The 72,089-nt window shown below is 38.9% G+C and overlaps 2 protein-coding genes across 3 annotated transcripts in view; one reads left to right on the top strand and one right to left on the bottom strand.

Moving 5' to 3' along the window:
* Positions 1–25,467, bottom strand: part of MCC (MCC regulator of WNT signaling pathway) — a 183,138-nt gene extending 157,671 nt beyond the window's left edge. The window contains exons 1-2 of one of the 2 annotated variants that reach the window (XM_064735489.1): positions 25,316–25,467; positions 10,800–11,047 (exon numbers count right to left, since the gene is read on the bottom strand). In XM_064735489.1, coding sequence (XP_064591559.1) covers positions 10,800–11,047; positions 25,316–25,452 — 385 coding nt within the window. In that variant the 5' untranslated portion in view covers positions 25,453–25,467. The remainder of the gene's footprint in view (positions 1–10,799; positions 11,048–25,315) is intronic. The other variant, XM_064735487.1, reaches the window with a different exon arrangement.
* An 8,823-nt stretch (positions 25,468–34,290) lies between these two features.
* YTHDC2 (YTH N6-methyladenosine RNA binding protein C2) lies at positions 34,291–66,976 on the top strand. Its single transcript, XM_064735494.1, has 30 exons — positions 34,291–34,468; positions 35,093–35,183; positions 35,573–35,766; positions 37,392–37,591; positions 38,213–38,379; positions 40,842–40,944; positions 42,141–42,297; positions 44,472–44,579; positions 45,591–45,739; positions 46,105–46,240; positions 46,592–46,718; positions 47,721–47,786; positions 48,564–48,742; positions 48,902–48,998; positions 49,074–49,161; positions 49,262–49,342; positions 50,288–50,370; positions 51,301–51,406; positions 51,543–51,662; positions 52,009–52,281; positions 52,785–52,911; positions 53,383–53,588; positions 54,266–54,461; positions 55,572–55,681; positions 61,143–61,432; positions 61,834–62,011; positions 63,002–63,205; positions 64,983–65,165; positions 66,267–66,366; positions 66,528–66,976. Exons 1-29 carry the CDS (start codon positions 34,291–34,293, stop codon positions 66,354–66,356), a joined length of 4,287 nt encoding a protein of 1,428 aa, XP_064591564.1. The 3' UTR covers positions 66,357–66,366; positions 66,528–66,976.
* Positions 66,977–72,089: the final 5,113 nt, after the last annotated feature.

Below are 72,089 nucleotides of genomic sequence, written 5' to 3'. Positions count from 1 at the left end.
AAGTGAAACAACCCTCTCTGGGCAAGCAGAGCCACAGAATTAAGAGAGCTGGAAAAAGGATACACCTTTTTCCACAGAGCTAAATATGGCACATGTTTCTACAGAGAATATGCACTACATTTCTATTACTCAAAAACCATTGCTCTGCAAAAGAGCTTCTACATTCATGCAGTTAAGAACAGCAGTTCTGCTGAAGGACCCAAGTGGCTTTCACAGATTGCACCATCTGCTATCAGACTGAACATTCAGCTGGCACAGAAGTCACCTGTCAGTTATAGATGGATCAGGAAACACTGGGGTTTTATTACTACATTATGACGGTATCTTTAACTCAAGTTTTCTTAAAAGTTCATGTCAATACTCCTAATTTAAAATATACATACTAAAAATGGAAGGGGAGATGACTGGAAGGCATTTCCAGTATTTTATTTTGGGCTTAACCCTAGTTCCTAAATTTGCCCACTGTTTTCCCAACAGATTCCAGAACGCTGGCTGTTAAAATGCTGTCCTGGATCATGCACCTCTCAAATCTCAGCTTTGCAGGGAAACTCTGGAGTCAAAACTGAGATTTCACTTGTAACTGAAAATTTAACCAGGAATTAACAGACAACTCTTGTATCTTGCTGTAATTAACATACAATTCCTCCTCTGATAATACTAATAAAAATAAGGAAACCTTAGGCATGATGGCTGATAGCTGACCTATAGGTAATAAATCTGTGTTCAAGATTAGTCTTTGCAGAACAACATAGATCCCACCATAACTTTTCCCTGTTCAGCTACACTTAGAATAACAAGAAGCATGAAATTCCTGTATGAAGTGAAACAAAATTATCATGAAAATTCCCAGCATGCTGGGAAGTTGATGTTACTACAAAGATTAGACAGAAAGAAAACATAAATAAATAAATAAATTCATTGCACAATATTTGTATTAGACAAATAATATAAGAACACATAATTGTTTTCAAATTACATAAGTAACACTATAATTCCAGAGTAAGGAAGTTAAAGCAACACTGTCTGGAGTGAATGAATATATAGAGTATTAAAGAATAACAAAGGACAGTTTAGTTTGATGGCACACGAAAGATTCCATAATAATATAAATTTACATAAAATTTCAGTTTGTGAATTGTACCAAAGCTGTTTAAAACAGTCAAGTTGGCTCACAAACACCACTCTGAATACTGTACCCTGCCCACCTGCACTGAGAATTCCTGCAATCTAAATCTTCCTTTATGACCTGCAAAGCTCTCTGGTCTGTGTTCTGGTGCCACCTTGCCACTCTGATCTGAAAGAAAACGGCATTTCATCTTATGTTCCAGCAGTTAACCTTCTGCCCAGGTGGCTTGTATTCTGCAGCAAAGAAACACATGCCTGCCAAAAATACAAGCCAGAATTTTTGGTTTGATAAAGGCTAATTTTACCAGGCTATGCTGGTGAACCAAGCATTGTGTGATATCTTCATTGCTCACAGGCTAGAAAAGATAAACCATCAGGATGGTAGGACACTGAAGATGTATTTGTTTCTGAGAGGACCTGGGGTATCAGGAAAAGTGAGGCACTGTAAAATTACGTCTGCATCAAGTTCTGAAATGAGTCTGACTTGTGAATGGGGAACATGAAGACAGCTAACAACCTAAATTGTCAACCAGCTCCTTGGTCACACAGATTCACCTCACAGAGTGAGGAGTCTGATTACTGTTTTCCATGAGGTAGCCATGACATTTAGCTAATTAACATTTTATGCATTATATTACCAAAAAAAGGGCTATTTTTCAGTGGTGGTTTTCCTTTTTATTATGATAACCTATCACAAAGAGTTGGAATATTGAATTATTATTATTCAGTGAAGGCAACAGGGAGATTAGTGAAAAGCACTAGCCATTTCAGAGCTCCCTGCCAACTTCAGTAATAATAGTTCTGGAGGTAAGTGCACTGAATGAAGGGGAAATATACAAAATTAACAAAGAACTGTCATTTTGCACTTGCTAGTCAAGTCAGAGCCTTGAGGAGTAGGTCTAGCTATAAAAAATGCAGGCTGTTCAGGAAGCCAAGAAGAATGATAGTAAATCTTTGGACATTCAAGAAGAATGAGAGTAAATCTTTGAACATTCAAGTCTCCCAAGCTGATGGAAACATAACAAAACCCAAATTAACTTTAAAGAAAATTCAGGAACTGCATAAGCTCCAATTGCTCAAGCAACACACCAAGTACAGTAAATTAAAAGGACTGAAAAGAAGCTATGTTCTCATAAAGGGATCAACTTTATTCTAATCCAACCTGATTAGGAAAGTGAAAATAATACTAATATTTGGAGTTTATCACAATTATTTCCACTGTTTTCTACAAAACACTTCCATATAGGGATCAAAGGCCAAAGGTTCTGGCTTCAGCTGGTAGCCTGACAACTCATGTAACTGTTTCCTATTTAACAGGAATCACTCTTTAAAACTTGTTTTTTATTTTGCATCAGATGATAAAACAATATGAATGACACCTATGAATAGCATAGCAACAGAGTGATGATGAAAGTAACTGGTCCTCACATGCACAGCTGGGCAAAGGTCTGTAGGATCATTGTCTAAATTTTTTTCCTCCCACCATACTTTTTTTCTGGTTTGATGAGCACTGCACACAACATACAATGTTAAGCTGTGTTATTTCAGTCCTTTTCTCATTAGTCTTGGGAGTGAGGATAACAAGCTCCAAGGGAAGGAAACCACAGCTACACCCTACACTGACTATAACTAACACAACTTACTTATGGGAGAAATCTCTTTTATGAAATTAGGTCTAAGAGGAAAATTGAACCACACTGATAATTTCTGCTCTAAAAGACTGCTGTCAGCTCACACGTCATCATCCTTTTGTCCCTGAACTACAAGTTCACACATTTGCACTTTCTACTGGTATATTTTGCAAAATCATCACAAAACCTCAACTGTATTTCAGGTTCAGTGAAATATCCCTAACATTGATACATTCAAAATTCAGGAATTCTCCAATTTTGTGCTGCCCACCCAACTCACTACAGGATATCATTATAGCATAAATTTCAGAAAAACTTAAATACACATTAAAAAAATTGGAACAGTCTGCAACATAACCAGCACTCTTACTTACCAGAGTAACACTATCTCTTTTTTTTAGGCTTTTGGATTTTAATTTTTTACATTCCATGACATTTTTTTCTAAGCAGATTTCTATCACTTATAAAAACTATGTCAAATCTTAAGAAAAATAAATCAAACAGCTACATGAAAATTAGGATAGATAAGTGAATAAGCTTGCCAAGAGCAAAACCATAAAGTAGGCAAGGTAATTCATAAAGCCTCGAGAAAGTAAAACACAGAGACATAACTAGTTAAAGATGAAGTTTCTCTCACTATAATTTCCCAGTCACCCAACACAGCTTTTGGATGAAGAAGCTGGGTTTGTTAAATCAGTAGTCCAAACCATATATATTAACAAATGTGTGTGGAATTTCCATCAATTTGCCTTCTTCAAATTTATTTCAGTTACTGGAGAAATGCATCTATGTAAACTATCATGATTTCAGTACTTTTCAGCAGACTGGCATTGGTCATATAGGAAATATTTACATAGAAAACAAAATAAAAGTACACTATCCATAACACCTTCATATACCTGTCCTTGACTCTGAGATTATTCAAGACTATCCTTGAGGCCAGATAACCATTTGCTCTATTCAGACATAAGAAACAGAGGAGGGGATGACTTCTCCACAAGGACGTGACTTCTAGAAACCAAGGTCTGCTAGTACCCAGTATTGTTTAAGCACCTTAACTAAATTTTGCCAGAACTATGCTGGCTAACAACTGCATTGTACTCAGGAACTCAATCTAGAATTTAATTTGAATTTTCTATTAAGGCAGAAAACAATCTTTTTTTCCCCTGAAAATTAATGATCTCTAGTAAAGAGGGAAGTATACAGTATATAGGAAAAAGAGTACATAAAACCTGAAGTCATACAGAAGCTAGAGGAATTTGAACCTACCTTTCAGGTACAGTATTTGTACTATATGCATTGTACTTCTAAAAAGCATTGTCTTTCCTTACCTGGAAATTTATAGGTGAATAACCAGCTTGCTCCCTGAACACCTTCCACTCAAGACAACCTCACTTTAGATCTGACTTGAATACATATGTATCCAAGCAAACAAATCCAGAGTTTGTTGCCTGTCAGTTTCATTTTGTTCCTTTTTCATGAACCTTAGTATGTCAGAACCACATTGAAAGCAGGCAGATGAAGATCACATCACAGAAGTCAGGAGAGATAAAGCAGAAATGTGCTGAGAGGCAGCCCTTGATTTACAAAAGCTGAAGCGTAGTATACGTGACAGTGCTCATCGTGTGCCAAATGAAGCATGCCTTCTATGAAAACCCCAGCAGCCTTTCAGTTTCTTAAGCTGATCACAGTTTGCATGGAAAGCATAAACTGGGACAAAACTGAGGAATGGTGGTGTAATCCAGTTCCAAACCATACGGCAAACACAAACCACAGCTCCATGTGTTACCACTGGAGCTGACAAGGAGCACAGACAGCAGTGCCCTGAACAAGCCTGACCTGTGGTGCTCTGCAGAGCCAGTCGGGGCCAGCTCTTCTATCGACTTTGGGTAACAGCAGCTCTCAGGAACTGCAGCTCTCTGTTTCCCCAATTCTACCTACTCAGCTGCCTGTCCTTCCACTTTCCTCTCAAAATGTTAAGGTGTATGGTAATTTCAAGGGCATTTGGTGTCAAAGTGTCAAATACACTGAATTCCTGTAACTTTTATGGAAGGCACAGAGGTGACTGACTCTGCTAGTGCTTCTGCTGGGGAAGGCAGCACAATGCAATGCTTGACCTTGACTGGATACAATGGGGGGAGGGGGGGGCAGGGGGAGAGAGGAAAAACCCCTGCATGGAAGGAAGGAAACTTCAGGAAAGCAAGAAGAGTTTGTTTCTCATACAATGGAAGGGCAAGATGTGATACTCCAGGTGGCAGGCCATGGTGAACAATAAAGACTTGCACGTGTTAGAGGCTCAGTCTGGCAAGACGGGTAGAGGGAATGAAGTCACGTGTGTGTGAGGCAGTGCAATTATCTCTAATTCTAAATCCCTGAGCTGAAATTTAATATGCAAGCATTGTTACATGATCACTCAGACGCTACAATCTTCTCTAATAATTTTCTTCTCACCGTGCTAAGGGACAGAATTATCGTTTAACAATAAAGTCTGGTCTAATACAGATTAGCTGTTCTTACATTTTACAAATATTCAAACCAGAAGAAAGATTCAATCCAGTTTGCTTTTGTATCAGACATCAGGGATCCCTGCAGGGATCACTTCTATCCTGTAAAGTTTCCCTGGTGTTTAATGCATACTATATATTATGATTTTAGTAAGATTCATCAGCTGTCAATTATAAACCTCCAGAAATTCAGGTTCATTTGTAAGGATGCTCATGGAACTTAAATTCTCTGTTTATTAAAGAAAAGTTACCTATATTCTGCTGCTTTGCACAAAGACAGTGGTATCAAAAGATTATTTAAATGTAATAAACTAAACCACTTACAGTTAACAGAAGTTTGTATGCATTTAAATTTGGCAGAAACTCAAAGCTTTTCTAGTTAAACATATCCAAGGGTGAAACTTTGCTCATAAACTTCAAGAAAATCTGCAGCATGCCTTTGTGTCCATATGAGCTCTGTAGTTTTTAATTAAATACAGCATAAATAAATGTAATCAGTGCATCAGTTTCTCAAAAGCAATTTATTTGCAGTAAGATCAAACATGGAATTAATGTAAAACAAAAATAATAATTTTTCGGTCCCACTGGTCTGCCTCTCCTATTTACCCATAAGCTTAATTTAAGGCTGAATTCCTACCATTCCTTTGATTATTTCTCATGCTTGATCCACTATGCAAATAAATTATCATAGCAAGTTTTCAGGGGACTTATTTTCAGTAAAGAAAGGGGAATTGGCTATGAATTAATTCCTAACCTACAGCCAAAAATTGGTAAAGGACTCTTATATTCGTGACTGTTTATCTAGAATATGAAATCAGATCAATAAATACATGCAGTTACAGGAAACCAAGAATTTACTAATAAATAGTGCCATTTCTTGTTCATCTGCCATGTCAATTGGTGCTAGAAACGGGCAATTTTTTATCAAGGGGAAAAACTGACAACTTGCTCTTTGCAAAGAACTTGACAGATCTATACAATGCATAATACAGATAATTCTAATGCTAGCTTTTATAAATGACATACAAAGGTATGCAACACTGAAAAGGCTAACAGAAGCCACAACTGTTCAGGCAACTCCCTGCTTTAAAAATTAGAGATGTAGTTCTGCTGCGTTGAAGTTTTCATGTGCCAAGCAATCCACCTCCATCACTCACTACATTATTCAGACAGATTTACTCTACCCATCATAGCCCTCACTCTCCATAGCTGGACAGATTTCATCAGTAACTGACATTCTTCCTGCATTTCCTACTGAAACGATATACTAAAGAGTTAGGTCACATTTGGTGACTGCAAGATTCCAGCAACACTTTCAAAAGTTATTTTATTAATTTCTTAAAATTGTATCTTAAAATTCAAGAATGTTAACAGAGTTTACATTCCATTTCACTTATTAGAAAATAACTGGCTATTACTTGCAAATTATTGTTAAAGCTCCTGCTTTAACATTAATAGTGTAGGATAAGAATGACAACACATTATAACAACTTTGAATTACTGATTAATAAGTATCAAAAAGCCTAATTCTAGTAACTTAGAAAACCTCCTTTTTTGAGCACTTGAATAAAACATCAAACATTTAAATCTATACATTCATTTGCTCTTTAGGATGGTAGATATGGATGCAGGCTTGGCTTACTGAGGACATACATGAGTGAGTATTAATAAATCTGAGTCCTGTACCTTGATTAAAAGAGTCAACCAATTTCCTCATTCCTGCATCCCACCTGGAAACACAGGCGTAAACATTTGTTGGGCAAAGTTGGACAAAATTACTTGAAAAATCTTATCAATGATAAAACAGATGGATGAGACGAAGTTCAACAGTAGATTAGATGCAATTGCTTGCAAATTTTTTTCCAGGCTATTATCTTCATAACGAAAAGCAAAACTTACAGGCAGCAAAGTTTTTTTGTTTGTGTTTTTTTTAAGGAATTTGGAACAGTTCCAAGAAAAGGCAGCACAAAATGCTGCCTGACTGGTAATCTCTGCACAATTACACGCCAACTTGCAGTGTAAAAACATTCATGTCAGAGGCTGGATTCCTTTGTTTCAGATCATCAGGACACCTGCTACTCAATAACAGTCAAAGGAGTTTTGAAATGCTGTCATTTATGTGCCCCACATCAATATATGATATCAGCTTTAAATAGCATCAGCAGCTCATACCCGATGTAGAAATTAGTCTTGAAAAAAAGGTCTGTAAACTATCTTTGAAAATAAAGTTTAATTAAAAGTGTTTTACCAGAAAAAAAATGCTAACACAAAACAAAACACAAAAAAAGAACATCAACCAAGCTCATGTTTGAATTTGTACATGATATCTCTTGTCTCAAGCAATACTTAGAAAGCAACAGCAAAGACTCAATAATAACATAATCAATTCTTTGATCGCTATTGAGTATATAAATGAGCCCTCAAAGACATGAAAGGCCCAGAGACATTAGGAAGGCACAGAAAGACACAGGTCATAATTCAAACTTGACAGCAAGTGTAATTCCTCAGCTGCCATTATGTTCATACTGCAGGATGCGTTTATATCACAGAAATGTATTGCAGCACTGTTTCCTTGACTCTTTGAAAAGAAAGCTATGCAGAACTTCTTGAACAGTGCTGCCACAGTGGTTTCGTTTACAACCAAATAAAAATCAGTTGCATCCTAATGCCCAGCTTTAGTATTTCCTCCCATCCTTTTTTTCAGGGGGGAGCATCTTGGTATGTTTTCTAAGATTCTTGCAAGAGTCAAGGACAAATCCCATAATTACCCATAGCTCTAGAAGTACAGCGCAGTAAGATAGTCACACTTGATCAGCAGAGCAAAATATATCAAGGCAGGAAATTCAAACATCTTCTGATCTTAACTTTTGTGAAAAAAAGAGGAAAGGAAAAATGGGTTCACTCACCAGCTTCAAAAATGAATTAAATTATTCTTGTAAAACTAACAGCAGCTGAGGAATAGGGGGAAAAAAAGTAGTTGGGATTGAATTCTATACACTAATAAATTTGGAAGTTCATCTATGAATAATTTTGGCAGCAATTAGTAAGATTCTTCGTGGGATAAACTTTGAGACTATTATGCTGGCCTTTCTCTTGTTAAGTTTAAGAGATGTCTGTCACCTCTGATTATTACAAATCATAATTACTTGGCTGGCTTGTCTAAGGAAGAAGATTTTAAACCCCAGAAATCTGGTCAGCAAACAGGAAAGCTTTGTATAGCCATCTGAGGGCAGAACAGCATCTCTATTTTGCAGAAAAATACAAGTCTGGCCGCACCAAAAAAGCAGGCAACAGAAGATAATTGCATGAGCAAAGGGAACACACAACATCCTTAAAGAAAAAAAAAAGGCACAAACTTGGTTTTGAAATACTGACAGCTCCAGAAAGAGATTCACAGGCTGGAAATCAATTGAGCACAAGGCTTAGAAAAATTTCACTACAGAAAATGATGGGAGAAATGGGCATAGGAACGACAGAGTTTTGCAATTCAAGAATATATATGAAAAAAGCATAAACACAAGAAACACTAACAACAAACTACCTCTATAACAAAATATTACTATGAAGCTATAAAATATGAGATGGAAGATAAACAGAGCTATGAAACAGATTTGCTGTACTGAGAAGCCAAAATGAAAAGTCAAGGAGCCTGAGACGATAGGATAAGGGAATAGTACAGTCTATCTATAAAGCAAAATGATAAGGAGTTCACCAAGGATACAAAGTAAACAAGGAAAATTTGAATTTCTGAGATGACTAGCCAAAAACACGTGCAAAGTGACTATAAGACAGGACATGCTAATCCCATACCTTCAAAGCTAGTAAATAAGTAAATTAATAGATCAAACCACCAAAATCAACCCATGCCCAGTTTTACTTTCTATGAAGCTGACCACTTACCAGACAAAGACAGGTGTGACTGATCAGTAAAGCCCTACTATGGGAGCAGGATTAGAGATGGGCCAGGGGGATGTGCCCATGAAGCTCAGGGAAGGATGTGGGCTGGGACTGATCACAGCTGTTGCAAAAAAGCTGGCTTGATCTCAACACCAAGAGGGTGTAGATAAACCATAAACAGCTGAGAGAATCAACTGGCGCTGTATTTCTCCCTGAGTTCAGTAAGAGTGTGAATGTCTCCCTGAGTTAGCCAAGCCAGTGTGGAGTACTTGCCTACAAAGCTCAGCCTCACTGGTATTGTGATTGACCTGTGCCCTGCAATTGCTCTCCTCTGTTATGTGTGACTTGTGTCTGTATTATTTTCAGTATGCTTTGCATCCACGCTGCTAAAACAGAAATCCATGTACCATCAACTGCTTTCAAATAAATAAATAAATCTGATGTTAAACATTACACCAGGCAACAAGTCAATAACATGACCTTGACATAACCCTGACATAACATGAGAAGCTGGAATAGCATAACTCTCCAGATCTATGAAGTACATCCGACAATAAAAAATATTGTCAATTTATTTTAAGACACTTCAAAGAAAAACTGTTGGGAAGACTAATGGAAGATTTCCAGTTTAAAAACTGTTTTAAAAGATGTAGGCTCATATAGCCCAAAGAAAAGCTTGAGGAGACATAGCTCCAACTAAACACCATCAGAGGTTGATGCTGTTTTTGTGAAGAATGGACACAGGTCAGTTCCATGGTCACCAGCCAGCAGTCACTTATAGCCAGCATGCACCTGTTGTAAGGAACTGGGGAATGGACAGCATCCTCAGCTTTTTCCACAAAACACCACACTTTGCCATCTTTGACCCCAGAATCTGCGTCCTTTAGTGTCTTCCATTTCTTACATGGTGAAAGGAAGCATTCTGAGGTATCAACATTTCTGACCTAATGCTGACTGGTCATAGTGCTATCAAGGACTGGGATCAATGACACAGATAATCCCTTCCTACATCCTGTTTTCCTGTGGATGGAATAGCACTTTTTCTTTTTTTTTGTTTGTTGGTTTGAGTTTTTGGGTGGGGGGTGTGGTTTGTTTTTGTTGTTGGTTTCTTTTAGTTTGGTTGGTTCTGGTTTTTGATTTTGTTGGTTTTCAACCAGATGGAGAAGTATTTTTGTATTCTCTAAATCATAGGGTTCTTCCAGCATTCAGATCTCACTAAGTGGAACAATTTTTAAAGCATCCAAGAAACATTAGTTCCTACCCTGTATTATGACTGGAACCAATATTAAGTCTTCCCTCAGTTTTAAAAGTTTTTCAGTTTTACCTACATACCTGCCTGAGCTTTACAGAGAACAAAGAACTCCGTGGATCTTCATTACCAGCCCTTACCCTTCCAAGGGAGTCTGTTCTCTTGTGCAATTTACATTTTTAGAAGAGAATGCTCTGCACACATTCTAGTTTACATTCTGATGACAAGTCTGCATCCATTACAACAGCACTCTAGTATATGATGAAATTATGCAAAGGCAGATTCCCAAAGCCCTGTAGGGGCAACCCTAATGCCAGTGAAATCAGTAACAAACATCCCACAGTTTACCTTTTGTTAAATTACACCCACAGGACATTTAAAAGTCATACCTACCTAAACTGTTATTGCTGCTAGTTGGCCAGGAAGCTACTCTATCCCTTAACTTTTTCTTTTTACAAGAATCATCCAATTTCAAAGAAAGATCCACTTCCTCCTTCTTGATTTCCTGTACCAGTTCCATGCGGCACTGACTAAAATCCTGGAAGGAAATTTTTCCATTTTCATCTGCTCCCAGCTGGTGCATGATCTCTGCAACAGACGCCTCCATATTCAGCTGGCGGCACACCATCAGCAAGTCATTCCTAAAGATATTTTTAGAGGGAAAATGGGGGTGGGGGAAGATTGGAAAAGTGGGAATAGAGAAAACAAAAAAAAAACAACAACTTAGTTTCAAAGAAAAGGAATACTAGCCCTGTCTAATCTGGATACACATTAATGCACAGGCATTTAAAACCAATAAGCCAACTACTGAAGGAAACAAAATCTTGAAACAATTTCTCCAGTATGTGAATGATGCATATTTATCAAATGACAAATAAACACATTCTAAATAAAATGTAGGCAAACCAATTCAACCAGATCTGAAGTAACTGCTGCTCGACGCTACCAAATCTTCTGGGTGTGCAATTCTCTCTGATTAGAAATTCTTTTTTTAAAAAATTTCTACTTTGCTACTCTCACATTTCACTGCTTCCTTCCTGCCATCCTTTTCTTAAACACTTTTTGAACTGGACTGCACAGCACTACCATACCAATTTATACTACAAGTAGCATGAACATGTTTCTATGTTATGGCTTTTTTTAAACAGCATAAAAGCATATAGCTTATTTGTGTGTTGAACAAAATCTTTCAGTAGAAGGGAGGCAAAGGAAATGTGTAGTATTACTATTATGTGAATTATTAGTAGATTTAATAGTATTATTATTTCATTACTAGTATCAGGGTATCATTCAGAAGGTTTCTGTGAAAACATGATACATTGAAATACTCAAAGTTCTCACATGAAGAGCTTCAATGAAGTAATTTATTATCAGAATCAAGGCCCACTCTATCTGGAGAAAGAAATTGTACATTAGGTGGAGCTCTGTAAGTCTCTTCTATGCAGAAATTCCAGAGCTGGAGAAACAGAATTCTTGTAATAAAATTGGATAATAATGATCATAGTAACAAAAGTAATAGTAATGATGATGAGAATGATGATAATAATGACAGTAATAATGATGATGATAATAATGATAACAACATGACCAAGAAGTTTAAAAACAAACAAAACCCCAACAAAAATATCAGAAAGCAACAAAATCTCTGCTTATGACAAGAAATAACTTTATTACAGAAGAATTAATCACGCAGGCCAAACATAAGCTATTATTACTTGCAGTTCAGTTTTTGCTCAGAGTTTTGCTCTTAGATTTGAATCTGAACAATTAATAAATAATCTCCATGGCTCAGTTCCTTGTTTTTAAAAGTTAAAACAACACAAATATAATCTCAAGGATGTTGCAAAGAAAAATAAGGATGAGAGCACATACAAATTTTTACCTGGGGACTGACAAATACAATTCAGCTATGTCTATTTTCTTAGAACAGATCGGACATAGCCTCAGATTGAGGGACTCTGCAGAAGTGTGCTAATTTTGAAATGAGTACCAGGAGAAGCAGTGCAGGGTGATTGCCATGGGATTCCAGAACACAGGTCAGTTGCCCTGGCTCCAGAAGAATTAATCTGCTATACTGGGGGGCAGGAGGAGGCTGTGGCACTAGTAGCACACCTTACATGGCCCTGCTCATGACAATTGTAAAACTTCTATTTCACTACAGCCCACAGGGACATGTCCAAACCCAGTTCTGGTTCCCTACAATCTAAAGGTGTTACACAAATGCAAACTGATTTATAAAGGAAATCTCTCAAAGATTGTTCCACTACATAACACCAAGGAGAAAACACGTATTTTCTTAAAACTATTTAAAACATCAGCTAGTAAAAAGGTATCATAATTTTGCCAGGAAACATTTAATCCTCGCTAACACAACTTGCAGGCTAGGTGCAGAAACACCTTTGAAGAGGGAAGTCAAAATTATAAATGCAGCCAAGCTCCCTAGAAGCAAATAGAGTAAATAAACAGTGTCGGAAAACCTGTTCCATGCAGTGGTGTCATGAGTCACTTCTAGACCAATACTGTAGATAAACAGTAATCTATTTGAAGCATTCATTTTGAAATGACTAACCTAAAAAGGACTGACCACCAGAGCACTCAGAGGCAATAAGAAGTTGCTGATCTAAAAGCTGTACTAAAATTACTCCAGATCACTTCTGCTCTTGGTAGGAGGCTGTTTAGTTTAGGTCCCTGGTGCAGCCACCACTCTCCAGAGCATCCTGGACCCACTGCTCCATTTGCTCTGACTCTCACAGCAAGTCAAGCCCCTCACTACTTAAACCACAGAATCACATCAGCTCTGCAGCTTTGACTTTTCTATGAGCAACTGCAGGCAAATAATCCTGGCAGCATTCCCAGAACTGCTCGTCTGCAGTCAGAAAAGCTCAGACAAAAGAAAAGAATGACATCTTTTGTTTGGAATAAAATTCTAACAGAGTTCTAGATGGGTAAAGAAATTATAAGGTAAGAGGCTCCAAGCATCACAAGGCAGGCTGCATCAAAATGCTTATTTCTTAATCTGGATGAACAAAAGTAATGCACAATAAATCCAAAGTCATCTGAAATGCCAAGAAAGCAGAAACCACAGTGTGTATCACAGAAGCCCTCTATGACACTATAACCTCTGGCAAAAAAAAACTCTCAAGGTTAGCACCCAACTACAGAGAGCACTTTGGAAGGTTATCAGATTAAAAGACAATGTTCACTGCTGTCTGAAAAACATGAATAAAAACAACGTCCTCACCTACACGGGGAGCTGGATGGAGAATTTATGTAGTTTTATGGTCCACCCAAGGCCTGATACATATCTTGACTTTACAGAATGGAAGAAAACTGTTCAAGAAGTTACCTAGCAGATGGAAATACATAGTAGGTAGACTAAGAAAGAGGACAAACACCCACAGCAGTTCGTACTTAATATGTTTTCTTGAAGAAATAATTTCCAGAACCAGCAACAACCACAAAAAAGAAATTTCTGTTGTCTAATGAATTTAGCCTTAGAAACAGATCTCATTACCTTTGTCATTATCTAAACAATTATATCTCCACAGACCTTTTCACACAGAAATACCTTAAGAGGTTATTTTTTGCTCACCAATTTCCTCAATTATTACCAATTTTGATGGTTTAAGCTATTACCTTATCAGGCATGGATCATCCTGATAAGGTAATAGCTTAAACCATCTAAGTTTAAGCTAAGTCAGCATTTCCATATTATCTTAAAAGATAATTTCCATATTATCTTTTAAAGGAAGTGGTAGGGCAAGACTGAAGTTACAGCTTATGAAGGAATAATGAGGACAGCTTTAGAATTGCTGGAATTTTCTACCTGCTGCAACCTGGATGATCTTACAAAAGGGCAAAGAATGAAGAAACACAAGTTTTCTGCAACAATACATCTGCCTGAAAGTTATTCTTAGGAAAAAAGGCCTGAAGTTCCCATCTCAGCTTAATAAACTGCATCATGACCATCACTGCTATTCATACATGAAACAACTGAGAAATTGATGTGTAAACAATTTTTATGTGTATATTTGGAATACTGTCTGCATTCACAAACAAAATGTATTTTGTTTCAGGAGTATTTTCTTTGGGTTTACCTCCTAGTGCTGGACTATGTAGTAGTATTAATCAACCCTTTTTAAAATGAAAGTATAAGATACACAGTAACACCCATGTCATTCACTTTGAATGTAAAACTCCATTTCCTTACGGCTGTCCCAATGCTCCCTATTTTCTGTGTATCAAAAGCATTGTCAGCACTGGGCAATAGTTGTAAATGAGCCATTTCAGTGAAGCTGATGTGTTTGGCAAGGCATGAATAATGTGAGGCAGGATGGGATGGAGAACAGGCACATCAGCTGGACATACTTGTTAAAATGCGGAGCAGCAATACTGTTGATACTGGGATCTGAAAACTCACACTGAAGCTTCAGTTTTAACATCTCATTGTGATCAGGAAGGGAATTCATGCAGATGGATTTTTTCATGCTACATGAAAACTTAGGAAGACATAAGAGCATTGACTGACATTTGATAGTTTTATAGGACTTTTTTTCTATATTTGTGCCCATTTATGAAGGAATTAAAGCAAAGTGTAAACATAAAGTTGAAAGAAATGGGGAGAAAAAGGTCAGTAGATCAGACAGCAGTGCCACAAGGGGATATTTACTCTGTAACCACTGAGTTCTGTATAATAGAACTCTATATGGCACTATATGGGACCTTGCACATTTGCCTGATTATAAGCACAAGAGACAAACTGTGTAACTCAGCAGACAAACTACTAAACAGAGGAAAACAAGCAAGTAAGACCTACCAGTGCAGAAAACATACCTGGCTCAAAAAAGTATCATCATTCATGGATAGGTGTCTAAGCTGCTTTTTAAGAATGCCACAACATCCACATGTGCTCTGTCCTAGCACTTCACTGCTCTCTTCTGCAAGTTTCCTTATTTTAATTTTCCCAGATAGAATTCGGATTGTTCCTTCAAAAAGGAAGTTAACACACTGTTTTCTGCCATTACAGTGGGAAGAAAAAGAGTCTTTACAGATTTAAAGCCTGTAATCAGATGTTCCACCCTCTTTTGAGTAAAGAACCTCATTTTTTGTATCTCCAATCATCATAAGCTGCTCTTGTCTTTCTCTAAATGATTCACCAACTGAATGGATGACAGCACACAGAACTAGACAACAGCTAAAAGCATACACTGAAAAGAGACTAGAAGGTGAAAGCAAAGTCCTGTTCTGCAACAGAACAATTCTGTTAGTTCAAGTTAAACTTGACAACCATCATAAATCTCATGAAGTTTTACATGTAGCACATGTCCTGTATGTGCACCACCAAATGTGCTAATGTCTGCTTATTCCTACTTTATGTCACTTGATTTGTTTTCAAGCAATAGCTTCATCTGTCAGCAGCAATTGTGACTCTTACCCCACAGCAAGTCTCCAATTTTCCTTAGCTTGATGTCATCTCAAATTTAAGAAAGTTTACTCATTATCATGTCATTCTTATCACTAATCTTTAATAATGCTGATTTGATCCAGGCCAACCATCTGATTTCAATTTGATATAGTATTTTATTTGTCAACCAAAGCACAGGTGTCTAATGAGCTCCAAGTATAGCTCAGAAAAAAAACCTGAAAAAACTGAAGCCTCAGTCGAGTTCCTTGGCTTTGCCTACAAGTGTCATAAAATAACATCAAAAGCCTTAAAATAGACAAGACAAAGGGCATCTCTTGTTTCACTCCCATCACAAACGGGGGACACTAGTTCTAGATTAGATTAGTTCAACCTAACTTTTTCTTAACAAATCCATATTCAGCAAGTTGTCTGTTCACTGACCACCATCTCAACACACTTTTAAAGAAAAGCAGCATATTTTAGCTTTCCCAATTTCTGTTCTGTCTTTCAGAAGAGCTCAGGGCAAAAGAATGGAAATAATTCTGAAGTTGTCTTTAGGATTATTATATCAAAATCTCCAAGTACAACTAAGTAAAACAAATCCAAGCACTCTTCAACTTCTTTCTTCCCTCTCCGTCCAAGGTATTTGTTACCAGTCCTATCTGCAGGAACAATCTTACTACATGTATTATTTTCAATGTAGAAAGCAAATCAAAACAAAAGAAAAATCTCATATGTCTTAGCATCATCAGCAGTTCACTGACTCCCTCTCTTGGGTACTCTTTCTCTGGTTTTTCTGTCACTTTTTCAAAATTGTTTCTATATTGTGGAACAATTTTACACTTGAAATTCCCTGCTAGTTTCAATTTCTGCATATTCCAGAGCCCGTTCACAACTAACTTGCAACTTGATCCAGATCCACAACACTGAGCATCGTCAGGAAAAATATAAGGTTAACAATCAGCCAGCCCCAAAACCCTGTATGGGGGTTTATTTATTAATATATTTATTCATAATTCAACCATCTGAGCTTCTGCCTCCCAGCTCTGTCCTGCCTTGGCTGCTTCTCACAATGCTATTGCAAGCATGCAGCCTACACCACCACCCCTTCCTCTGGGGAAGCAGGGGATGGTTCCCTCCCCACTTCCCCACCTCAGCCTGTCTGTGTGTGTCTCTCCCCCGTTTTACACTAGATATGGACAAGACAGCCAGCCTCTTTGGCTGGTAGGTGCCTCTTTTGGAGGTACCTCTCAGAACAGAAACGTTACGTTACAGATAACACAACAAATACATATTCCACTCACTAGAAATAGCTTAAACTTTGTGCTCTGATCACCTACTCTGTACTGATAGCATAAGCTGCATCTCTCAACCTGTGAGGGCAGGGCGTCCCCTCTTTGGCTGAGGGTCTCATCTCTGGAGACTGAACTGTTGCAGGCAAACAAAGGTCCATCTGTTAAAGGAGAAGCAGAGTTTGTCAATAGAATCTCTGCCATTCTATGCTTTCTGTTATGCTTCTTTTCTTTGCTTTCAAATATACTGCTAATACACAATTCAACCTACAAACTCTTGCACATGGTTAGGAACTATCAGGAACACAGTTTTCATTCAGAGATGGTCTGGTCTCTGCTACTTGGCTTACTCTCAAAAATTACATACAGGATTTAATCAAATAACCACTAATACTACATAAATATTGTTCTTTTCTATCAAATATAAAAAGTATTTCTTCAGAAAAACTTTTAGAAGAAATGAGACATTGACTGTGTTGATTACAATTTAGCATTATGGTGACATTAACACAGGTCAATTAATGCAAAAATCACTGCACTAGGATGAATTCCACACATGTACTATTTATTCTAAAAGATGCACGTGAAGATTCACAGTAAAAACACAGTGGATTTGAAAAACTATGTATCCACAGCATAACTTTTCCTTCAGGTGCCATTTGAAGCCCATCCTTTGGGCAACACTCAATTAGGCACAACACAAGCCTCGTTAATGCCTTTCATCTACCACCTGAGATATCTGAATCTCAATAAAATCTCTCTTGTCCTTTTATACTTCTGAAAATTTATTAACTTTTAGTGAGATTTCTTAGCTCAGATCATTTGGATTGAAGCATGTTTAAAAATCAAGAGGACATCATGAGAGGGACCACAACTAACCCTCAATCTTGTTTCTTACCTCCCTCCACCGTCTTGTGCCAACATTAAAAGTCACACAGCCAGATAAAGTTACAACCATAAACTGGCCATGCTGCAAATAAATATTTCTTACTGAACTAGCATACAGCTAAGGCAATTCTTTGAACAAATTCTAGTGCAGACAGTGAGAAACTTCAGGACCATGCACAACAGATCATCATCTAGCAGAACACGCTGACTTAAAAAAATCATTAAACCCTCCGCTAGCTATTTACAATTCATTGTGTAAAGAGTGCAGGTGCACAGATTAGGGGTATATATACCTGGCAAGTAAGGCCAGGTGCCCAAGTATTTTGTGAGGTTCCTTATTCCCAATCAAAACATGCTGCTTGCTGCTGCTTTAATCAATGCAAGGTAATCTCTAGCCTATCCCAGCAAACAGAGACAAAGAGACTTTTAAAATAATCTTGGAATCCATCCACAGCTACCAGCAAAGTACTTGCACGTGGCACCCTCAAACAATAAATACAAATAAATACAAGGAGTTAACAGGAAGAACTCTTCTCTCATTCAAGCGCCTCCCAACTCAGTTAACCCATCCAGGAATTTCAAACAATAGGTTTTGGCAAATTAATTCTGAAAACATAAAGTTGCTCGCTAGGATCACGAGCTAACCAACAATGATTAAGGAGAGTGCCAACTGCCTTGTCTGCTGTAAACAGAAGATGCAATCACACATGAGCTAAACAAAACCAAGTATCTACCGTTCCAGCCATACTGCTAGAGCAGCCACCAATAGCTCCTATGTTATAAACCCAGGGCCATGGAGTTGCTAGAAAGACCAAGCACCAAAGCATCTTATGAGGGCCCAAGCTCCCTATCACCCTTGGGAAAAAAGAAACAGAGTATGTTTGTGAAGTTGATCTTTCAGAATTGGCACCAAGAAACCCAAGAAAACACAAAGCAAAAAAAAATCCCAGTTTAACAATTACTCTTTTTTTTTGTCACAAAGCAGAAATTACTGACTTTAAAGAGTGATTAACTTCCCTTACAGTAACAACCCAATTAACATGGTATTTGCAACAATATCAATAAAAAAAAATCAATACAAAATTAATAAATATAACAAAAAACTTCACTGCTTAGAAGACAGCTGGATGGTAACTTTCAAAGGGATCAAAAAATTTGACATTTGTATTTTCAAGTGAATTACTGTTTGGTCAGTTTTTCTACAGTACAATCTATCTGGATAACAAGATCCTAAGAAAGAAAATACAGTAATACAAGCCTGAGATAAATACTTTAGTCCCTTTTACCAAGCTGATAGTGTCAATGGGGAAAGATAAAAGCAATATATAAAACACACCAAGTAACTTCACTAACTTTGAAACGTTAACAGCTCCAGCTAAAACACCCTTCAGGTGTTTGATGTTTACATAAGAACTGGAGTGCTAACCAATTAAAAAATGTAATATGTTCAGACAATTCAAGTTTGAATACATTCCTTTGACTGTGTACCAGCTGTAAGAAATACAGACTTTGAAATACATAATCCCTTAATGAATGTTGATTGTTGGTGTATTTTCTAGATACAATATTTAACAAAAGGGATACCTTTTTCTTCATCCTAAACTAAGTATGTCTCTATGGCTTCTCATACACATCCACCCTTCAGGCTTTCCCCGTAACTTCTTTTTTGGCTACGATGGTCCAAGAGGACCGTGGAAGACAAAGGTGGACTAAAAAACCCATAAAATTCTATACAGCTGTGGAATCATTGACTAAGGCAAGTCTCAGGAGAAACAGAAAAAACGGACTACAATCATGTGAGAAACAGCACAGTGCTTCCAGTCACCGTTTTACTCAGGATACAGTAAGTAAAGCTGTATCCATATAAAAGCAATCCTTCAGTTACATGGATCACAAACCCTGTGACAGCCTCCTAATGGAGATGGATGAAGACTAAAACTAAGCCTAAGAACAGAATCTGGGAGCTGAAACTGTTTTCAAGACAAACTTAAGCAGCAGTGCAAGAACAAAGTACATTTTACCAAGGTTGATGGCTTGGAGCGACGGCTTGGGAGTTTTGGAGATTTGGGATTTTTCCCCCCTGGCATTTCTAAAACGGAGCTGGTTTAAAGAAAACACAGAGCAAATAGTCCCGACCTCAAGTGAGAATAAAGTCCTGTATAGAGGCCTTAACTTTTTTAGCTTCATGGTAAGAACAGCTCAGCTATATCAAGAGCCAGACTGAAGGCAAGGTCTAAGCAAAGCTTTGTCCCAGTCTTGCAGACATTTTGGAGATTGCTTCAAAATGATGTCTCCTTGTTAGACAGCTGACTGAGGTCAGACTTAGGACTGTACAGTACTGGGACCAAACTTCTTTTGAAATTTGAAGTCCCAGTAGCTGCAAAACTAGCAGAATAAATATTATTTCTCTCACAAGACTTCAAAGGCAGCTTTTAATTTCCACCTGTTCTGTTAGTGTTGACCTTTTAGAAACCTCTTGCTTGTAAGATAAATAGCTTTATCACTGCCTAGCCTGCTGACATTTGAGCACTCACAAAACATCTTGTTCCTGATACTGCTTTCAACCAGCACAGAATACTCTGCAGAGAGTAGATACAGAATATTAACTCATACCCAAAGTAAGTTTTCAGAGATCCTGAATGAACATGTTTGCATGACTTCATAAATGGTCATCTTATGGATTAAATAGGTTTTACCAACAGTGGTAACTGGACAGGTCACAGACAACCCATACTGATTTTGCTGCATTTTATCTGTCCTTAAGTGCTTCAATAGTTCCTCTTTAAATGTTAAGCACAGAAGTTGAAGCACATTAACAAAATCAAACATTTGAAAAAAAGGTAAATGAAGTGGAAACGTCTGCTGTGGAGAGTTACAGATATCATAGAAGAATAAATCTACTCCCTTAGAAAGACAATGAATAGATTAATACTTTGTCTTCTTGAAAATACTGGGTTTTCTCCTCCAACAGCACCACCAGCAGCCACAAGATGCAGAACCAGATGCAGAAACACTGCAGGCAGGTGGGGGAGGGCTGCCAAAATACACTCAGCAAGAAAGCTGTGAATGTCCTACTACTGTGACAACCCATTAAAAAGGGAAGGACCAGCCCGCACTTGCAAAGATTTTGAGCTCCCAAAGCCATGTACCACTGAAACCACTCAGGTAACAAATCAAATCCAACCAGTTCCTTTTAACTGTTTCGTGCAAGGCTAGAGAAGGCACATTCTGCATGGCCTTTTAACAGGCTGTATAAGCTCATTACAAAGTTCGTAGGTTTATTGGGTTTTTAACATCTTACTATGTATAGTGGTACTCTACTTTTCCAAGACTTTCTGTAAGATATTGACCAATGTAAAAAAAATTGCGTACACAGACAACACAGTTCTCAAACAAACTCCACAAACAAAACTTAATTCCATTATTGCTAATATAATGACCAAGTTCTAATGAACTAAACACTAGCTTTACCTTGTTTCTTCACAATCCTAAAATTATTTATCCATGCTTAAAAGTTAAAATCGGAAAATTAGCACATTTGTACCTTAATAATAAAATTAATTTTTTCATCACCCTTCATTTCCACAGCTCATACCTTCATTTTTTTAAAAGCAAAAGTATTTCCTGCAGATTCAAAGTAACCTTTACATTTTGCAGTGTTACAACAGAGTAATCCAAATCCCATTTAGTGACTTCTGCAGGGAAGATGAAATTCATTGTGTGCTAAATAGAATTTCAATGCAATCCACATATAATAAAGCTAGAAGGCAATTAAGTTTCTGAAGAAGACATTAATCTAGGCTGTCACCCATAAAAACCCAGCATTCAAGGCTAAATGTGCAAACAGCATCAAAAAGAAAAAAGAAAAGAAAGCACACGTGTCCTGGACAATTCACCTACCCTCTGAAACAGAAAATGTTTGTAACTGTAACATCGGATTCTGAAACTTTTCAAAGCAAACAGAATAAAACAAAGGAAAGCAATTACTGTTTGTCAGTTAACAGTTTTTTGTTACTAACAACTCAATTCAGCTAGAGCTGCAAAACTAAAGTTACGCTGTAAACAGTGTTCAAGGCAGCCTGCCTTCTGCTCCCAGCAATGCTCATCCAGCTGATCTCAAGCATTCAGTATCCAGCCTTAACTGTGGACTGCTTTGCAACTGAGTTGCAAAGCGGGAGAGTGGTACTTTTTGGTTGGTTAGCTCGTTTTTGTGAAATTGCCTCGTGTTGCAGAAGTATGAGAAGAATGCCAAACATTTGCAAGATGTTAAAATAATTAAGTAACAAACATTAACCCCTAAAGAATCAAAAGCCATTTCAGTACAAGCCAACAAGTTAAAATTCTCTTGTTTCCTTAGTACTTTTCTCTAGCTGGATGCTGCAAAATTTCAATATGCACATGTCAATGTAATGCTCAGAGACAATATGCTCATATCCCATAGCTCAGTGTCTACTGGATTATAACCACCAATGGCACATCCTTAATTATGCTTTATTGCTTTGATATCATCCTATTTAGAGCCTGGAATTTAATCAGTATCTCAGGTGAGAGCCCGAAAATTAATGAGTATCCCAGGACATGCTCCTCCTCTCCATCTGTGCTTGTACTTCCCTGCTACTATTTAAAGAGGTTTATTAGAGTGTGATGCACGACAAAGCATTTCCACAGCTGAGACACCATGTTATTTCATTAGGAACGCAAACATCTCTTTTCCCCCCATGCAATATGAACTAAATAAACACACACACACAAAATGCCTGCCTTTGCTGCAAGTATAAAGATCTTTTTTTCCTTAACAGCTCTGTAGCTGGAAAAAAAGAAACCTTATAAACAAACTGCTGCATGTGCTAGGCAAAGAAATGACTGACCAAGCTTCTGACCTGCAAATAGAAGGGATACAAATTTTTAAATATAAAATTTATACTCAGTAGCACTTGCAAAACAGCAAATTTCAGCCCCATTGCATTCAAAATAAGCTAGTGTTAAAAAGAAGCTTATCCTAGTGATAGGTTATAGATCATAGTCAAGTCTCGTTCTAATACACAAAGAAGGAGATGATTTTAAAGTGCTAGCTTCTGTGTTTTCAGCTCTTTATAAAGATGCCTGGGCATTTATTGCCATGTTTAGCCTGTTGTGAAAGATATCGTGACATGCAGAAGTCAGCCTCCAATTGTCACTGGGGCTGCAAGAAATGCAAAAAAAATGTTGGCCACAAGAATGAGCAAAGAGAAGTCCAAAGAAGCAGGGCAATAAGAGCAGGAAAACCAAGCAACTGGCTCATATGAAACAAACAAACAAACAAAAAAAAACCCTGGAAAGAAACAAACACAGAAGCCTAACAAACGGTATGCAGAATATGGCAAGATGAAATTTAGTGTAAAAGCAGCCGTAACTTTTTTGCTTTTAATTTATTACATTTAAAAGGATGCAATAACCTAAGCACTGGCGTCTACACAACAACAAACCCCCATCTGCTATACTTTCAACAGGGACACTGTGAATCCATGAACCTGACAGAGCTGTCTATAATACTATGGTGGTACATACTATAAAGACATCAAAATGCAACTGGACAAGTGTCCTTCTGCAACAGTCACTGCTATAAAACAGAGTATAAGCAAAATTGAGTAACTACAGAAAGCAAGAAAGGCATTCCATTTATACAACTCATCACCAGGCTACCTAATGAAGTTAAGTCGCGTCAAAGGTAATTTCTTAAATATTCTTTCACTGCTTTGTCACACATACAGAGATGTAAAGGAAGACACTAATTTATAATACCATGTTCTCTGATAAAGGCCACACCAGCTCTGCCTTGAATGCACAACTCCTTTCTGAAGCAAGGTATTAGCAACTTTCAACAATGAACCCACCATCTCCTCAAGGATTTTCAACCACCACCCAGCCCTGGGCTTTGCAGCCATTTCATCATGAAATCCAATGTCTCTACTCAGACACATCCTGGAGTTTTCAACACTGTAGTTCAAGCAACACTCTGAAGAACACAATACAAATCTGGGTCAAAACTTAGCAAATGTGGACTAGTCGATCAGAAATTAGTACTTTGTGTCATTGTAACACCTCTACATGGTCTGCATGAAACACTAAAACATTTAACATTGCCCCAATAAGGTCTTTAAATTATAAATACACTGAGTTCACATTGCAGAAAAACATGACAGAACAAAAAAGCAAGTGTGCTCTGAAGAGACAGTGCACAATTTTCGTGAACATTTCAAGTTTTCAGACATCAGAATAAATTCCATAAAGACCATAAACAAATGGAAAGAGAAGCAGTCTTAGCACATTGGTTGGAAAGTACACATTTTCAAAGTCTATATTTCAAAACCACAACTGTCAAAAAAATCATTAGAGTGAGGGGGAGAAAAGAGTGTTCAGGGAGTTGTTTAGATAAGAAATATCACAACCCTTGAACTTTATTTTTAAAGTGACTGCCAGTTGTTACAGATTTTCAACAACTTTCTGGCTCCAAAGAGATGGCAGTGGGGATTCAAGTTTACTTAGCCTTTCTTTGGGGTCATATTCTTAGGTTACAGGTTAAATGGCAGACTTAAGAAATTCCCTCACTGTCCCAGTTCTCTAGAGGCATGTATTAACTGCAGGCAATAGCATAAGTTTCATTTTGAACATGCAAGTTTCCACGACCTCTGGCAAATCCCGCCTTCTGAAGTTCAGTATTTTTTAAATTGGCGTGAGAACTCAGAAATACCATTGCCACAAAACCAACTCCTGACCAAAACACACTGCCAGTGCTTCCAGACATAAACATTCCACTATGGCTTATTTCCAAGTATCCACTGCAAATGTACAAGCTCACCCTTCCCCACCACAACCCATCAGCCTGCGTGACACTCCTCAACTCTCTGAGGAACAGCAGGGGAATTTAAACCAAACTGTGTAACAAGAATATCGATTAAACCGTACTGACAAAACAAAATCATAGGATCCGGGAGAACAATATAAGTTTTCTCCTAGATTACCCACCACGAGCTTTTTGTGTGTTTACTTGCAAAAACCACCTGCCCAGGGCACGAGGTGATAAAACCCAGGATCAGAGGCACCACCTTTCAGCCTAGGCGGACGTGGAAGTGCTGCGGGCAGTGTTCGCCCGCTTTTCCGGGAAGCTCTCGGTGCCGGGGCCCCGCTGGAGGCCCCGGCTCCGGTGCCGGCGGCAGCGGGGCGGGAACGGCGGAGCTCCCACCGCTGCTCCAACTCGCCCACAAGTTGAGCGCCGGGGAACGCGGGGCGAGGGGAAGGACGGGACGGCTCCGTATCAGCAAAGAGCCGCCTCCCGCTGTCGCTACCTGCTGATGAAGCCATCCCCATCGCCGTCGCAGGTCTGGAAGAGGCGCCTCATCCTCTCCTCCTCGCCCGTGCTGGAGGTATCGGTGCTGCTGCTGCCGGTGCTGTTCACCTCCGCCACAGCGGCTGCCGCCATCATGCGCCCCGCTCCGGAGGAGGAGGAGGAGGAGGAGGTGGGTAAGGAGGAGGAGGAGGAGGCGAGGCTGCCTCGGGCGCCCGGGATTCCCAGTCCCGCCGCGCCTGCAAAGTGCGAGCGGCAGCACAAAGCCGGGGCGGGGGCCCTGCCGGCCCCGCGGGGGCTCGGAGCGGGCACAGGGCGGCTGAGGCTCAGAGCTCCCGCCGGCCACGGCATCGTCCGGCGCCGGGATCACGGTGGGACCACCGGGAGCGAGCGACCGGCGTCGCCAGCCCGTGGCCGGCTGCCCTCTCTGCCGGAGGCCGCCGAGTGCGGCGCGACCCGAACCCGCCGCGGGGGTCGCTTGTTCTCCTTGGGCTGGGTAGGGGTCCCTGCTCCGGGGGTGCTGCTTTGGCTGCGGCTTTGGCCGGTCTGTGGAAGCCAAAACTCAGCGTTTTCTGTAGCGCTGCGTTTGCACTCCAGGCTTGATGGGGTACTGGTCAGGTAGAAGCATTCTGAGGTGCAGAGCAACAGCCCCTCTGGACTCATCCAGTTCCCTTCCACTGAAGTCAACAATTCGTTTTCCTGTTCTGAACATTTTGTGGCCTATACCCTTCCCTGTCTGTTGGTCTCCTTTTCATTTAAAGAAAAGTAGTTTTCTTTGCAGTCATCATGTGGCCAGATGAAAAAAAACAAAATCGTGTCTTTAGTATCTTTGCCACCCTTCTCAATATCTAATTAAGTTTTATTCAGCGCTTTTAATTCTCATTCCTGTGAAAAGAAGTGATACAGCACCAGCATCAATCTGCTGCTTTATCTCTAACTGGAAACGGCTATCCTGAAACAGTCTAGAATAGCATTTCAGTTTACATATCGCATTATGTTTCTTACTCCATCATGTCACATGATTAATTTGGGTGAACTAATATTTTCCTAACCTATTTCTGTGTTTGAAAAAAAACGGCCTTGTTATTAAGGACATATTTTGCCCTCATAGCATCAGGTATTATTCTTTTCCCAGTAATTAAGTCTTTGAAGATATACCCTTCATGCCACAAAACATCTTGATCTTCCTTATTGCTGACAGGGATGAATAATAATGAATACATACCCAGCAAAGTTATCACACTTGTTGTAAAGTGCCTTTAAAATACATTAACTGATGGCAACAGTTCTAATTGTTAATATTTATTGCATCTTGATTACGCAAGTCATTACAAGGTAAAGAGTTCCTCTGGCATTTTATTAACTAAAACTACTTGCAAGTGTAAGCATGCATATACTCACTCTCATATTGTGTTGGTCTCTGCAGATTTCCAAATTACGTTGCTCACATTAGTTCTTGCTGGATGACCAGGGCACCGTAGTATGGAGCTGTCCTAGGGTGACATTATGATGCTTGAATCCCCAGCTGTCTGTTCTGTTTATGCTGGATATTACATTCTGTGCCTTCAAGACTGGCTCTGAGAGCAAAGTGGGAGAAGAAATGCAGAGGTCTGTTATCAGCCTCACTCACTCCTTCACAGTCTGCTGGAACACAGAACTCCACTGTTGTTGTCTGGGCATGGACGGGGCAGAACACTGTACTCCTTTTGCTTTTTCGTTAGTTAGCTAGTTAGTTAGTTAGTTAGTTAGTTAGTTAGTTAGTTTAACTGGCTGAGGCAGTCCGAGTTTTCCCTGGACTGCTTTTCTTTCCCTTTTCTTGGAACCGTTCGATCCTGCTCCAGACCGGGACCCTGGGAAACACCGAGGAAACATCGTACAGTGCAGCCTGCCGGGGCTACTCTGCAGCTTTTCCCAGCGCCTGAGGGACCGATAACAGAGCGACCACCACCGGGGAGACTTTCTGCATTTGTCATCTCTTCAGAGCAGCGAATCAGTTTTGTCATCCGGTATTGTTCATTTTGTGTGCTGGGGAGTGCTTTGCCTGTTAAATAAACAGGTTCTTTCCACTTCTCTCCAGGGAATCCTTCCCGAACCAGTTGGCGTGAGGGGCCGTGTGGGTTTGATTTCTGGAGGGGCCCCTTTTGGAGGTTTCCACCCAAATTTGCCCTAAACTGGGACACACTTCCATACTCTTTCAAGGCACTTAAACTAGTGTATGTTGCAGCTATTCTTTCAGATGTTCCATCTCCTGACCTACAATGTTCTGACTCTTAGTGTTAGCATACGCTTTTTCAGTCCTAGGCAGGATGTTCATGTGTGGTACCAGCTGATTACCACAGCTGTTTGTTTACACTGAGGACTGGGATGTGAAGTCACACAACCATTTTCTTCTGCGAGATCCCACAGACAAGCTGTTCAATGCCACACACAAGAGTCCTTGCACACATTCTGCGAGTATAGCACACACTGCTTCTTACTAAGAAGAAAATTCTTAACCACAGGGAGTTGGACTCTATGTATTTGTATGCATCCCTTTCTTCTTGAGATATTCTTTAATTATGTGATTCTTTGCAGAGTCCTATAACTGTTTCCTGATGAGGCCACCAGTATCAATGGAGCAATATTGGATCCAAAATACAGCAATGAGAATCTCCAAGAACAATCTCTCTCCATCCTGATGCTATCTGCCTAGCCTCCCAGTTTGCCAATTTTCACCATTTTTAAACTAATCTCCCACTTCTTGTCTAATCTAGATAACACTTTACCTTGCTTCACACAATAGCTTTCTTTGTGGATCAGAAATTCACCCATTTTTTTTCTTCTCCCTGCTCATTGTGAACAATTTTTGAGTTGGTTGAATTGAATTTTTCCTCCCATCTTCTCTTTATGGGGATCAGCTGTAGTTAACTTTTTTTGCATTTGAACCAGTCCCAAGAAAACTAGGTGCAATGGTTTCTGACTTTCCCTGATAACAAATCACCGATATCGGTTCCTCCTTCCTGATAAAAACAGCTGATATCCTAGCTGTGGTATGGCATGCAAGACTGTAAAACCAGCTGTGCTTTCTGGTTTATATTGTGATGCCCATCTAATTTTTTAAAAAGATGCAAGTTGGGAAGCAATACCCTAAGCTGCATTAGCAGTTAGTCACATTCCTGTGCCTGCTGTGAATTACGTGGCAGTTCCGTCCTACAGCCAATTTCAGATGGCAAACGCCCCACACTTAAAACACAAACTATGCTGTGCAGCAGAAAGTACAATTCTGCCTGAAGTGTCCCCCGTGTGAGGGGTATGTGGTGCCTAGAATTTGTGAAGAGAGAACAAGGAAGGAGGGCAAGGAGTGAGAGTTCTTTACTGCTGTGAGTAGCAAAATAGGCTTGATATTTCTCAAAAGAAATATTTTAAAAGTTTGTATGTTTTCTGTTTAAGACTGTGGGGTTTAACTCCCAATCAGTTGGATATTTGTTTGTCTTCTTATGTAAGTTAAATAAATCTTTAGTTTTTCAATATAATTTATATTGTACAATATAAATTTTCCATAATGCCCTGATTTCTAAATTCAAATAAGCATATATCAGACAGTCAATGCAAACATTAATGGCAATGATGTAGCACTACTAGCTGCACTTAATCTCCAACATTTATATACCCAAAATCTGACATCTCTGAAAGATGGGCAGGAGACATCTAATTTCCAGACATGCTGGACTTTTCTGAGCTTTCACCAAATCAACAGAACACTTAGGTTCATATGATCCCTGAAAGTCAAGTCTATCTCAAATTAGATGCTGAACAATTGAAAAAGAACATCACTGTAAACCTCTCCAGATTTAACTATAAATGGTTTTGCAGTAGAAAACAACTTATGTAACTGCATAAAAAGCTGCCAAATGACCAAAATCAACTGACCAAAAAAAGAGAAAGATTTCCTTCTCGATAATATTCAGCCACAGCATTTTTCGATTAACCTCTTTCAAAACTCACCAACAAAACAAACAGTAACCTAATTTGCAAGCAGGAAGTTTTAATTTAGTAATATTCCTTAGAGCAAGGCAGGCAGAGTGTGCAATGCTGAGAACTTTCTCAGCATCCAGAATCCAACTGCCCAGAATACCATCCCTTTCAATTTCCTAGATACTACATCAAGCCCTTTCCACACACTTGCTAAAATGCTCCATGAGGTTCTTGGTTAATAGACATGTCAGTGTTATCTAAGTGACACTGTCACCCAAAACAGATGGGTTCCCTTGGGGATATTGGCAGAGTCAGGATGGCACTAAACCATAGGTACAATTAAAACTTTGTTTCCTTAACAGGATGTTGTGATTGATATAGAAGAGAATTTATTATTAGAATGCCACGGGATTTCTAAAAGCATAGTCAACATAGTACAATTTGTAACTAGTGTGGTGGAGAATTTAAAATACAATTTAACTTATAATTTCTAATCACCTGGATCCTCTGCAGCTCGGGTCAGATTCCAACCCATAGCTTGTTGTATCAATATTACAATCAAAATCTCAAGGGGCTGGGGAGCCAGAGGTTGCAGGGGCTGCCTGGGAAGGCATAGCAGGGCCTGGTAGCCATGACCACCCAGCCACTGCAACCAGGTCAGACCAGGGTATCAGACACCTCCCTGGGGACAACAAAGGTCAGGCTGGGACATGGGACCAGGGTGGAGCTGGCTTGGGCACCAGGCACTCACATAACATGACTTTGCACATGTATACCAAGCTATTAAATGTGGGTGTGCCTAGATCTAAATCTGAGCCTATAACCTATTAACCTATATAAACCATGCCCAGGTAATATAAGGGCTAAGAAGAAGTTATTTCCTATCTAAACATACTTTTTTTTTTTTTTTTTTTTTTTTATTAATGAAGTGAAATTAAAAACATACTTTATTTTCTGTGATGTAACTTACAAAATGCATATTTTTGATGTTGCTGTGAGACAGATGGGAGAGATAGCTATTCTAATTGCTGCCACTACTTAGATATTCAGACTGAAGATTTTGATGTATACTACAATCAAAAGCAATGCCTGCTGGTGTCAAAGCAGAGATGATTCTGTGTTTCAGTCAGCTTCAGATGAAGGCCATCTTTGTTTACTGATCTTCACCATAAAAAAAATTCAAGTAACAGACATATGAGTTCAAATTAATGTTATTTAAAACATCAGCAAACTGCATCTGCTGCTAACAGAGCAATGGTTTAGCTAGAAAATTGCTAAGTTAAATTCTCATCAAAATCTTGTGTCTGAAGTCACTGTATTACCTTCTTCACATTACTTCATTTAGATCCACTTCTCATCATAGACCTATGATTTCAAGCTCCATCTAGAAATATAACTCTTCTGCAGCCTTTTCTGTGGAAGTCTTAGCAAGTTGAGCTGTTTGAAAACTCTTAAAACAGTATATTAAAAAAAAAGTTGGGGTTTTTTTTTGGTGAGGCTGATTTTTCTGATTTTTCTTCTCCTCCTCCCAAGAGAGATCTGCAAAACTAAGGTATTTTATCTAGGACTAAAAATACTTTAGAAAGAATATTATTTTTTAGATAGAATATTAATGCCTCTTTTGAAAAGCTTCCTCCTCATTTTTCACCTTTATAAATGCTCAAGCACCTTGTAAAACTGTTCTGAAAAGTGTATTTTTTGTGATGATGATGAAGAATGGAAATGAGAACAGTTTGCCCCTTTTTCCAAAAATATCCTAAACTGTTCTCCTACTCAAACAGGTCCTACTCCTGGATCTTACATAAGGATCCGCATTTCAGATACAGAAATTTAGAAGTTCATTTCCTCATTTCTTGTATATACATGTAAAAAAAGATATTGAATATTCCACTATTTTTTGTCAAAGTATGTTATTTGAAGCTATATCTATGTTGACAAAATACTACTTTGGTCAAAAAAGTGGGGGCACATGTAAAGATAAATGGTCTTTTTGTAGACTGACTGTGAGGTAATCTCAAAACTTTTTTCTGCAGGGTACTGATGACTGATAGTTAAACCTGTTCTGTGCTCCAGAAATTTTCTGCAACATAGGTATTATTTTGGTCAAAATATTTCATTGAAACAGTATTTTAACAGGAAATTACATTCTGGATAAATTAATCTCCACAGGGAGCACATCAGTTCCACTCAGTTCCAGTTTCAGCAAAGACGCAAGCACATGCATCATAGGTATGAAATCCTTCTGCCGTCAGTCTACTCCTAAGCTCACAAGACATGGGAACCCTGTAGTTTTCACACTGCCTTTATAACATGTTGTAGACACAGAAAGATCTGTTAGCGCAGGATTATTCCACTCTCCCTCCAGTCCTCTGTCATTTGTTCTCCCTGGAAACTAGAGTTTCTCAATTTAGGAGTGGGGGGTAGTGGAGAAAGCTGTGGGAAGAGCTGGGGCATATCTGACCCTGTTGGGAATCATGCTCTTCCCCAGCCTTCATTCTGGATTCATTGCTGAACTCTATAGATGCCTTGAGCGCCACTGAGGGGTTGCAGTGTTCCCCTGGAAGTTCAACAGCAATGAGGGAAATGGATTTGTAGAGACAAAGCCCAAGCTCTGGACTGTGGCAAGTGAGGACCTGAGAGAGGTTGTTTTACAAGGACAGAACTGATCCAAAGGCTTTTTCCTTGATGTCTCAAAAATAAATAAAAACTGAAGTGAGTAAGGGAAGTGGAAAAGATAGATAAATAAGAAATGATGTGTCAGTAGATGATAGGAGAGGTTACAGAAATGGGGCAGAGGCAATCACCCGGATCAGCAGCCAAAGGTCTGGGGAACGATCAGTATATCAATGCATACAGTAGAGGGCAGTAAAGCAAGAAATGCCCATTTTCACTGCAGTTCATTTATTAAACAAATATCTCTCAGTATCATTTGACATCCGTCTTACTTCCCTAACTTACTTCATGGGATCATTAACGCTCACAGCAACCAACAGCTATCTGGTTACAAATTTACTACGATGCCTAAAAAACCCCCTACATAATGGAATTCCCTTTTCCCCCCCTTTTTTTTTTGTAATCAAGGAACTGAAAAGAGAAATAAATCTTGTGTTCTTTCATTAACTTGATCTTGAAGAATTGGCTCACGAGTGAACCTTGCATCATATTTCAACAGCTAATAAGTCTTATAATACTTAAAATCATTTTAAAAATCCCAAACAAACAAAAACGTACTTAGAAAGACTAACTATTTTGCAGTCAAATCTGACACAATCTAACACAGTACATAACAGATAATACTGTTTAACCAACTTCCTTTGCAGTTCTTTTTCTCTTAGAACTGGCATCTTTTGTGGAACATACGAGTGTTTACAAGAGAGAAAATGTTCTGCAAACTGAAAAGAAGTCAGCAAAACTGCCTCTAGGGAGGGTAAAATAAGAACACCTAATTGTATTTAAACATGCAGATGTATTTTTGCATAAAACTGTGCTGCCTCTTAATTCTTTGTATAAAAAATACATGGGCATTTGGACATATGTTAATAGAAGGAAATAATTTTTATTCCAGGGGTTGTTTTGAGTAAACATTAGCCAGAAGGTATTTCTGAGGCCATTCATGAAAACAGAATTTTTAAATACAAACAGGTTGTTATTTCTAATATGAAAGTCCACAGCTAGTAATTTTTATTAAGAGTATGTACAAAGAAGTATGCCTCCATGTCTAAGAGCTTCGGTAAGCACAATTCTTTGCTCATTCATATGCTGAGTCCAGACTGCAACTCAGTATTCAGCAGGGCTGCAGCAGGCAGTGTATGCCTGACTACATTCTCCTATTTTTTCACCCTTCTAACAGCATTGGACAGTCAAAAAAGCAGTGAAAGAAGAAAGGCACGTCTTAAGGAATTTGTTATGCAGGATGCACTCAGGCTTCACGCCACTCTTAGCCATATAAATGAGACCTAACCCAACAGTTAGTTATCTCTGTGTGCTGCTGTATTTACAGGATTGCAAACAGAGAGCAGAATTGAGTCTGAGGAATCATTTTTCGGAATCACGGGGATTTTTGTCTGTTGGAAAGCAAGATGATGCTGTTAAGAGGCAGAAACTGTTAATAATTAAAGACTTCTGATGTGACTCTTTCAAATCAGTTATGAGTTCTCATTTTTTACTGTTGATACAAACGATGATAAGAGGAATGCTCATTTTATTCAGCTGAAGTGTTTAATTTTCCATAATAACTTGATGTGCTCTAAGGTGGCAGTACTGAATGTCACAGGAACAACAATAAGGAACTAGCATTATGTACTTTGGTTGAAGATACATAGGCAGATACCTGAACGGAAAAAAATTGAAAACCTTAGAACAGATCAATTGTTCTGCTTCACTGTGACCTCTCAATGCAGAATTATGCTGAAATGAGCCTTGTAAACGCTTTGGTAGAAGTGGTTTAGGAGCTATTTTTCAGCCAGCTACATCAGACAGTGAGTGCTTATTTTCCATTTATTTAATTCCCCACTTCAGTTCACAACTGAGGAGTAGTTTGTTCTTCTTCTAAGTACTCTCCTTCTGACCTAACGATGTTTCCAAAGCAGCAGCTTTCAACACCGAGTCCTGTGTCATGCCCAAGAGGTTTGGGTTTAGTTTCTACCTCGTGTCCATAGCGTGCAGTCAAAGGACAGCAGGAAAAGGCGATCCAAAATCAAGGGCAAGTAACGCTTTACAGAGTGAGGAGGCTGAGGGCCGAGATGACCCTCGCCACACCTACGTTTAATACCATGCAATTAAATCACGTATTTTATGACTAGACAGGGTACCAGTGCCCCTTTTTGGTCACAGCCGTACACGTACCTCGGTGCTTAGGCACGCTTCCCCCCTAACGGCGGGAAAAGAGCCAAATTCCTTCCGTTCGGGCCGATTCCCGCCGCGGGAGCCCCGCCCCACCGCCAGCGTGGCCCCCCGGGCCGCGGAGCTGCGGCCCCTGCTCCGTGTCGGTGTCGGGGACGTGTGGGGCCGTGGCACCGAGCCATGTCGCGACACAGGCGGGTCCCGCGGCGGCAGCCCGGCGGGGCCACGGGGGGCTCGGTTGCCGCCGCCGCCGCGGTGCGCGCCCGGGCCGAGGCCCTCAGGGAGGTCGGCGTGGACGAGGAGGTGGAAATGGCGGTGCAGCTCGCCCTGGAGCGGTTCCGGAGCGGGGACGAAGCGGGTGCGCGGCACAGCCGGGCCCGGGGGCAGCCTGCGGGTGTAGTGAGGGCGGGGATGCTGCCCCTCTGCCCGGCCCTAGTGAGGCGCAGCTGGGCTGCTGTGTCCAGCTCTAAGCGTCTCAGTACAGAGACAGGGAGCTACGGGAGGAGGTCCAGTAGAGACCACTGAGCTGAGATGAGGGGGCTGGATCATCTGTTATCAGGAGAGGTGTGGGAGATGGTCCTGTTTAGCCTCGAGGAGACTGAGAGGGTATTTCATTAATGCATATAAATGTCTTCAAGATGAGTCCCAGGAAGGCGGTGCAGATTTTTTGACAAGGAGCAATGGCCATAAAACAAGAAGTTCCACCTCAACATGAGGGAGCACTTCTTTTCATTGAGGGTGTCAGAGCACTGGGAATGCTGCCTGGGGAAAGTGTTGAGTTTCCCCCTCTGGAGACATCCCAAGTCCCGGATGTGTTCCTCTGTCATCTGCTCCAGGCGACTCTGCCTTGGCAGGGGGGTTGCACTGCGTGGTCTCCCTTCCAATCCTAACAATTCTGTGGGTCTGTAACATGGAGATAATACATCAAGATTACTGCCTGTTGCATTATTACTGTTTTTTTCATTATTGTTTATCCTTCTAGAGATGGAATTTCCTTCTAGTTTCACTAGTAGTGAAAGAGCATTTGTTCATCGTCTCTGTCAGTCTCTTGGACTGGTATCTAAAAGCAAAGGGTGAGTTGGGGTACAGTTTTTGGTTTTTAGCTGCAGACCAATGCAATTTCATGACTAACGATAACCTGATTGATGTTTTCAACATACCCTACCATGTGGCAAGGAATAGTATTAGAGAAAAAAGTGTAAAAGTAGACACAGAAATAAGTATCTTTGTTCATTGCTGTATGTGTGCTTGGAAAAACTTGTGACATGCATTTTGGTACAGCTTGCTTTTCCACTTCCACTTAATCCACTTAGTGGATTTAATGAGTCCATTAAAAAAGTTTCACTGTGAAGTCTGGTTTTTTTCAAAGATTTTGCATAGATTCTCATACCTTGACAGATAAAAGTTAACCCAGAGTAGGTTCCTTATTCCTAAAATAGATTTTCTTTCCCCCCCGTCACAGAAAAGGAGCCAATCGATACCTGACTGTGAGGAAGAAGGATGTATCAGATGCACATGCAGTCATGACTTGTGACTTGGCTCTCCGTACGAAGCACACTGTTCGGAGTCTCATTCAGAGCTTTCCTGTCACAAACAAGGAGCGCACAGAACTCCTGCCAAGGACAGAGAGAGGACATGCCTGTGCTGTTGAATCTGGTATGTTCTGTATGTCTTCGATTTGGACTTGCCCTTCAATGCCACTTGAAAAAACCACCTGCAACCCAGTGACAAAACAAACCTTGCTGTTCTGTCCCCTCTTGTGTCCTCTCAGACACCATTAAACAAACACATGTTTGTTTCCTTTTAAGGTCTTTTATAACTGTTATTGTGAGGAACTTGGGAAGTCATATCATGCACATTGTGATGTCTACCTTGTGCTGTGTTAATTTAGAAACTTTGAGCCAATTCCAGCCAAATCTTTTTGGAAGTACATTTGTGAAATGTGGTTTCATAGAAGTACTCTGAGGTGGGATTGAAGAGTCAGTGTTACCACAATGCCATAAGAACACCCTTATGAGAAAACTAGGTTGTGTATTCTGCTTATAGAAATTAATGTCCTTGATAAATCAAGAAGTTTAGTTTTTATTTTTTCATCTCCACAAAATCGATTTGGTCCTTAAGAGACTATTTTCTAGACTTCTTGATTTCTTGAATACAGAAGGGTTTGCTGAAAGACAAACTTCTGATAAAATTGGTTTGTTTTTTTAATTAAAAGAAGGAGTATTCCCTTTTTTTTCAAAAAAGAGTACCTTTTTTTTAAAGCAAGGCTTTCATCTAGATTCTTGCTTTAGAGTTACACTGTGTTTCTGTGTGCATAGATGGTTGTAATGAACTGAAAATACTTGTACAATATGCCTTGTTTAATTGCGTGTTTCTGATACATGGTATCTTTTAGTGCTTCCTTTGCTGTTTTTTTCAATTGTTTCAGTTGGTTAATAGGATTGTTCAATGAACAGAAAGAAGCTATAATAGAAGTACTGAAATGCAATGTCTTAGCAATGTAAGGACTAAGTTAATGAACAGTCTAATAATTGTCTTTTCTGCTTCTCAAGAATTTATTTTTAGTTCCCCTCATCTTTAAGTCTGTGTTTGTCTTGGTACAGCAGAGCTTGAAATTTAGTGTATGAATGTATTAATCACAGTTATCATGTGTATAATTAGTCTACAGAAAGCTCTTAATTCTTCTGGAAAATAATTATCAAGGAACTACAGAGTGGCACTTGCAATGATGGATTTGAAGTAGCTCCCTCAGAAGCACGTTTTTGGCTACTTACGCACTGCTTTCTAGCACATCACGCTGCTGTGTGGGGTCCAGGACTCTTGATGCAGCATGCTTGCATTAGTATGATTTCAGGCAAATTTGTGCAATAACTTAAAGGTTTAACTCTGTAAGTGTGTATTTCTAGGGAGAACTGCAGGTGTGAAATGTGGGCGCAGTTACAAAGGCCACCAAAATACACCTGGCCGCTTTTCTCTGGTTTAGTTTCTCTTTCTCCTTTTGCTCTTTGTAGGATTTTTTGACTTGGAGCAATGCTCTGGAAGAGTCTGGTTTTGTTCAAAATACCTGTGAAAGTAATAACTGTTTTGAAAAATATCTATTTCAAGCACCTCAGGAGGACATGTTGTTATAAATATGACTTCTAAATTGTGATGGGTTTGTCACTTTACCCACAGGGATGCATAAAAGTCAGCAACATTAATTTTTACGTACAATTTTTGAGCTGTGTTTTAGCGACCTTCCTCTGGATCTGTATAAATAAACTTTTAACTTCTCTTTACAGAAAACAAAGAAGTAAACAAGACAAGTGGTCGACTTAATGATGGTATCCCCCAGGTCCCAGTGAAAAGAGGGGAATCAGACTTTGATTCCTTCAGGCAGTCATTACCAGTTCTTGAAAAACAGGAAGAAATTGTCCAAATAATAAAGGACAATAAAATTGTTTTGATTATAGGAGAGACTGGGTCAGGAAAAACTACGCAAGTATGTTTCTTCAATGAAATAAAAAACATAACAGTGTTTATACTAAACTAATGCCAATCGTGTAACATTTGTGATATGGGATATTTTAATGCTATTTAGCATAAAAAGCTATTTAAGGCTTTTCTTTTCCTGTATGATTGAAAATCTTGTGTTCCAATTAATTTTCTTGCTTTTGAAACCCTAAGCCAGTAGACAGATACTAAAAGCATAAATTTTTCCTCACAATTTTCTTGTAGATACAATTTTTTCATTAAAATAATGCAAAATATTGAAGGGAAAGTAACTGTGATGTTTGTATACCTGTTTTTCTTCTAAGGCTCTTTATATTCCTAGTACCCACAGTAATATATTTTTTGTGTCAAAATGAGAGATTATCTGTAGGAGGCTTTTTTTTAGATTTCTCTGAAGCACAAGAGAGACACTGCAAGTTTTTTCTTTAAAAAAAAACCTAAATAAGTTATACTTAGAAATTTATTTTCTACTGATTCAGGTACGCTTGCAGTGATAATCCTAATGAAAAGTCTTTTGCAGTGTGTAATACTGAGATGCAGTTAAATTGTTTCCCTGTACTAACAAAGCTGTGGTTTTCTCAAAGAGTGAATTTGAACCACTTCTCTACAGATCCCTCAATTTATCCTTGATGACTGCTACAAGAATGGAACTCCCTGTCGTGTGTTTTGTACTCAGCCAAGACGTTTAGCAGCTGTTGCTGTGGCTGAACGAGTGGCAGCAGAAAGAAGAGAGAAGATTGGCCAGACAATTGGTTACCAGATCCGGTTAGAAAGCAGGTACTAATGCTGTTTCTAAGTGTCAGTTGATCTTGTGCTGGTATTGTTAATCTTGTGTACATTTAAACTGCAGTATGTTTGGGATGCAGCCCCACAAATTATAGGTGGGATATGTTATTGCAGGTAAGGGATACTCTTGAGAGTACTAAGAGTAAATAATTACACTCTTAAGAGTGAAAATGATGACTTTCTTCCTGTGTTTTGCAGTTTCATGTGGTAGGTTGTCTTACAGAACTGAGTTTCAAGTGCTTTCTATTGATTTCTTCTGCAGAGTGTATGCATGTAAAATCCTTGTCTGATTTTCAGATCAAGTCCACACTTCCTATTTTTTTTTCCCCTCTCTACTTTTAATATGTGTGGATCCAAAAGTTCTGCAAGCTTTGAAGGTAGGTGTGAAGACCAGCATGCTGTAACAAATGTTTATGTAGTCTGAGTTGATAGGAGTCATAAAAGGGAAGACAAATTTGGAAAGAGACTGATGAAGCTGAGCATTATTTATCTGTCTAGTTTGGACTAAATTTACTCTGCTTCAGCTTTTGTGTTTAAAACATGAAGTGATGTAAAAATGGAGATTTCAATATCACTTGATGAATTAGTCTGTAAAGCAGAGCATGAATGGATTGTGTGGGGTCTTTACATCTTTGTGCTCCATAGGCGGTGTCATTTCAAGGAAGGGCCAGCAGTTGGGACATGAGTGACCAGAAGATGGCAAAAGGTTGTGTTGCTCAAGTGAACAAAGATAACACATAGCTGTGAAAATTAATGTACTTGAGCAACAAAGCCACAATAAGAATTCAAATGTGTGTGTGAAAGCTCAGAAAGTATTAAGAGATTAGATGAGCTGGTGAAGATGTATCACAAATAAGCTGGATGATTAATATATGGAAGTACTATGCTGACAGAGGAAGAGCAAAGTCAGATCAAAATGGAAGAATTACTGGAAACAGTGCAGAATATCCACCTAGAAAGGAATCAATACATGTAATCCAGAGAAAACTAAAAGGGGGAGATAACAATATTTTGCGTTGTGGACAAAAAAAAATCTGGAGTGGAGATGTTTAGAGGTGTTTATAGTAATACAGCACAGAAGTATAATTTTTAAAGTTTTCTTAACTGCCTTCCAGAGAAGAGCTGTGGAGTACAGTACAAAGGAACTTTTCAGCTCCTTTTGCGTGGCCAGAGGAAGTAGTGACAATTGCAGTTTTTATTGGGGCAGCTAACTCTGCCCCAGATATAGAATTGTAACATTTCAGTATTTTGACCTCCTGAAAAACCAGAGTATCAGCAGATTACTTTGTGATTTAGTCAGCTGTAATGTATTGTGTCTTCAAGGCAAGGCTTTGGGAGCCGTGGGGTGGTGTCTGTGAGAAGGTGCCAGAAGCCTCTCCCGTGTCTGACAGAGCCAGTGCCAGCCGAGACAGACCTGCCTCTGGCTGAGGCTGAGCCCATCTGTGATGGTGGTAGTGTCTCTGGACAGTCGGGAATGGGTAGGAAAACCTGCACAACAGAGGCAGCAGCTGAAGGAGAGCAATGAGAGAATGTGAGAGAAGCCGCTCTGCAGACAGGAAGATCAGTGCAGGAGTGGGGGAGGTTCTCCAGGTGCCAGATGCAGCCCATGGTGAGGCAGCTGTGTCCCTGCAGCCCATGGAGGTCCATGGTGCAGCAGGGATCCCCCTGTGCAGGACTTCATGTTTGGGCAGGTGCATGCTTGAAGGAGGCTGTGATCCACTGGAGGTCTGTGCTGAAACTGGCTCCTGGCAGAACCTGTGGCCCCGGGAAGGGAGCCCACACAGAAGCAGGTTTGCTGTCAGGATTGTACCTGTGGGGGTCCCACAATGGAGCAAGCTGTTCCTGAAGCACTGCACTCTGTGGAAAGGGACCTCTCCTGCAGCAGTTCATGGAGAACTGCAGCCGATGGGAAGGTCTTGTATTGGAGAAGCTCATGGAGGACTGTCCACGAGAGAGACCCACATTTTCCTTCTTGGCCCTGTGAGTCTTGGTGTGTTTCCTCTCCCCTACCCATGAAGAGGACAGGTAGAGTAGCTGGGGAGGCAACTGGCATCCAGCTAGGCTCATCCCACCACATGTAGTCAAATGCAAAGGCTATATCCAGGCATATGCTGAGGAATTGAAGCTTGGTTTTCCTCATGGAATTTTCTAGTAAATTGAATGACATGCAGAGTTTCTTCATAGTTCTCTTTTACTTCCTTATTTATTAAAATTTGAATCTTATTTTTTCAGTTAATCTATTGTCCATAGTTTTGGGGCAAAAGCACTACAAATTGTTAGGAAATGTCTGGGAAAAGGCATGGTTTCAAAACAAATGGTGTGCGTGAGTCATTTGGGGAGAGAACTGTAATTCCTCTTCCTGTCAGCAGCTGTTTTAGTTTTTGATCTATGGAAAGCTAACTACCTTTAAATGGTGCAAATCCCCTGAGTTGTCTCTGTGATGTGTTCCATAGGGTTTCTCCAAAGACCCTGGTAACATTCTGCACTAATGACATGCTCCTTCGCACGCTGATGGCAGGAGACAGCACCCTCTCCACTGTGACCCACGTTATTGTGGTGAGCATCCTGTGGTCTTTCACGTGGGGTGGAGCAATATGTATTGCTTTAGAAAATGAGGTCCTCATTTTTTAAATTTAAATTTACAAAGGGCTTTAGGTGTTTTTGTCTGGTAGAATCTGAATCAACTTTAAAGACTTCCTGAGTCCTTAGAGTAGTATGCATATTTTATGGATTTTGGTGTTTTTCTGTGCATTTGTGTTTTTTCCTATAAAAATATTTTATTTTCATGCCAATGATTAGTTGTGGAATTGGGAGGAGTTGAGGAGGACAGAAGTGTAAATTTTTCTGGACTTCCCCTGTTCCTCAGAAAATCTTTAGGGAGGTTTAGATTGATGTGGCTCAATACGATCATGTCAGAATTTCTGTTGTCATGTATTTGTTTTAGCAATATCAGGTTTTCAGTCCGTTTGTTTGCCCATATATAATAATATAATGTGGAGGCCAGTTGCTAGCAAATTACTCAGGTGTGTTCATTTATGATTATGTTAGTATTCCTATTGTGGAATTTAATAAGTAAGAGGAACTAGAATGCTTATGGCAAGACTTAAGTACTGAAGATTAAAAGAAAACATGCTAAGTTTAGATGCCTACCTGTTTATCAAAGCATAAAAAAAGCATGAGAATGATCTATACATTCTTGATGTCAGCCTATAAACCTTGTATTTGAGCCATTGTTTCATTCATTCATAATACAAAACAAAACAGAGGAATGACAAAGGTGGTTATTCAGTTATGTGCCTTAATTTATAGGCTTTGTGTATGACTTGTCTAAGCAATCTCTGTGTTTTTCTGATTATGTGGTGTCACATTTCTTTAAATGCTCGTCAGTGGTGAAGTGAGAATTTATTAAAGTAAGATTTGTAGGATTTGTGGTTTGTGGCATTTTCTTGAAATTTGGCTTCAAATACAAAATTAGAGGTGTTTCAGATATTCACTTTGGCCTCTGAAATTAAGGTATAGAGCTTCAGCATTACAATGCACTCAGCTCTGATAAAAACTTTTTGAATTTTTTTTTTCTGATAGAAAGCATAAAAAACCCCCTTTTTTAAAAACCCTGTTACTTAAACTAGACATACACATTTGAAGCCTTTGTAATGTGCAATCAATTTTTTTTTAAAAAGTTCGTTTTTGTCAGAAGTCGTTATCTTGAATCTGTGAGGTTTTTTTATCTCTCCTTTTTTCTTTTGTTACAGGATGAAGTACATGAGAGGGATAGGTTTAGTGACTTCCTGCTAATAAAACTGAGAGACGTGCTGCAAAACCAGAATAATTTAAAACTAATTATTTCTAGTGCTGCTTTAGATGCAAATCTCTTTATTAGGTATTTTGGAAGCTGCCCAGTAATACATAGTGAGTATTTATCTTAACTCTTAAATCTGACTGTACCTGCCCTGAGACTCACAGATCTTACTAAACTGTAGCAAACTATTTTGATTAAAGGTGCATGATGAATACATTGAGAGTTACAGGAATCCTTGTTCTTTGTGTAGTCAGATTTCTTGTTTCTTAACTATTTTCCTAATTCAGAATGAAGTGTTTTAGTCACTGGGAGTTCTGTAAATGCAGGTGTGTCCTGCCCCCTTCCACTGTTGATAAAGAAGTAGGAAAAGGTTATTGAAGTGTTGTCTTCATGCTGATACAGGACTTAGGAGCTACATGAGTGTGATGTATATTAATACACTCCAGTAGATTCTTATTCTTCATGAGAGTTGTTACTGGTTATTGGATAAAACACAGGTAACTGTACCTGTTCAGTTTAAAAATACAGGCATAAGCAGCTTGGGTTTCATGTTAAAATCACGTGATTCTTTGATTTTAAGCAAATTAGTAGCCATTCATCTAGGTAAATATTCAGAAAAGGCATCTAGTTTCTCTTAGTTTGTGTTGACTCAGTTACCTGCAGTTAGATTACATTCAAATGCAAAGAAATTACCATTATTGCTGTTTTAATTTCATTTGACAGATCTTTAGTAGAGGCAAAATACAAATGCATGGGGGATTTTTGTGGGTTTGGGGGTTTTTTCGCCACCCTCCTTGCTTGCAGGTTTTCTGCATGGATGACCTCATCTGGCACCTTACAGTCCTCTTAATTTTTCAACAATAATGTCCAAGTTTAATGTGTTTTGAAAAGTAGTTTTTAAGATAAATGCTTTATTTGACAGTCAGGTAGACTCTCTGCATGTCAGCCTTTTTTTAAAAAATCTCAGCAGTTTTAGGAAACAGGTGGGATTGCTTACTGGTTTATTTTAGCAAATGCTTGTTAGAAGGAAATCTCTTTTCCCCTTTTTTTGCAGGTGGAAGTGTTTATTTCTAGTTCCCAATTTTGAATTTCTGCCTAGTAGAATAAGTCTTGCAACTTATTGGAGATGGGAATCTGGAAATGACACGTGATTTCATGTTCTCTGAATATTTTTTGCCTCAGTTGCGATTGTTGTGTGGCTTTCCAGTTTACTCTTTTTGCAGCTTCCTATTCTTTCAGATTGGTATATTTGTGTTGGAAATTCTGATGACAGTCTCTCCAGTTTACCACAGTGCTTATGCTAGTTATGCAGTAAAAGCCAAGAGCAATTGAAAATAGGGTTTTTTTTGTTTTTGTTTTTTGGTTTTTTTTTGTTTTTTTTTTTTTTGTTTGTTTGTTTGAGAATTTGAGAATTAAAAGAAGCGGCTGTTTCTGTTAATATAGTGAAAAAGGTTTGATTCTTCTTCAGCAATATGGATGACAAAATTCTGACCACAGAAACCAACATTTTGTAGTCATGGATTGCTGTAGTACACAGAGTTTGTTATCATTGTTGGAATACTTCCTCTGTGACAACTTTGAAAAGTATGTGAATTGTGGATTGTTCTTTCTGAAGGAAAATCCTAAGTGACCTAAAGTCAGTCTAAGGGGCAAGAAATCAAAATGTAGAGATTTTAATTCTTCATGCAAAAAGCATCCTTTAATGTCCACAGATAAGGTCTAGAAAATAGTAATGTTGACATAGAAATCAGGATAAATTATTAGAAGGTAAAGGCCACTGGGATGTCTCATCTGTCAAGAAGTACTCCGTAAACAAAGCTCAGCTTTGCTGAATTAGTTGAGGACATGGAGATAAGTCTATCTTCTCACATACTTCTCATGAAAAGAAAGTAGTTCAATACAAAGATGTACTGTCTCCATGTGGAACCTTGCAAAAACTGTATTAATTGCTTATTAATTAATTACATTTTTAATCCAGGTGGCAGGCTTACATGGCAAGTTCTTGTTTGTAACCCTAAACAAAAATGGCTGTTTTCTTTTTCTCATTTAAAAAAAAAATTATGGGTAATAACTGTCAATGTTATAATCATCAACATCTCTTGCTATAACACTTGATAAAATTGAAGAGCTTGGTGAGAAACAAGATGGCATTTTACATTGGAAATGTTTTGTTTTGTATAATTTTGAGAAAAATAAACTCCAATGAAGATAATTTAAAAATAAATATATGCTGTAAGTGAAGCTAGTGAATATATAATCTTTAATGGATTTTTTATACTTTTAGTCCAAGGGAGACCTTTTGAAGTTAAAGAGATGTTTCTGGAGGACATTTTACGAAGCACTGGGTATACAAACAAAGAGATGGTGAAGTACAAAAAAGAGAAGCAGCAAGGTTGGTGGACTGCTTAATTGCAAGGGTTAGCAATGAGAATCATTGATTGATTGAACAAACAATTGACAGGATTATTTTCTGTTAAAATTCCAAAGTCAGAAGATTAAATGAGGTGTGGTAAGATGGCAGCAAGTATCTTTAAGCTCTCAATATTTACATTGTTGAAATAGTTTATGCAATTAAAGAAAAAAATGGTGTAGAGTTAATGTAACTGGGGGCTTTGACTAAAGAAGCATGGGATGCCCTGTACCTTTGGGTGTAAATTAAAGTGCAGCTATTAAAGCAAGCAGGATTTTGTACATTTGCATGAAATGTACAAGTCATTCCTTTTAGTAACATTTTTCACTGCTTTCTTCTGGTATGGATATATTTTTTGTAAGTGTTAACACTCTTGAGCTGAACATAACTGGTTTTCAGTTGATTAAGTAGATACTGCTTCAGAAGTTTTCCTGGCAACTGAAAGTAATGATCCCAGTGATTATTTTAAAAAAAGTTTTTAAAAAACGCAAACCTCAAAGGTATATATATAACATACAGTCCTAACTGGATATTTATTACAATGCTCAGCTCTGATCACTGGGAACAGAAAAGTTTGGTTAAGACACTGGTGTTTTCTACTGTTTCTTGTGTGCAAAAATAAGTTGTTACATGCAGGGACTGTATCACTTTTCTTTAGCATTCAATTTCTGGAAAAAGATCTGGGCTGAGTTTGTGTGAAAGGTGATTACTTAAGGAAGATTGTTGAATGCAGTAGTTTGGACTAATAGAGGCTTGGGAGGTTAAATCCCAAAATGGTAGGTTTTGCCTTGTTCTTACAGCCCTTGTTTTCAGTGGTGCACTTTGGATACCCTTAAACACGTCATTTATCTTGGACTATTAGTAGCATTCTAGATTAAATAAAAGAGGTTGAATAGGTAAAACTTTGACCTGCTGTAACTGTCTTTTTTAGTAGAAAACAATGGATAATAAAGATGACTCTAAAATTTTCTTGGTGAATACTTTGCATTCTAGAAGAGAAACAGAAGAGCACTCTTGCTGAGTGGTGTTCAGCTCAAGAAAGCACGAACAAACTGACATCTCGGAGACAAAAATCAGTTCCAAGGGCAAATGAGGAGTACAAATGGTTGGATGAGGGTGGTGACACTGTCTTCAATCAACTGGTAAGTTTTTTCTTTTGTTGGAAGAAGTGTTTATATTTGTGTTGTATTACTAGCCATTTAAAATCTGTTTTCTAAAGATAGTTCTGTAGAGTCTTCCAGGATATTAATGTATTTTACAGATTACTTTATTAGGAATAACTGCTCTAGTTACGGTGCTTGTATGCAGCTTTTCCTCCGTCAAATGGCTCGACTGCCGTTGTGTTAGTACTTGCATATGGCAAAATCAGTGCATTAACTGATACCTGAGTGTTGGATTTCTGGTTGCTGCTGGGAAAAATAACCATTCAAATTCTTTGTGAGTAATGTATGAGAATAAAGACAACTCTTGGAAGAGATTAATCATTCAATATTGTTTTTATCTTCAGACTGAAAAAGATGTGAATTGCCTTGAACCATGGATAGTAAAAGAAATGGATTCCTGTCTTTCTGACATCTGGTTGCATAAAGATATTGATTCATTTGCTCAGGTGTTAAATCTTATTTTAACTGAAAATGTCAGTGGTAAGTTTATTGTGTTATTACATAATAAAAAAAGTAACCTCAAATTTACTTAGATTTTTATGGCTACTTTTATCTCCAGTTTCAAATGTTGTTACCTTTGCCTTCTGATACCTCCTGAAAAAATGGTTAGGGCTAGCAGAATTAATGAATTGTTTAGTTAGTTGTTGTTTTGAAGTATTGGCAGAAGTATGTTTCTAAGACAGTGTGGAATTCATATGAACTGACTGCAGAGATAAAGTGAGGAAACAAATTCTCTTTGGGCTGGAATTTGAAAGCAGTATTTGTACTGCATTTAGATGAAGAAATAACATTTCTGTTGGGTTTGCTGATTTTTATTTTTTTACTTCTCAGTTGATTATAGGCACAGTGAAACTGGTGCGACTGCTCTGATGATTTCTTCAGGGAGAGGCTTTTTGAGTCAAGTAGAACAGTTGATCAGTATGGGAGCAAGTATCCACTGCAAATCATCTAATGGCTGGTAAAAACAAACAGAGAAACCAAAAGATAGATTTATTTGTCAATATAGGAGAGAGAAAGAAACTGTTTAGGCTGTAAAAGCTATAGTTCCTAGGGCAGAGTGATAAGTTAGCAAATTAATTTAGATGTTAAAGAATTTTCTAACTCCTGTTAATGACATTGTTTTCTGTAAATTCTAAATTGTATTCTTAATTACATGATCTTGATTATGAGCTATAAACTTTGTTTCAGTAGGTGTATTGAAGACACTGGTTAGCAGAACAACTGTAATCTACTGAATTGGACCAAAATGTTTGGCAATTCTTATTTTCATGGAGTTACCTATATCAGAAGATCTTTTTGTGATGTTTCTAAGTCTGTTGTAGTATATAAAAGTATTTGTGAATGTGTAAAACTCAAGTTTTGTGGTCATGAAGTATGTCTTCATATAAATAGGGAAGTACAGTAAATAATTGTAGTATGGAATGATAAGAATTAGAATTCCAGGGGTCTGATATTTGGTGCTAACATTTGAAAAACTTGGGAAGGAATGCAGTTTAAAAGTAAAACGGTGAACTGCATTGTGAGAAGGACAGACTCTGAAAGACATGAAATAGCCAAATGCTTTCCCACATTTTAATGCAAAACACCTGGGGTGTGACTTTTTGAGATGACTTAAAGGCTACTGCAAACAGATAGGCCTGATCTCTGCACGTTTTTGTGGGCTTTTTAAGGGAATGGCATATATTCTTCCTCCTCCTTTCCTTGTGCATGTTTGCAGGTACTCCTGTGTAAAACTGACGTTCTTTTGCGGTAAAGAACCATAGTTACCTACAAGTCAGGTAGCTGTTAACACCTATTCAAGCACTTTCACGTGGAAAGCTGCAGATCCAGCAATATCAGTACTGATAACAATAGGGAAATGGGTACAAAAGTCTGGTATCAATTGCCTCGTCTGATGTGCTACTCATATTCATCTTTTGAAGGGAAAAATCGAATAAAAATACTTGTGCAACTCTTTCAGGATGGCTGTGGACTGGGCTAGGCGCTTTGGACAGACAGAGGTTGTGGATCTGTTGGAATCCTACAGGTAAGCTGTAACTGTTTTGCAGATGGAGTTGCATAGCATAGTGAAGGGAAACTTGAGGCTTGTGTTCTTTTAATCAGAACAGGTTTTAGCTTTTCATGCTGTAAAATCTGGACTGAATAGGAGTACCTTTTTTTTTTAAGAATAGGGATATTTCAGAAACAACAAAAAAGTTTGTACTCAGTATCATATTGTTTATATTTGCACAACTTGCTAGTTGTGCAATGTACTATGTACCATTTTATTTTCACATGCTTACTTTGGAAACAAATCTGTCGTGTTTTTATCTGTGTATTTTTATACACAGTAGACAGATTAAAGAAGCTTTACAGAAGTAATGTGTACACTAGGCCATTCAAGAATGATTTTTTTATTAACTTACAGTTATCATAGTTGAGGTAGTATTTTGTAAAGATTATATTTATTATAATTTCTCTTAGTGTAGTTTCTGCTAGTGGGAAATTTTGGGTGAATACATATCTCTTAAATATTTTTCCTTGAACAGATAAACGAGAAGTATCTTTATACTTCCATTAGCTTATGGTTGTGTTTCAATGAAGTTTAAGAAAAGGAAAGTTAACACGAATAAATGAGGTGGCATCCTTTCTTGGGTTGACATTTAAATCAGTGGGCAGTAATACTATGGTGATTCTCTTCTGCTACACTTAAAAATTAGAATTCAAGACCAGTAGTCATGTTGGTCTTGATCTAAGTTTGAGTTGATTGCTGAATTCAAACCCGAAGGGACAGCCTTGACTCTGGTGTATTTTTCTATTACAGTGCTTCATTTGGATTTGGAAATCTTGATGAAAGTTCCCTGGTCCAAAAAAGTGGTAGTGACCTTAGTGCAGAGGACAGAGAACTACTGACAGCTTATCATCACAGTTTTGATGATGAAAAAGTGGATCTGGATCTGATAATGCACTTACTTCACAGCATCTGTCATAGTTGTGATGCGGGTAGGTAAATATCTAACTAGTTGTGGATTCAGCTTCTGATTAATCTTGTTCTTTTATCAGCAGTCCCCAAAAATTAAAACCTTCTGAGTGCTAGTCTACATGGCATCAACATGTATTTGAATTTTCTATTTAACTCTGCAAACCCACTTCCTTTTTTAGGAGCAATTTTAATATTTCTTCCTGGGTATGATGAGATAGTGAGCCTGAGGGACCGCATTCTTTTTGATGACAAGAGATTTGCTGATAATGCTCACAGGTAAAACCTTTAGTCACTGTGGCTTTTCATTGCTTTTGTTAAGGATCCTTACAATGTTCTTTTGTGTTGCATTAGATACCAAGTTTTCATGCTTCATTCAAGTGTGCAGACTTTGGATCAGAAGAAAGTGCTTGAAACTCCACCTTCTGGCATCCGCAAAATTGCAAGTATTACAGGACTTTGTCAGATGCTACAATGATCTATTTTGCTGTTGCTTTTACAGTTACTATAGTTTTGGTGGTTTTGGTTTTTTTTCTTTGCAGATTCTTTCTACTAATATTGCAGAAACCAGCATAACAGTCAATGATGTCGTGTTTGTCATTGACTCAGGCAAGGTGAAAGAGGTATGGCTGCCTTAAATTTTCAGAGTGCGATTCTAAAACACATGGTGCATAAATTTTGGAGAACTTTTTTTTTTTACTTTACAGTAAAGTGAAAAAAAGCTTTTACTAGGTAAGAGCTAGTGCCCGTCAGGCAACAGTCCTCACTGAAAAGTTTTGACATCCATTTGTTTTAAGACAAATCCTGTAAATAGCTAGCTGTCTAAAAACCTTGTAAAAGCTGATATAGGTTGATGTATTAATGTATCTTTCTCTTTTGCAATTTAGTATTTCTGCTGGATTTTTAAAACAAGTCCTCATTTTAGACCACCACCTTCCTGAGACTGAGACAGCGCTGAGAGTTCTTTTTGTCCTAGTATTGTATCAAGTCCAAAAATAATCCATTAAGTTTTTAAGCAGTTTTTTGGTGTGTTCAGTGCCCATTCCTAATTACTTTTTCAAGAAAAGTGAGATCACATAATGAGGCAATTTAAGACCTAGTGTATGGCTTTGAAAATGAAATTGGATTTCATAGGCGACATACATTCCAAATTTCTGAAGTTCTCATAAAACAAACTTACTTTTGTAATTTTACATCAGTCTAAGAAAATAAGCAGGTAATTTTCAAGTGAGATAAAAAGGAAAACTTTATTCGGTACAATAATGTATTTTTACTTGCTTTATTTTATCTCAGAACACAGATCTGACATACTTTTTACTGACTTGCAATTACCTATTGACTAGAAAATGTGTATTTCAAAAACTGTGTAGCACTAAGGTACTGCAAAGGAGATACCATCATAAATTCACTCGAAACTGAGAAAATACCTTTGTGCCAGAAGTTGCTGTGTATATATTACTGTTTCATACTTTTTAGAAAACTTCTGTTGGTAATCTAAATAACTAGTAACTTTTATTTCATGTACCCTGTTGAGTTTTCAGTTTATATTCCTTTCTTTGTTTTTCTAGAAGTCTTTTGATGCATTGAGTCGTGTTACAATGCTAAAAATGGGGTGGATTTCAAAAGCCAGTGCTATCCAGAGAAAGGGCAGGTAATAAATGCCTCATCCTGGTTTCCATTTTGCAGATATCTACAGTCCTTTATGTTTAGAATATAGCATACAACATAGTAACTGTTTCTAGCCTAGTCCAGTGTTGTTTTGGATAATGGCCAACACTTGTTCTCTGCAGGTGAGTACTGGTCAGTATGTATTTCCTTGGAATAATTTCCCAAGTTGTAGAAAGTTGATGTTCAGGCATTTCCTGAAGGTGTAGGTTGTTTTCCCTTATTATGTTGTTCTTCTTCCTCTTTCTGCCATGTAGCACCACCAGTCCCAGTGTCCATTAGGGTGTTTTCACATCTTGTCTGTGGGCAGAGGACTGACTGCCTATATCACTTTCTCCAAGCTATCTGTGACATAACAGGCCATGATTATATTCTTCCCAACACTGTGGGTGAGGGCTCAGAAGCTTATGTAGCAGCAAGTGCCTGTTTTATCAATCACATTGGCATTAGGCTGCACGTATACACATGTATGTATATGAATGAGAGAATTTGCTGTCTCACATGCACTCACAAGTTATTTAACCTTTTTTCTACCTTTTACTTCAAAGGTCATCTCTGTTTAGGGGATGTGAGGAGAGGAAATGAAGTTTGCAACTGATTTCCTTACAACAAAGCATGATTGAGATTTGGACTGGTTTTACATTAGCAAAAAACCCACAGCACTTTACTTTAGATAAATCTTGTTTTTCTTCCTCCAGATTTCTCAGTGTTGGGTAAAAATTTCAGTAAAAAATTGCCACACTCTCAAAAATAATCCATGATTGGAAAACCCTCACTTTGCGTGTGACTTATAACACTTTCTTCATAGAAGTGCTTCTGCTTTTCCATTCTGAGTTTCTGTGGCTGTTTGTTGGCTTTTGGTTTTATTTTTAGAAAGAAACCTAATTTTCACAATTTCCCATATTTTATTTTCAAGGGCTGGGCGCTGTCAGCCTGGAGTCTGTTTTCGTCTCTTCAGCAGGCTCCGATTTCAGAATATGTTGGAATTTCAGTCTCCAGAACTTCTCAGAATGCCGCTTCAGGTGCATGTTCAGTTAGAAATTATAACTTAAAAAAATCAAATGTCATCAAACCATACTATTAATTGCAACAAATCATGTGTTTGGGGGTTGTTTCCAAATCTTGGTGATCATTTTAGTTCTGCCTTTTAACTTGCAGGAGATTTGTTTGTACACGAAACTTCTGGCTCCAATTAATTGTCCAATTGTAGACTTTCTCATGAAAGCTCCTGATCCTCCACCTGCTGTAACTGTGAGAAATGCTGTGCATATGCTTAAGGTCAGAAAAGGAATAGATTTAGATGGTAATTGTGTTTGATTCCAAATTTGTGGTGTAGCAGTCTATCTTACTGATATCAGTTTGTACTGAAGCTGTTTTTAATTACTTAAGGATGTTCTGAATTTTTGTTATTGTTTGTTTTCATTTTGTGTGTGGGGATGTGTTTTTCCATGTCAAGGAAAGAGAATGCTTCAAAGTCTTGTCTCTGTTAATAGTTTGACTTGCTTTATTAGTGTTTGGAAACAAGACTAGTTAATGTCCACTATTCACATCTTCTCTGCTTTCACTGTAAATTGATTTTGTCCACTGTACCCAGCCCCCTCTCTGTTTGTTTGTTTATAAACAGACCATAGATGCCATGGACCCTTGGGAAGATCTTACTGAGCTTGGTTATCACCTCACTGAATTACCTGTAGAGCCACACCTTGGTAAAATGGTGTTGTATGCTGTAGTTCTGAAGTGCCTGGATCCTGTCCTGACCATTGCCTGTGCTCTTGCCTGCCAAGACCCCTTTGTGCTGCCCACGCTGGCCTCCCAGAAGCGTGCGGCCATGCTGTGCAGGAAGCGTTTCGCTGCCGGGACCTTCAGTGACCACATGGCCCTGCTCAGGGCTTTCCAGGTAATACTTCATTGCAGAGAGTGCTGATCACAGTAGATCACCCAATCAAGGCAAATAATGTAGCACTCTGCTTGGACGTAGAGTGATGGACAGTGATTAAGTCCTTGGAGAAGACTTTATTTTTGCCTAGTGCCTTTGCTGTGTATTGGACTCATAAATTTGTGAGGGAACACTTTTTGTAGTATGTTTCGTTGACATTTTCAAACCTTAGAAAATTCTGAATGCTCCAACAATATGCCTCTTTACATCCTGCTACACTGAACTTCAAATCATGATATTAATGTAATGATCTTTATTTATTGTTTTAACTTGACATAATCATCATTGTAATGAACACGTAAGGAGAACCTAATTCTTGAACAGAAAAAAGGAACTGGTTTAATACATTTACTTTTAGAGGGGGTTTTGCATTCATTTTATTGACATAAATGTAATCTTCCATAAAAACGCGGTTTTTAGTTTTAGCCTATCAAGTTAATAGGCGAATGTAAAAACATTTTCAGGCATGGCAGAAGGCACGCAGTGATGGCTGGGAGAGAGCCTTCTGTGAAAAGAACTTCCTATCCCAAGCCACAATGGAAATCATTGTAGGAATGAGAACACAGTTGCTTGGCCAGCTTAGAGCCTCAGGTAAAGAACTTGGAAAAGTTTTAATTAAATGTTTAATGTTTAAATGTTGTTTTAAAGTCAAGCATATAGAAATTGTAACAAAAATCATGTTCGCTGGTGTAATTTTCCTTACTTAATTTGAAATGCACCTTTATGTACACATTCATGCAGGGTATGGTGTAGATGAGGAAGTGTGTCTGATATAACTGAAAAACCCTCATTTCCACTTGTCCCAGCATTTCATGTTTTAATAAATTATTCCCATAGGAAATGTCGTTCTGTTGTAGAAAACAGTGATATTCTGTGTTAGTATGAAACCTCTTATCAGGAAGGATTTCAGTGTAGTGGTTTCTTCCTGGTGATGTTAAGGTTGGCAGTACAACAGGTTGAAAAATGCAATAAATAATTGTTTATTTCACCTTTAGTTTGTAACTCCTTTTGACAACCAAACACCAGCTAACATGGCGCTGATTTGTCTTGTTCTTTTGTCAGGTTTTGTGAGAGCCAGAGGAGGAGCTGATATTAGAGATGTTAATACTAACTCTGAGAACTGGGCTGTAATTAAAGCTGCCTTAGTGGCTGGGATGTATCCCAATCTTGTGCATGTAGACAGAGAAAGCCTGGTGTTGACTGAACCAAAGGAGAAGAAAGTGCGATTTCATCCTACCTCTGTTCTTGGTCAGTCTCAGTATAAAAAGGTAAAATCACTTTAAATTCATAGTTCAAGAAAAAGAGCACTAAAATCTATCACATGTTTTAGAAATGTCTTTTTCTAGTTGTCAGTACTTTAAAAGCAGTATGGGCATTTAACACTACAGCTTTAGAAAATACTGTTCTACCCAGCTGATAGAATTGGAGCTGATTCATTTTTCCATTGTTTCAAGTAGTCCTTTCTCTAGATGGAACAAGGCAAAATGGCAAAAAAACCACTCCAGTTATAAGATTGTTTTAAAAATAGAATTATCCCTACTCTTAAAAGCAAGAAGTTCTTCTCTGAAACTTTTTTTTTAACATTTGTTTTTAAAGCAAAATATTTTATCGTGATAATGTGTGAATCTGGTTGAATTCTCTCACACTTTTTTTGCATGTATATTTTTATATGTATATAATTATACGTGCATTTATTTCTCAAAAGATAGAATCGTGGAATGGTTTGGGTTGGAAGGGACCTTAAAGCTTATCTCATTCTAGCCCCTGCCACAGGCCAGGGACACCTTTCTCTCTTCCAGGTTGCTCAGAGCCTCACCCAGTCTGGCCTTGAACACTGCCAGGTTGAGGCATCCACAGTGTCTCTGGATGAAATGAGAAATATGTTAAAACTTACATTAATTACAGTAAACAGTGTAATAGCCTAGTCTTACCTGCTCTTGCACAGATTGCCCCAGCAAATGGACAAGCTGCAGCCATCCAGGCCCTCCCTACAGACTGGCTTATATACGATGAAATGACAAGAGCTCACAAGACAGCAAACATCAGGTGCTGCTCTGTTGTGACGCCTGTCACCGTGTCCCTCTTCTGTGGACCAGCCAGGCTGCCAAGTAATGCCTTGCAGGCATCTTCATCCTTTCGAGGTACACTGGAGTCTGGATTTGGAATGTTTCCACTGGTATACATTAGTGTGTGACATGGAAAGCTTATTTTTCAGTAATATTTAATACATAATGGTTGATTCTGAAAACAACAGTGTTATAATTCCTGTAGCTATTCAGGAATAGTTTGTAGGTTCTGCAATAAATCTCTCAATTTTGGGATTCCTTACATTTTCAGGTCCATAAATTACACAGTTCTGGGAGTCTCAGCAACTACAGTATAGTTTGTAAGGAAAGAATGCAGCCACAATGTCTAATGATAATAATGATACTGAGATGTGTAGTATGTATGTTCTTTTTCTACAGACTACTTTATTTGATACATTGAACCAGATTATTCAAACTGAATAATTTAGAAATAATCGATGTGGCAAACAAGTCATGTTGCTTCTAGCTGACACACGCATTTTCAAGATATGTTCCACTGATAATTTTTTTTGTCAATTAACTGTACCATAAACTGTAAGTAATAGAGAATATATAGAATTTTTTTTTTTTTTCTTATTTGAGTCCTGTTGAATTGGAAGCAAAAATAACTGCTGCTAGTTCTCATAGTTGGAATCAAACTAAAAGTCCAACTTATTTCTGAAGCTTTCCTGTCTTGCTTTTAAACTGTTAACCTTAGAGAAGTGTTCATGCTGATTGAATTGCACTTCAGAAAAATAAGGATTCCTAATCAATAGCCATATGTATATTTTTTCCTTACTAAGTCTTTAAATCTGCTGTTTTACTAGGAAATAGAGCCACGTGTGCTTTTGCAAACAGCTTTAGGCAAAAGTTGGGTAGTGGCTTGTGAATACTGGTGAGGGTACATGAGTTGAGTCCGATCATATCAGTACAGGTTTTTACATAGTAGGACCTACAGCAGGTCTGGCTACTTGATTGCTGCTATCTGGAGTAAAGACTTTTCAGTGTGTTTGCAGAAAAGAAGAGGTAGTTTTACAAATGTTTACATTTTAAAGTCAATTTTAGAAGGGAAAATATTATTGCTGTTAATACAGTAGTGTTAGTTTCTTTGTATATAAGTAGAAATAATACTAATAATAATACTTTTGTCTAATACTAATAATAATACTTTCATCTTTAATTCAGGAGGAGGGGTATCTAATGATAGCAGTGACAGTGAAATGGAGGACAAAACAACTGCTAATCTGGCACTACTGAAGCTGGATGAATGGCTCCATCTCAAACTGGACCCTGAGGTAAGTAAGAAATCAGTCCTAGGTTTGCTTCATGTAGAATTGTAAAAAGATATGAAAAGATTTTTGTAACATTTCAGTAGCCAAGAATTTTCTCTAAGAATGTCATGGTCCATTTGGTCTCAAACTACATACTCAGTGATTTAACCTTTACTTCAGGAGCTCATCAATAATTAAAGGACTTCAATCCCCTTTGGCACAGAGGTGTCTGTCGCTTGAACTTGTGTATTCAACATCCAAGTTGCAATGTTTCATAACCTATCACCCATACCTTTCAATTATTTTACCTGTGAGCAAAAGGAAAGTGTCGGGGCACCAGGGTAGCTATAGATCCAATGGTGTCAGGAACCCACGTCTTAAGAGAGGAACCCACTTGCCGCGGCAAAAAGTCCAAATATGGACCACACTGGACAAATTTAGACCAGCCTTTTTTTATTATTATTACATCAGCCTCAGAACATTGTTAGATGTTAACAGCATGCTGGCCTAATGGAAAAATGCCCCCAAAGGTGGGGTAAAACGGAATGACATAAAACCATCTCAGTTTAGATTTCAACCAATCGCACCAAAACAGACATATTGACAAGCTTTCCATCCAATCCTTATAAAACATACGTAATAGTAGTTAGAACAAAGACTGGTTCATAAAAGACAAAGAACAGAGCTCTATTCACAGTAACCTTCTAAAGATATACATTAAATAAACTTGTTGCCATCCTAAAGCCAAATCTACAAAGTCCTATTGTTATTTGTCACGTCTACTGCTTGGGAAACTTTTCTGCTGTAACAGAACTTCGGGCCACATCCTGAGGCCTAAATACTCTTTTTTAACCATTTCCTAAAAACCCTCTAACTTTATGGATTCCCACATTTCCCCCTCTCTGTTTGACCCAGAATCTTTCATTTTCTTGTCGCTTACTACTTGCGTTTCATAGCTCTACTGTAAAATTTCTGCTTATTATCTATTGGAGACCTATCTGCACTAAAGCACTGCTACATTACGGCACAGCAACTTAATGCTGTGATGGTCCCATCCTTGAAAGAGATATGAATCATGTTTGGTAATAGTTACAAGTCATTGTTCAAAAAACTCTGGTCGATTCCAAGGTCTTAATTCAAAACCTTCGTTCATGTCTATACCTTCATCTACTGCTTTCGTGAGATTCCGAACACTCTCTGTGCTTCTACTTCCTAAATCTCCTGCTTGTATGACAAAAACTTCTCGGACTGTTTTGTTCATCATTCGCCGAACACAACAAAGTACACAAGGTACCACTATACATATCAGTATTAGAACACCTAGTACATAAAGACCTATCTTGCAAAGTTGCCTTAGCCAAGGTGCAAAACTCCATTTTTGAAACAAATCATCCAACCAGGAATCTCCATCTTCTTTAATTTGGGCTGTCAGATCCTTCAATTTTTGAATGCTTTTGTGAATGGATTTAGAATGGTCAGACAAATTCATACAACACAATCCTTCAAATTCCTCACAACCATGCCCTTGTGCCAGTAAAAGAAAATCAATGGCTGCTCTGTTTTGAAGAGTAGCATGTCTAATACTATCAACATCGGTCAACATATCACTGATTGCAGAGGATGTGGCATTAGCTTGTTTGCTCAGCCAACATCCAACTCTATCTAATTGTCTCAATGCCACTGCTGAGGCCAATTGGGGTAAAAATATACCTGCTGAAACCCTTCTGGCGGCATTCCAAGGCATAAAATCACTCTGACAGTTCTCATCATAATGAGGAGCAGCTCTCATTTTCCTTTGTTTCTTTTTCATCACTGCTTTGGCAGTGGGGGCAATTATGGTGAGCATACCAATGCTACAAGGACCACCTTCAAGGTGAGCTGGAATACCTTGCCAAGCCCTGTCTCCGCAAATGAACCAATACCCTTTCGGCAATTGCCGTGGATATTGATCCGTCTCCGGAAACACATCCCAACTATTTGAAATATTACACCAAAAACTCAAATTTTTATATGCAAAATAATGAGGAGTAACACTAAACTTTGGGGGATCACCTTTTCGCCAGGCACGAGTCATAAAAGTAAAACAAAAATCCATGGTCAAAGAACCAAGGATTTCCAATTCTTGAGGTTCAGATGTTGCCCTGAGAAGTTTTTTGGACCAAATGTTCCAATTGAAAGAGGGATTGTTTCCATTGTCAATTCCACCTGGCCTACCATTGGATTGTTTTTTGACCAAAGGCAACTCTTTCACTGGAACACCAACCAAACAGGTTGAAAAAGGCTTTTCTGGTTCTGAATTAGACAGACATATAGTATCTGATCCGGCAGCCTTGGCTAAGGTCACCCAAACATTCGTTTTCGGTTGATCCACAGGCAAATCTGCGCGACAAAAAACAATTAAAATCAAGCAAAACAAGTATACCATTTGAATTTGCCCCATCTCTTTCATGAACTAAGTCTTGGCAGAATTCTTTCTACACAAAAGCAACAACCTAAACCTTTGCCAAAAATTAACTCTGTTAAACAAACATTCAGCATTCAATTAGCATATTCATAAATAACATTGACACAAAATCAGAGTTCATGGGTTCCACCGATGCACAAAGAACGTCAGGCACAAGAGGCGTCCGGTGAGACCCGGGATCCTTCGATTCGGTTCACATCTGCCTACTTGCTTCCTCGGTTCTGGGCTCGACTGCAGGTTCTGAAGTACGATATGGTTTGACGTTTCTGGCAGGAACCCATTTAATTCCAGCACCTGTGGAGACAAAAGCATACCCTTTCCCCAAATTATTAATCAAAATCCCCAATAATTAATCAAAGCCTTGTTCAGTCTCATCTGTGGGGTGATCTCCCATTCCCCCTCTCTGTTGATCTAATATGCGTTTTAGGGTTTGATGTGTTCTTTCAATGATTGCTTAGCTTGTGGGAGAGTGTTGAATACCAAAAATGTGCCGAACACCCCACTCATTTAAAAATGTGGCCAATTTTTGAGATATGTATGCAGGACTGTTGTCAGTCTTCACTTCTTGGGGTACACCCAATGAAGCAAAAGCTTGCAGGAAATGATGACAAGCATGGCTGCTGGTATCACCTGCGTGAAGGGAAGCAAAAGCTGCACCAGAAAACGTGTCCACGGAGACATGAATGTCCTAATGTGAGAAACAAAACATGGATTAGTTCTATATTGCAAAGTTGTAAAAAGACAGGAAAGCCAACGATGTAAAGTCTCATTGCTATCATTCTTTAAAATTGAACCTTCTATTCATTAAATTAAATTAAAAGATTGAGGGAAAAGCTGAAAAACTCAAACCACAGTCAGAGTCCAGTGTCCAGAGTCCAGTGACGAGGTTGTCTTCTTTGAAGAATTGATGATCTTCTTTGAAGAGCTGATGTCTCAGCCTTGGGTCTTTGTTGCATCCTTGGAGTTTAGTTGTAGAAATGTCAAGTCCAGCCTTTTGGATGTCAGTCCCAACACCAGCATAGGTTTGCTGCATCTCTGTCTGCGTTGAGGCTGTGATGAGCAGATCAACCATGTAGTAGTAGAATCTTGGATCTTGGAAACTTCTGCCGGGCAGGATGCAAGGCTTGGGCAACGAAGTGTTGACAAATTACAGGCGAATTTTTCATTCCTTGTGGGAGCGATTTCCAGTGGTATCTTCGAACGGGTTCACTTCGGTTGATGACGGGAACTGAAAAGGCAAATCTTGGAGCGTCATCAGGGTGAAGTGGAATATGGAAAAAACAGTCCTTTAAATCAATTATAACGAGAGGCCAATGCTTCGGGATCATGGGCAAAGAAGGAAGTCCAGGTTGAAGAGAACCCACGTCTTAAGAGAGGAACCCACGTGCCGCAGCAAAAAGTCCAAATATGGACCACACTGGACAAATTTAGACCAGCCTTTTTTTATTATTATTACATCAGCCTCAGAACATTGTTAGATGTTAACAGCATGCTGGCCTAATGGAAAAATGCCCCCGAAGGGGGGGTAAAACGGAATGACATAAAACCATCTCAGTTTAGATTTCAACCAATCGCACCAAAACAAGACATATTGACAAGCTTTCCATCCAATCCTTATAAAACATATGTAATAGTAGTTAGAACAAAGACTGGTTCATAAAAGACAAAGAACAGAGCTCTATTCACAGTAACCTTCTAAAGATATACATTAAATAAACTTGTTGCCATCCTAAAGCCAAATCTACAAAGTCCTATTGTTATTTGTCACGTCTACTGCTTGGGAAACTTTTCTGCTGTAACAGAACTTCGGGCCACATCCTGAGGCCTAAATACTCTTTTTTAACCATTTCCTAAAAACCCTCTAACTTTATGGATTCCCACAGAAAGAAAATAATTAGTCATTTAAGTCAACAGTGAGAGTGCTCTTTCTTCCTCCATCTTGGTGTGGGTGTCCTGTCTATCACACGAGGGAGCAGGAAAGCCTCAGCAGTGCAGATGCTGTTGGATCTCCTTCAAAAACTTTCTGGGCTGTATGATGTTTTATACGTCTGAGCTTGGCAGTTTTGTCCCTTTCCACAAGTCAGCAGATTCTGAAGAGACTGCCAGACAAAAGATAATGGCTGCAAGGGACAGCAAACTGCAGGTGACAGTGGCTGCATGAGGGTCCTTCTGCTGCTTCTGGCCTCCTGTCCTGCCTGCATGGTGCTCCATCAGGCTAGAGCAGGAGCTGGGATCGCCAGAATCTGAGCAGGAGCTGAGAGAACAGTCACATTGGCATATTGCGTCCTTCTTTCTGTGCAAGATTAACCAAAACCAGATCAAAAAAGGAGCACTTGAAGCTGGATTTGCTGAAAGAAAGTTGCCATCAGATTTTGGAAGGATAAATATAAACCTCTTTGAAATTGAAGTCTTTATGTCATTGAGGAGCTGTGGCTATGGTAGGAGTAGTTTATGGGTCATGAGACACAATTTCACCAGCTCTAATAATAATACTGTCTCTCCTAGACATGTCCAAAAGAGTGATTTTTTTAAAATTTATTTTAATGGAAGCATTTCTGATAACGTGGGAATTAGACTATAGTCTTCTGAATTTAGTAATCACATTTGAGCAGATGTCTGTGTAAGAAAAATATCACTTAGAGCTCTTTTCCCTCAAGTATGACTAAAGAGTGCATGAGTGGAGACTGATTTGAGAGGAAGGGCATAAAGCATGAAAGGATTGGGTTTTCTCAAAAGATAAAAAGGAAAAAAAAGTCTGTGGATTTACAGTACAAAGCTAAGTTTAGTACAGAGCTAAATGAAATGTTTCAAAAATTACCTTGCACCCAAGGAAAAGAAAGTAAATTAACATTTAGTTTAAATATGGATTAATCCCCTTCCCCAAGACCTTAGTCCTGCCTTTCATTTCAGGCCCTGTTTATATTAGAATGCCAGGTGCTGCCTGATAGGAAAAAGATAGGGTCCTCTTACCTGTCTAATCTAATTTTCATCAGCATTTAACAGAATTTGAACCCATTACAGGCTGCTGGTATGCTGTTGCAGCTCAGGCAGAAGTGGCACAGTTTGTTCCTGCGTCGTATGCGAGCTCCTTCTAAACCGTGGTCTCAGGTTGATGAAACAACTGTAAGAGCAATTACAGCTGTTCTGAGTGCTGAAGAACAGTCTGCAGGTCTCCAGCAGCCTTCAGGAATCGGCCAGAGACCAAGACCTGTGACTTGTGAAGAACTTCCTTTGGCATCTACATGGAAGTCCACCAACAGCAGAAGAAGCTCAACAGAAACGGAATTGTCTGACTCCTCTAATGCTGAAAAGTAAGATATTGAGGTCTTCTGCTCACTGTAGGTTGCAAATTATGTATACAAGCATCACTTAAATTTCTGCTAGTAGTAAGGAGGTTGAAGTGGTGGAAATACAGTTCAAAGGTGTTATACTGTTATATGCTGCATTGTAATCCCATAAAGAAGTATTTCATACCTGGGCCTGCTTTTTTGAGAGAGCAGTCAGGAATATTGTCCATGAATTGCGATGTTTGAGAAGTAGCAGAAGAGGTTTAACAGTAGCATTAAAAAGCAATGCATGATCGGTATGGCTTTTTTAGTTAGGGTTTAATAGATTTTGTAGTTTCTGTAATACATGTGGTCGTGCAGTAGGCTGACAGGTTGATGTAAATTGTTCAGTGACTGCCTGTGAAACTCAAGGTATGTCTTTTTAGGGTTTCAGTGAAATCTACATCTCCAGCACTCCACCAGCCAAAGAAGTACAAAGAAAAAGACATTTTGCTCTCCAAACGATCCTCAGATGACAGATCAGCTCAGTCCTCAGTGAAGCCTGCAGACAGCAGTAGCTATTCCAGCCCCAGTGCTAGTCCTTCTTCTCCGGTGTCTGGAAAGGTAGAGTTCTCTAACATATCACCCTGCTCTTCAAAAGTAATAGAATTCCTTGCTGATATCATTCTGCAATTAGGTATTTTACTGATAAATTAGGAACCTAACTTCACTTTTAATTTATAACAGCTGCATAATACTTCCTTCTGGAACTTAAAGTCTAGACTAATTATCCTTGTTTCACTAGTTTAATACAGTAAAAATAATTTGTCATCTGCTGAGGTAAAGCTATATGAGGTATATTAGAAAAAATGAGATTTAAAAAAACCCCCTTGTTCTAATGAATGTGTATTAGTTTTTTTTCAACTAAATAAGTATATTATACAAACACTTCTGAAGTTTTTGGATTCTGCTTTTTTCTGTTTCTGTAATAGCATAATTGATACTGAATCTGTGTTATCTGCCTTACTATGACTGCTTGGGGTTTTTGTGATGGTTATTTTAACAAAGCACACATTTTAAATGAGATTGTTGTCATAGTTGTCCCTATATACTTGAATAGTAGTCTGCAGTAACACTAAAGAGATCATGGAGAGGAAACATCATGGACTTATTGGAGGATTTAGTAATTCCTCTTGAATCTTTCAGCTTTTAAATTAAGACAGTGTAAAAGGAAGAAAACATGTTTCCTGAATGTAGAAATACAAGTAGTGCTGTAGGCTGCACTCTTGGATGATTAATTCTGGTGTCGTCTCAAGGTGTGTCAGACTTAAACCAATTATAATTAATACTAGACTTTTTAATCCTTTCTGCTTTACTAGTTTTCTGCCCCTCATGGATTAATTATTATTTTGAAAAGTGCTTTAAAAATGTTAAATAAATATGAAATACATTTCAAAGCCATTTTGGACAGGACCAGCTGATAGATTTTATGTTTCTTCTAGAACCTGGAGGAGGAAGGGAGGAGCACAGTCAAGGGATTTCTGTCCTTGTGTGTGAAACTTCAGAAATAAAGCCTGGTTTATTGTACTTAATAATTTAATTTATTTCTTCCAGGGTTGCAAATCTCCTTCACCAAGACAAAATATGCCAGTTCGATACTTTATAATGAAAAGTAGCAACTTGCAAAACATTGATATATCTCAACAGAAGGGAATATGGTCCACTACACCAAGTAATGAACGGAAACTGAATGGAGCCTTTTGGGAGAGCAGCGTGGTTTACTTAATATTTTCTGTTCAAGGGTCTGGATGCTTTCAGGTGGGTCTTAATCTTAAACTAGCTGTTAGCAGTGGTTGATGGTTTAGGAGGATGCAGCAAATGACTGTGTCTGGTGTGGACAGCTTTGCTTATGGCTTCTGACTTTCTGAGAAGCAGAGCAATGTGCAAATGTCTGTGCTTGCTGAAGAAAGAGCATTTCAAAGCTGCGATGGAATTTTCTCCAAACATTATGAGTAAGAAAAATATTTGTACCATACATTAATCCTCTAAAACAACAACCACCAGAAACAAAAATCCTAACAAAGTAGAGGATTGCTACTGTTTGCATGCAAAAAATGTGTATTGTAAGTGAGCAAGCACTTACTGTCAAGTCACAGCTCTCTAAAGCCAAGAAACTCGCACATTTCTTTATCATAATTTTGATTAAAACTGGTTTTATTCACTTCCAATTAGGAAGCTGGCCATGATTCTTGCAGAGCTCTGTCTTGACTTCATATTCAGTGAGATATTTGTCAACAGTTTTTTGGTCAAATCTGTGGTCAATTTGAAGTAAAAACGTGACCTGGTAATGCAAAGTTGCAGGTTAGCTGTGATTCAGCTAAATTCAGTTGTTCCAGGTAAAGAAATTTCAATTTACTTCTTCATATAAGTTAGTTATAAAAGTCAGCTGAAATTAAAATCTAATGAACCAACCAAACACAGCTGTCTTGGCAGTACCACTGAAGGACTGCTGTGACGTATTACATATGATGGTTTGGCAAATGCAGATACTGGAAAGTAATTTTCAGCAAGTGAGTTGACACTGAAAATGGGCTGTTGCACTGGTCCTCTCAGACAAGAAAGTGGGGAAGAGAAGACACCCTCAAGTCAGGAGTGTAGGTGGTTGACCTTGCCCTTTCCTTCCAGTTTTGACAGTGCACTGCACTCTCATGGGAATGTGAGATTAACTTCCCTATTAATCTTCTCTTGTCCCAACTGTCTCTTTCTATTCTATTCTATTCTATGTTTATTTTTTCCTCTGTTCCTTTTATTAATTCTCATTTAAATCTGGCTTGAGCTATCTAGGATTGCTTGTCTTACAACAGCAGTGTGTGCTGGTAATTTACTGAACTGCATCTTTTGGACTGCTAAGTCCTAAATGGCATAGATACACCTGAATGGTGTATTGATATGTTGTGTGGGGGGTTGTGTTTACTTTCAGTTTGTTTGGTGTGTGGGTAAATCAGGGTATCCTTAAGTAAGTTAGATGCTGTCTCAGGTTGGAGATTTCATTTATTTTCTTTTTGAATACTTGTTGTGTTGGAATTTCATCCGGCTTCACTAAAGCAGGAAATAAAAGCAACTTTGACTTCTCTTTGAAGAACAGCTACAGTCTCCTAATTCTGTGTGAAAGTTAACATAGAGGGAGCATGAGAAGGAACAAATGGATTTCTGCAAAAATTACCTAAAAGTAACAAGCAAGATTAATATCTAATGGACTGTTCTATAGTAGAATATTAATCTCAACTTCCTTCTTCTTCAGGTGGTTATGCAACAGCTTTTAATTCTGTTACAAAGCTCATAAAACCTTTAGTGATAATTTTGTCATTGAGAGACATTCCTTATGGTCAAACCCTACAAGGCATATTTTAAGTGGAAAAAGAAGTGATTCTTCTAACTTTCTGAATGTAAACATTTTGGAACCTCTAGCTTCGTGGTGAATCACTTTGAAATTACTTTGAAAGTTTCATAGGAAGTTTGGTTATTTATCTCATTCCACCATAGACAGGTGTGGCCTCATTATGTTTGTTCTTTCATATTTCAATTTTTGTCCCAGGGTTTTGCTAGAATGGGTTCAGCGATTGGGTGTGAGAAAAGTCAAGACTGGGGATCTGCTGGTTTTGGAGGTGTATTTAAGGTGGACTGGATCCGAAAAGAAAGCATTCCTTTTCAGTTTGCACACCATTTGCTCAACCCATGGAATGACAGTAAGAAAGTACAGATAAGTAGGGATGGCCAGGTAATGTTACTCTCTTCTGAAGTTTTCTTTATTTGATTGAATGTATTTGGTGTATTTTTTATTAGCTTGTTCAGCCTTGACATTTATCTCCACTTGTTTGTGTATCTGCTGATCTGAATTCACAGTTCATTAGTGTATTGTACCTTCAGCTAATGCAGAATTACTGCTGAAGTAATGGAAACTTTTGATAAAATCAAAAGTTTCTTGCTTATGTGTTAAAAAATTTATTTAAAGGTGGATGCTTCCAAAAAGAAGTTGTTTGGTTTGATTTTTAGTTTGTAATTTAGTTCTGGAGGTTTGTTCCCTGTTTGCTTGAGATGTGTTCTCTTAGATAGTCTGTTACACCCAAATAACTGTTCAAAATTATTAATTTTTTTCTGTAAAGCCTGAAGAGAATCCTGAGGTTTAAGGTAGAGTGAAGCTTAGGACAGTTCTTGTACTTTTTATAGCTCTAAAAATGCAACTAGAAAAAGCCAAAGAATTGGTACAAAATTTCTGTGTGGCAGTTTCTGCCCTCTCCCCATCCCCTCCCTGAACATCTCCTTAAGGATTCAAGAGCTAAAGTTTTTGTTTTACTTTCTCTCCTTCACATCCTCTCTCCAGCTGTAAGAAACTGGAGGAAAGGAGAAGTACAAGGAAAGGATGGCCACTGTATTTCCTGTGACCTCTGTTTTCATATTCTCTACCACACTTGATGGAATTCAACTTAAAAGATGTGGAAAATAATGATCTCTAGTTAGTAAGTGACTGATCTGTGGGAGGTCCAAAGTGTCTGGTGCATCTGTTCTCGTGTATGGTGGTAGGGTGTTCACCGGGAATTGTCTTTGTGAGAACTGACAATTCACTGTCAATGAAAACACTCCAAACAGCCTGTAGGCCAGGATGGCTTGTGAAAGTTTTTACCTCTTGCTCAGCCCTAGTAAGAACACCTTGCTTTGCTGCGAGTTCTAATGCTTGTCCCAATAGCAAAAGAGATGAGCTCTTCCAGAAGGGTTGAAAGCAATAACCAGCAACGTCATCTAAAAATTCAGTAATAAATAGTTTCTATGTGCTCAGTAGTAGCAGTGCAGGTAACTTCCCTGATTTCCTGATCATTTCTAGGAGCTGGAACCACAAGTTGGAGAGCAGTTGCTGCAGCTTTGGGACCGTATTCCATTGTCAGGAAAAAAACTGACTGAGCACACCAAGTAATGTGACAGAGGTAGTTTTCCATGCATTGCTTGCTGGTTTTGTGGTAGAAGAAGACCCATGCAGATACAGTGTATCATCACACTACTGTCTTTTCTTTATAGCTTGTGGAAGAGCAAGTACACTTGGCACTAAATATTCTATTCATTTTGATTTTTTTCTCACCTGGTTTAGGTTGTTGAAACGTCAGCCACGAGAACCAGCAGCGTATCTACAATAAAGATGAGGAAGAAGGTGACGCAACAGCCTCCTGACATTCTTCCTCATGCTGGGCAGCTAGAAATGGAAAAATAAGAGGGAATTGCGTTGTTTTCAGTGTTTACTTGCCAGCCTGTGTTTTGACTGAGTTGGTTTTTTACAGGAGTGTGCAGTTGATACTTGAAAGTACAGTTAAGTTGAAAACAAAGTTTGAAACAAGGGACCTCATGTAAGTTGTCTGTGGGTTCAAGATAGCATAACAGACAGTTTAGGTATGCAGTTTACAGTTAAAGCTTACTCAACCCAGTAAAAGGTATGAGAATGTAAATGTTAATTAATCAGTCTTGCGGTTCGGTTAAAAAAAATACTAACTCCAAATATGCTGAAAGGCTCCTTAAGTGTACTTCCACATCCACAGTGCAAGAGAGCGGAATATATTCATACAAATAACTAAGCAGCTGGAAATGTTAATTTTTAATTTATTTAAAGATAATGCAAAAAAAATTGTTTATATTTATTTTATTTTGGTTTTGTTTGTATTTATTTATGTGTTTATTTATTGTTAAATTTAATTATTTTAAGTTAATTTAATTTAAATGGAAAAAAAGGAGCATGAGACTTTTGAGATTGGGTGCGTCCACTGATGTTTCTAGTTTCAGTTACTTTTCACCTTTAAGACATGACTCACCTTTGAGAAGCTGAAACAGTCTTTCAGAGGCCTGTGGCCAAGTGGTACTTCAGGCAGTGTTACAAGATTTGTATTTCTTTAAAAAACAATAAAAATTTTTAGCAGTACAATTTCCTTGATCCTTTAACATTGTCTTCATGCTTTCTTTCAAGTTGTTTCTTTTTCTTCCACACCACTGCTGTCTTGGTTTATTTGGCTTTTTCTTAGTCCTTAACGTACTGTACTCAAGGCTGGTATAAATGGGTGTGATCACTGTCAGCAGTGTTTGTGGTCATTCTTAGGTCAAACCAAGATTTTTTTCTGCTTCTGAGCCTCCACCTGTTTCCTCTTGTCTGTTCAGGATATTACCCCATGCATTCATTTTGCATTCTGTGTGGTGACTTCCACACATGAGCCATCAGTTTGACCTTTGCCAAGACTCACTGGGTGCCTGTAAGGCTGGTATGCCCAAGAAATAGTTTCTCAAGACAGTGCATAGAAGGGAGGCATGAGGCTCTTCCTGCCTTTTACAGTACTTCCAGGCCTGTGCCCATCCAGTAATGTGGGGCAGTACTGCCGTGTACAGATTTACAGGGCCCTGTGCACTCCAGAGACAGAACTGGTACAGAGAGGGAGCACGGGCGAGTGTAAAGTTTGGCTAACCAGCCGAATGGTACTTCTGCAGCTTGATGGTGAAAAGAAGAGTCCAGCCATAGCATTTGCATTCCACAAGGCCACTGGCCAGCATAGGTCACTTGTGTGGAGAAGAGATTGTACCCTGCTGCCTGACAGATGTGGTCATGTAAGTCTTTGTATGCTCAGATGTTAGAGGCAGCCCAGTCGTGGTGGATTGTGTAATATTGTTATCACCCAAATAACTGTACTACTGACCAGTATTTTCTCATGCACTGCATTTAGATGTGGACTGATTGTCCCTTAAGCTGTTGGTCTGGTGTCTGTAACCGTCTACTTTTAGCAGGGCTGCCTAAAGCCCTTACATTCTGGTAGCAGAAGTGGATTGCCACTTTCTGTGATGATTCCAACAATATCATCAGCCTCCAGAAGAATTCCAGCCCTTCCACATAATTTTTAGAGACATCTGACCTGCCTGATAATGACTGAGTGTGATCATCATACCTGATCTGAAAACTAAAGCAGAGTGAAGGGCAAGGAGCTGAATCTATATGAAAAATAGCAAGGCAGCAGCAGCCAGCAATTCACAGAATCCTTGCATTGATGACAATAAATGGGAGAAATGGCCCATCACCATCTCCTCAGCAACAGTAAAAATTCCACGTTGGAGATTGTTCTGCCTTAAATGACACACTAAAATGCTAAGGAAGTTAACACCCACACTTGAGCCATCCCACACTTGAGAGACAGGAAAGTTGCCAGGTCCTGTTCCTTGCTGCAGACAAGACCGTGGCATCATGGAAATGTGTAACCTTGTAAAATAATAATTCAGGCCTTGCTGCTTTGACTGGCACAGCTAACAGCTAGCTTGATAAGTTCCCTTGAGAAAGGAATTTTAACAGTGAGTTTATGTATCTGTTTGCATATCAGTCTGTTCCTGTGGGAAAACAATTTGCACCTTGAGGAGGAAGATTCTACCTGTGTGAAAGACTGTCGTGGTTTGAGAGGAAGTAGGTTTTCTGGGATATGCTTTGGTCACCAATAGGTGTTCAGATGTTAATATTGGCACCTGGTGTGGCCACTGGGGACAAGGGATACGCCTCTGAGAATACAGGGGTTAAAAAGCAAAGCACGCCCATGGGAATTTCTGGGTTTTGGTGGGGAAAGAGTTCGGATCTCTCCCCTGTCCTGCTGCTGGGCAGGGTAGGAGCAACCATGCAGCCGGGTGAGGTAGGCCGGGGCCTTGGACAGGTGGGAGGTGAAGAGGCCCTGGCATGGAAGGGTGGGAGAAGCACTAGGAGGCATCGAGCAGCCCTCCCAGGAGAGAGAGTACAGCCTGTGCCTGTGACTGCTGCCTTGGAACTTGATAACGTGCCGGCAGCACAGCCGAGAAGGAGAAGAAGGTGGGCATGTGCGAGAAGGTGTCTGGCCACTGTGGGAGTCTCTGGGTGGTCAGAGCCTGAGTTTTTTAACTCTTTGGACAGTGAAAACTTCGCAGAACATTAACCTTTCCTAGAAGAGAGATAGAGAGAAAATGGAAGAAGGAAATGTGCAAGTGTGAAGGTCTGAGCAAGTGAAAGATGTCGGGAGAGTAGAGAAAAATCCTAGGTGGGAAGAAATGATGGAGTGGCCTTGGCTGGACTCTTCTTGTGTAGCCATGGACAGAACCATGTTTCCTGTGACACAGAGACTGCATCCAGGGGGAGGCAATGCCTCAGAGCCAAGAGGGTTCAGTGTTGGTACCCCTCAGCCCCAGGGGGTGAAATCTGGGGAGGACAGGTGTCCCAAATGTGAGTCTGTGCTCTTTTAGGAACGGGACAAAGCATCCTTAAAAAGACGACCCTAGAAGTAGCTCTGGTCCGTGTGCAGTGGTGAGAGCACTGGACATGGAAGGAAGAGGTCATGATGGCAAATGTTCTCCGGGTGGTGCCATGAGTGACATGGAAACCACAAGGTTTCAATGGTGTTTCCAGGGGAAGCCTATGGCACAAGAAGGACTCCTCTCCTGTTGATGAACTGAGAATTGATTGTCTGAAGGGTGGTAATGGACCCAGAGTTGGTGATTTGGGGGATAGATATATTAGAAATTTGGTGGGGGGAGGAGGAAATATTTTTGGAAAGTTTTCATTTTCCCTGTGTGTTTCTTGTTAATTAGAGTTGTAGTTTAGTTAATGAAGTTTTCTTGTCTTTATTTCTAAGTGGGGGCCTGCTTTGCTTATTCCTGGTCACATCTCACAGCAGACGCCAGGGAGAATGTATTTTCATGAGGACACTGGCATAGCACCGTTGTCAAACCATGACACTGACTTCCCAGGAGATAAGAATGTAAACATATCTAGAAAAGAAAGTTTTTGATGAACATGTACACTAGCCATTACCAATCAATGAACCGAGGAAGCAAAAAGTTGCTAACCAATTAGAATTAAACATGATGCCTTCTGATAACCATATAAATATAAGCTATGGAGAATAAAGATTGCCTGTGGTGAATAAAGAAGGAGATGTCCTTGTCCATCTCTATTGCAACATCTGGAGATCCCGATGTGATAGGACGTGGTTGGACATGATCCGTGGTTGGACGTGATCCCACGTGATAGCAATAGCTGGCTGTGAGGAGAGTGGCACAGACGGAGGCAGCCTGAGAGGTGCCAGAGAAGAGGCAACAAGGAGAGCTGCCAAAACAGGGGAGGTGGTGAGGAGAGCTTCCAAGAAAAACTGCAGCAAGGAGAGCTGCAGAATTACATGGCGTGCACAGTTGAAAAAAGAAGCCCAGACTGCAATTTTGGGAAGGTGAGCTACTGGGGAAAAAGTGGGAACACAGGTATCTACCAAAGAAAACGATGCAGTAAATATATGGACACTTATGTTAGGCAAACAAAGGGTAAAATACGATAAACACACATTGCAAACTTTGTTGCTGCTGTGCAAAAGAAATGGCATGAGAGTAGCTGTACAAACCGCCTTTTTTGTCGAAAGGTGGGAGGAGGTAGTGTGGACATCGTGGGTGGCAGCTACAACAGGAGACGAAATAGCCACAAAATCACTAACTACGTGGCATTTGGCTCAACATCTATTAACGCAATCAAAAGCTGATGGAGAAGGCGCATCTGCTGCCGCTGCTGCCACTGCTTAGCTCATAGAGACCTTCTGCTTAACACCTCCTATTTCGGTAAAACCATTCCTTGTTCCTTTGCCTACGAACAACGAGAGAGAAGGTTACAATGAGGAAGACGACTGCCCTCAATCTGGCAGAAAGCAAAATGCCGACATAGCTAATTAAATCAGGTTAGTGATGTTTGTTAGATGAAAAAACACGGAACTGTATTGGTCCCCTGGGCTTGGAGGCTCATGAGAGCTCTCCCGCCATCTCCCAAGCGCTGGCGACAGCTCCGCCATGAGGCACAGCCTGGCCCCTCTGCCCCGCTCCTGCCCGCTAGCCCTGAGCACATGGCGGGATCACACCCCACATAAAATGCTGGAGCTACGGCACACCGTTATCAGAATGCCTACAAGATGCATTTAAATATGTTTGTTAAAATTAACCCTGTCTTTTCAGTGAACTGTGGGTTTTAATAGGAGTGTTTACTGGAGAGATTCAAACCTGTGAATGCAATGTCTTCTTACATATCAGTAACATAACAAGATCTAATTTTATTAACAGAAATTTTGATGCATTGTATGACTGAAAGAGCTTGCCATATGGAATGATGCCCCTTTTTTAAAGAATTTTAGTTTAAAAGTCTGATTGCACTAAATTAACACTGGTTCTTTGCTAAATTATAATTATGGTACCTGTTACCATGAAAATTAGAAACTTATATACTTAAAAATATAATTGCAAGCTGGTACCTTTAAAACACCATTTATCACCGCGTAGAAAATGTTTTAGTTTGTGGAAAGTAAAATTCATATTTGTAAAATACTGTGACCCCTTGCAAAATTTAAAAAATCCCTCTTTAGAAATATTTAGGGTGAATGTTAATGGACTAAAATGTAACCCTGCAGCAGTTAACTTTAAAACCTAATGTCAAAACATGGAATGATTTGCAATCGTTTCTGAGAACAATTAGCTGAGTGAGGCCCATGGTAGATTTAACCACTCATTAACCAAAGCATTTCTTTTCTCACTTTAAAATAAACCCTGACTTCCCCATTAACGTTATCTGCAAAAAATATTTGAGGCTTAGAAATAATTAGCTCACAAAAACTCCACTGCACATAAAACAAAGTTATGTTAA

The sequence above is a fragment of the Zonotrichia leucophrys genome, chromosome Z, assembly GCF_028769735.1.
Source record: "Zonotrichia leucophrys gambelii isolate GWCS_2022_RI chromosome Z, RI_Zleu_2.0, whole genome shotgun sequence".
NCBI classification, from domain to species: domain Eukaryota; kingdom Metazoa; phylum Chordata; class Aves; order Passeriformes; family Passerellidae; genus Zonotrichia; species Zonotrichia leucophrys.
This window is presented reverse-complemented; position numbering and strand designations above follow the sequence as displayed.

Excerpts from the sequence above, each read along its gene's own strand:
- YTHDC2 (XM_064735494.1), top strand. The coding sequence starts at position 34,291 with ATGTCGCGACACAGGCGGGTCCCGCGGCGGCAGCCCGGCGGGGCCACG. Across the intron at positions 34,469-35,092 it reads CCGGAGCGGGGACGAAGCGG|AGATGGAATTTCCTTCTAGT; the intron begins GTGCGCGGCACA and ends TTATCCTTCTAG. Across the intron at positions 49,343-50,287 it reads ACTCAGGCAAGGTGAAAGAG|AAGTCTTTTGATGCATTGAG; the intron begins GTATGGCTGCCT and ends TTGTTTTTCTAG.